The sequence below is a fragment of the Diabrotica undecimpunctata genome, chromosome 4 (assembly GCF_040954645.1).
Source record: "Diabrotica undecimpunctata isolate CICGRU chromosome 4, icDiaUnde3, whole genome shotgun sequence".
Lineage (NCBI taxonomy): Eukaryota > Metazoa > Arthropoda > Insecta > Coleoptera > Chrysomelidae > Diabrotica > Diabrotica undecimpunctata.
In genome coordinates, this window is record NC_092806.1 from 135,481,905 (window position 1) to 135,553,993 (window position 72,089).

The 72,089-nt window shown below is 30.9% G+C and overlaps 1 protein-coding gene, 1 long non-coding RNA gene and 8 other non-coding genes across 10 annotated transcripts; all 10 read right to left on the bottom strand.

Annotated features, from left to right (window-relative positions):
* Positions 1 to 17,140: 17,140 nt before the first annotated feature.
* On the bottom strand, positions 17,141 to 17,207 carry LOC140440423 (small nucleolar RNA SNORD31). The gene has a single exon (XR_011950837.1). It is a non-coding gene; the product is annotated as a small nucleolar RNA SNORD31 (small nucleolar RNA).
* A 151-nt stretch (positions 17,208 to 17,358) lies between these two features.
* LOC140440426 (small nucleolar RNA SNORD31) lies at positions 17,359 to 17,423 on the bottom strand. The gene has a single exon (XR_011950841.1). It is a non-coding gene; the product is annotated as a small nucleolar RNA SNORD31 (small nucleolar RNA).
* Positions 17,424 to 19,155: 1,732 nt separating this feature from the next.
* On the bottom strand, positions 19,156 to 19,222 carry LOC140440430 (small nucleolar RNA SNORD31). The gene has a single exon (XR_011950845.1). It is a non-coding gene; the product is annotated as a small nucleolar RNA SNORD31 (small nucleolar RNA).
* Positions 19,223 to 20,277: 1,055 nt separating this feature from the next.
* Positions 20,278 to 20,347, bottom strand: LOC140440424 (small nucleolar RNA SNORD31). Its single transcript, XR_011950838.1, has one exon. It is a non-coding gene; the product is annotated as a small nucleolar RNA SNORD31 (small nucleolar RNA).
* A 152-nt stretch (positions 20,348 to 20,499) lies between these two features.
* Positions 20,500 to 20,567, bottom strand: LOC140440429 (small nucleolar RNA SNORD31). The gene has a single exon (XR_011950844.1). It is a non-coding gene; the product is annotated as a small nucleolar RNA SNORD31 (small nucleolar RNA).
* Positions 20,568 to 21,984: 1,417 nt separating this feature from the next.
* On the bottom strand, positions 21,985 to 22,051 carry LOC140440425 (small nucleolar RNA SNORD31). The gene has a single exon (XR_011950840.1). It is a non-coding gene; the product is annotated as a small nucleolar RNA SNORD31 (small nucleolar RNA).
* Positions 22,052 to 22,878: 827 nt separating this feature from the next.
* On the bottom strand, positions 22,879 to 22,946 carry LOC140440428 (small nucleolar RNA SNORD31). The gene has a single exon (XR_011950843.1). It is a non-coding gene; the product is annotated as a small nucleolar RNA SNORD31 (small nucleolar RNA).
* A 402-nt stretch (positions 22,947 to 23,348) lies between these two features.
* Positions 23,349 to 23,418, bottom strand: LOC140440427 (small nucleolar RNA SNORD31). The gene has a single exon (XR_011950842.1). It is a non-coding gene; the product is annotated as a small nucleolar RNA SNORD31 (small nucleolar RNA).
* A 1,651-nt stretch (positions 23,419 to 25,069) lies between these two features.
* Positions 25,070 to 35,682, bottom strand: eEF2 (eukaryotic translation elongation factor 2). Its single transcript, XM_072530355.1, has 12 exons — positions 35,534 to 35,682; positions 34,858 to 35,072; positions 31,858 to 32,051; positions 30,857 to 31,065; positions 30,348 to 30,607; positions 29,648 to 29,874; positions 29,158 to 29,574; positions 28,453 to 28,687; positions 27,167 to 27,365; positions 26,846 to 27,094; positions 26,535 to 26,792; positions 25,070 to 25,398 (listed from the first exon to the last, which is right to left on the bottom strand). Exons 1-12 carry the CDS (start codon positions 35,534 to 35,536, stop codon positions 25,330 to 25,332), a joined length of 2,535 nt encoding a protein of 844 aa, XP_072386456.1. The 5' UTR covers positions 35,537 to 35,682; the 3' UTR covers positions 25,070 to 25,329.
* Positions 35,683 to 61,306: 25,624 nt separating this feature from the next.
* LOC140440089 (uncharacterized) lies at positions 61,307 to 64,660 on the bottom strand. Its single transcript, XR_011950784.1, has 2 exons — positions 64,432 to 64,660; positions 61,307 to 61,574 (listed from the first exon to the last, which is right to left on the bottom strand). It is a non-coding gene; the product is annotated as an uncharacterized lncRNA (long non-coding RNA).
* Positions 64,661 to 72,089: the final 7,429 nt, after the last annotated feature.

Here is a 72,089-nt window from a genome sequence, read left to right on the forward strand (position 1 = left end):
AGCATTTACAAATCGAGCAAATAATAATTACAAACAATGGAATAAAGGATTGTTGAACTATGTCGCCCGATAACAAAAACGAATTATTCTTTAATCTATTTCTGGTAAGTTGAACAACAGTCTTCTCCTACTTTAAGCGCTGTTTCCCTCTCAGAAAGGTAACCATCACAGCGATTCGATTCTTCGATACCGCTGCTCTGAACAGTTCTAGTCTGCAGAGCTGCAGTTGAACCACGTTTTTAGATTGTTTAGCCAGGAAACGTGTCTTCTACCTCGGCTTCTTCGCGCTTGTATTTTCCCCTGCAGCAATTCGTAGCGTTCACCTCTCATAACATGGCCCAAATATTTTCTAATTTTAAAGTGTTTAGGTCTTCTTTTTCTCATTCTTCCCACTACTTTCGTTTGTAACTTTGTCCACCTAGCTTATTCTTAGGCATTCTTCTGTAAGCCAAAATTTCAAAAGACTCCAATCAGTAATATATCATAAGTCTATCTTAACTTGTTGATAGGTTTTCCATTGCCTTTTATGCCTATTGTTTGTTCCCTCCAGCGTTTCTTGGATAATTTCTTCGGCATATATATTGAATAGTATAGGCTTTGTCAGACACCTCTATATTCAAAATCATCTTAACCTTATTTTGAGTAAAATACTTACCACTTATTTTTTGGTAATGGCTTTTTAAATCTCGGTTGGTCATATTCCTGAAAATAAAAAATTGAAGTTAAAAAAAATAAGTGCTTACAGCAGTGCATTATTTTTTTCTAGAGTAGTCAGATGGCCGTTCTATTTAACATCAAAATTGAGGGTCAGAACAGGTCTGTGATAGAACAATCATCATAATAATTAGACAATACGACCGCCTTTAAGCCAGCATTGAAAAATCTGGTAAATAATTACAAAGGATGGGTTTGTTGAACTGTCTCTTCTTACAAAAGAATTGAATTATTCTTTTTTATATTTCTCGTAAGTTGATAAACGTTAGGAAACCCTGTGTGTGATATTGTGAATTAATAATATCCTGTTTGACACCCAAACTCAAATAGTTGAAATGACTAAAAGATTAAAAGGCCAGAAGCTGTTTATTATAGGTGTACCTCATTTTAAAGAAGTGGTTTAAAGAAATATGTTTTAAAATATTACAACTCTGTTAGAACACGATCAATCCCTTTCTTAATTAAGTAATTTAGTTACCTGCTTTGGTTTTGTTGTTGTAATATATTTCCAGTTTAATTTCCCATAAATCTGAAAAAGAAAAGTGTGATTAGATATTGAGTTTATTTGGAAAATGCAAGAATAGTTTTTATGAACTATTTCAGACATCCAAGGAAGTTAAGTCCACATGATATTTCAGATGGCAACATACAAGTTCATCACAAAAAACATTTGCATTTGTCTAACTTTTCATTTCCAAACCATTGTCTAGGCTAGTCTATAACTTACAAAGTACAAAAATATGTTTGAAATCTCTGAATCACCATGGCATTTCAGGTAATCATTGACACGTTTTACATGGTATAAAGGCAGTAATTAGTAGGTAATAAATTTATTATTAATAATGCAAACTTACTTTTTGGTTCAAAAACAGCAGAGTTAGCCTCACTGGTTACTAATTAGCATGACTGAAATAAAAACAAATATATGAGTATAACATACAGATTTAAACCATTTTTAAAAACATTAGAGATATGTCAGATGGCCGTTCTATTTAACATCAAAATTGAGGGTCAGAACAGGTCTGTGATAGAACAATCATCATGTTCAATCAATGGAGAATGTGTACATAACAAATTGAGGCTCATGTATCAGATCACATAGATTGCTCATGTATCACATTCAAATACTGATTTCAGTTGCTGTCATGTCCTATGTGAGACAAAAAGTCTGCTAATTCATTATTTAAATTACACAACAAAACCAACTACCTTCCTATCAACATTAGCTCCACAGCCTGGTTTGGCCTCAGCCTGTTTAATTAGTTCTCTCCATTCATTCTTAGTTCTCACTTTTGCTCTCCAGTTTCTAGTTTTGAGGTGTTTTCAGGTGTCAGATTTTCTTGTATTCTTCCATATATTATATTTTTGGTCATACCTTATATCCACAAGAAAACTGAAATTCTTGTAGATATCTTATATCTTTTTTTGATGTTTTGTTGGGCTATGAATTTAGTTGGTTCATAGATATTTATGTGTTCCACATGCCCTATCCATCTCTCTTCCAGACAATCAGTTTTAGTACATTCCCTAGGCTTGGTTCAATTAAAAATTTTATCACCTGATTTCACATGCCATTCTCATAGGTGAGCACTGGACTGATCAACATTTTGTAGATCTGGCATTTAGTTTTCCTGACAACTGTGATTGATTTCATGTCTCCAAAGTTGAGATCTGATTTGCTAAGTAGGTTCTGCACTTAATTTCCCTCCTTATGTTTCCTTTATATATTAGAGATCCTAAGTATGTGAATTCTGAGACAATTTATATTTTTCTCATCAATATGATTCTTGGCATGGTTTGAGAGTACTTAGTATAAAGATATGGCATCAATAGATAAGAAATTCATTTTTTAATCAATTGATTATGTAAATCAACAAACTTACTTTTTCTTTTAAAAACAGCAAAGTCAGCCTCAGTGGTTATTCGCAGCACTAAAATAAAAACAAACACATGAGTATAACACAAAGATTTAAACTTTTTTTAAAAATATTAAGAGACTTGTCAGATGGCCGTTCTATTTAACATCAAAATTGAGGGTCAGAACAGGTCTGTGATAGAACAATCATCATGTTCAAATAATGACTGTCATCAACATAGCTCCACAGCTCGTTTAATCAGTTCTTTTCATTCATTCCCCTTCCTCCAGTTTCAAGTGTTTTCAGATATTGTTCTTAGTCCATATTTATACCTTTTTCATATCATATTTTGTTGGGCTACGATTTTTGTTGGTTCTCTCTTCTGGTCCACATGTAATTCTAATATATGCCGCCATATATGTTGGAGGATCCTTTCATTTATACCAGTCGTGATTAATCCAATTTTGTCATTATCCAGGTTTCTAACCTGTAGGTGAGCACTGGCCTGAAACATTTTGCAGATATGGTATTTAGTTTTCCTATCACTGTGGTTAATATCATGTTTCCAAAGTCAGTTTTAGGCATGTTTTGCTCTTATTTCCCTCTTTGCGATGAATTCTGAGATGTTTTATTTAAACTTTATATTTTTCTCCACTAATAAATTACGATTTTTTGCGTGGTAAGAAACTACTCAGTATAAAGACAGACATGAATACACAAGAACTTTATTTTTGATGCAATTTATTATCAATGCAAACTTACTTTTTCTTTTAAAAACAGCAAAGCCAGCCTCAATGGTTATTAATTCGCAGCACTGTAATTAAAACAAATATATGAGCATAACAAAGATTTAAACTATTTTTTTAAATATCTTTTGAAAGTTGTCAGATGGCCGTTCTATTTAACATCAAAATTGAGGGTCAGAACAGGTCTGTGATAGAACAATCATCATGTTCAATCAATGGAAAATGTGTACATAATAAATACTGGATAAAATTGGGACATTCCATATTTTATGAAGACAATACTTTAATCCTTTGTGGCCATTGATAACTCACATGAAACCAGCTCTAGTCATTAAAGGTCGCGGCATATTATCGTGCACGTATAGTTTCCGGCACGTAGCGTTTCCACTCCAACAATTGGGCTGCGCGTTCACATTTTCATACATAGAACGTTTCAGTTTGGTTCGGTGAAGATATGATCTCGCTTTTCTCGACAAAAATTATGTGCAATTGCTCTTCTTTTTAACGATGAAGAATGAAAAACTGTGTTAAAAAGAAGGTTTGAAGTACATCCAATGCTAAGAGAAAGGAAGAAGGAATGTGAATACTGGACTTTATACAGAGAATTAATATTGTGACGATGAAAAATATTATGGATATTTTAGAATGAATAGGATTCAGTTTAAATATGTTTTAAATTTAATTTCACCTTCAGTGAAAAACATATCAAACCAAAAAGTATTTTTAAAAAGAAGAGGTATCACTTCCGTACAAAAGTCCTAATTGTTTATCATTTCCGTGATTGTCACAAAGCAATAAAAACACATGCATAAATGACAAAGTAGCCTCGAAAATTATTTTTTTAAATACTCTGTAACAAATACCTAAATAAACAACGGGGGGAAAACGACGGACATCTAATTCACATTATCCTTACCAACCGGTTACGACTCGTTACATAGCCGTCGGCATCAGTAAAATATTGTTTTCAAATATACTGAACGGAAACGTTAAGTGTCTAAAACGCTATGTTCCGGACAGTGTGCGTTGTTCATATTTAAATCCATTTAAATTATATTTTTCGGAAACTAAACGCTATGTGCTGGAAACGCAACGTGCACGATAATATGCCACGACCTTAACTGTTACACATAGTTTGGCTTATAGACCACTTTGAATGTCTCATATTACATCAAAATAGTGGTTCCAGTCATTGTTACATCATACAGGACACAAATAAAAAATCCATTGACTCCTTATTGTATGCATTTGATGATTACACAACAAATTAAATAACGAATTTAAATTTTGGAACAAAAAAGACAATTGTGTCGAGTATATAATCTAACAAATGATTATATTGATTTTGTCAGTGTAGAAATACAAGAGATTATTTGAAATATGTCAATGCATGTTTAAAATTTACATTGGAACACAATAAAACAAGATCACGATTCAACATATTAAGGATATATAATGCATGTTAGCATTGACAGATGCAAGTAGAATAAGACGGGAGACAGGTCAAATGAGCTGAGGGAGACCAATATCCAGCAGTGTATGCATACAGGTGGATTATGATAAATATATGGGTAGATATGTATTAAATAATAATGCACTAACAATTAAAAACCTATAGAAGAGTTATAACAATAGTGCTATATATGTAAAGCAACCTCTAGATGAAAATCTTCTGTACAATACTGGGAAATTCATAAAAGTTTTAGTTTCATTATTTAATGAAGTATTGAGTAAAAATGAATGTCTAAGACATACAAGACCCCAAAACAAATTTGCCATTAAACAATTATGTAATAACCAAGACTTACCTTTTTTTTAATACCACCAGAATCTGTCTCATAGGATATTTGAAATCACCCTGCAATGGAAAGAAATCTATTATTAGTATATGATAAATGTTTTAAAACAATGTAAGATATTTTTGTGGAGTGATCAGATGGCCGTTCTATTTAACATCAAAATTTGAGGGTCAGAACAGGTCTGTGATAGAACAATCATCATATTCAATTATCCTTAAACTTACAAAGGTCAAAAGCTCAGGCGAGTTTGAAAAAATATTACCATGAGATATTTTTATACTTTCGTGATATATCCCAGAATAAGGTTTAAGAGGTTGACATGCGAAAAGTGGTCCTAATTTATTTACATGTTTTTTTAAAAAAATTGTAAAAATCAACTTTTTTGTTATACTTTTTGGATCATCATTCTCGTTTTACAACCGTGTGTAGATCCTAGTTTTCTCAAGAATTTCTCTCCAATCGTTCCTATCCATCCCTTCCTCGCATTTATTCCCATATTTCTCATGTCTATCAACATTATCACATTACTATCAAGGGACTTTGATCTGGGACTTTTTTTTTCTCTACCTAATGGATCTATCAAGGAGTGATTTTCTAGCTGGGTCAGTTTGTTCCATCCGCATTACATGCTCTACATATGAAAATACAGATTTTCAGGACTCAAAAACACAAGTAAAAAATATTATTTTTGAAATCACCAAACCCTTGAAGTTCAAACCTACTAATTCGCGCAGTTCTGTCAAGCGCTCATTTGTAAAATGAGAATTCAAATCAGCAAACATTTGTTAAATAAATCTTGATACTTGCTTTATACATGTGAGAGCCCAAATGCCCGCCCCATCATAAGCGCTTCATTAACAATTAAAAATCAATGTTTTAAAATAAAATAAGCCCAAAATTTTCATGAGGAACCAATTAATAAAAGAATCTGGAACTAATAGAAGGTTTCAATGTGAATTTAGGCACTCAGTGATTTCAAAACTATTTTTTGAACTGTGTTTTTTGAATCCTGAAAATCGCCATTTTTTGTTTTTGTTCCAATTTTAAATTGTTTATAACTCGAAAACGATTAACTCTAGAAAAAATGGCCAAGAGACCGTGTTGCTCAGAATGATCAAAAAACAATGTTCGAATTGAAAAAATTATAAAAAAAATTACCCTACAATGGGTAGAAGAGAATTACAGAAAATATCTCACGGTAATGTTTTTTCGAAGAAACCAGAGCTTTTCGCCTCATCTAATATAGAAGATAGAATTACCCTGTAGCATTATAACTGCTACATTGCCTGCTTTTCTTATGTTAATATATTTCGTTAATTCTATTCTCCAATTTCCATATCTTCTGTCATAATTCATATTCTTCTATATCCTCCATTGTATCTCTTATTTTTCTATATATTTTCTCAGATATAGATTGTATCAGAATTATGTCGTTACTTAATTGATTCATTATTCTCTTTTCACTTTTACTGGTATTTGGTATAAAAACCAGTTGGCGTCCAATTTCATTATCTACCTTTCCTATTTTCTTAATAATCATCATTTTTATCTTTTACTCAAGTTTCTAAAGAATGAATTTTATTTTCATCTCTATTTCTGTTACTTTGGAACGAGAGGTGCCATCTTTATTCTCTGTTTAGTTTAATGCTAGTGACAAAGACTCCTTTTTGTTGACATTTCCCCCTTCCCGTTCGATACAAAAGTCGATATAATGGCTTTTATTTCTAAAAATGTCGATTTTCTTAACGACTTCTGTAAAAGTATAATAACCAATTGTTGTGTCGTCTCCTGAATTAGGAGTCAACCTCCGGGATACATTTCTCAGGTGCGGGTCAAATTATATTAACATCCAGAAGACCAACCGGCCTGAGAATGGCACTATCATTCCGATAGGAGAGTTGACTCCAGGGCAAGAAAATCCACAACTAACAACATGGCTTGCTAACAACCATAGCAGAAAAGACCAGGATAAAACCTAGGATTTGGTGACAAGCATTTTTCCTTACTATAATGTAACACTGTAGCAAGAAGTCGAATAATTTTTATTTAAATTCAATATAATATTTAAACATGTATTTTTCTGCCCTTTTTGTTTAATATTTTAATAAACATGTGTTAATTTAACTGTGTATTGTTACTTCTTTTTACTTGTTTGCGTGTGTTGCTCCAGAGTAGCCCCCCCCCAGTAGGCAAATTGGCGCCCCACGTTGGGCGCCAATTTGTAACCCTTCGAGGCTCAATTTGTAACATCCCAACGTTAAGCTGCTGTTGTCAACTTGTAACCGCCAACCTTAGTTTGCTGCTACAACCCGACTAACATCACTAACAACGTTGGAGCGACAAATCGTTTCCCGTTGGTACCAATTTTTAAAGTCATAACCCCTAATGTATCAATTGCAAAATTGCTACATTAGACGTTATACGAAACACTCCCTGGCTAGCTCACTCAGGACGTGAATATGGCCTACTCTGGAGCAACACACGCAAACAAGTAAAAAGAAGAAACAATACACAGTTAAATTAACACATGTTTATTAAAATATTAAACAAAAAGGGCAGAAAAATACATGTTTAAATATTATATTGAATTTAAATAAAAATTATTCGACTTCTTGCTACAGTGTTACATTATAGTAAGGAAAAATGCTTGTCACCAAATCCTAGGTTTTATCCTGGTCTTTTCTGCTATGGTTGTTAGCAAGCCATGTTGTTAGTTGTGGATTTTCTTGCCCTGAAGTCAACTCTCCTATCGGAATGATAGTGCCATTCTCAGGCCGGTTGGTCTTCTGGATGTTAATATAATTTGACCCGCACCTGAGAAATGTATCCCGGAGGTTGACTCCTAATTCAGGAGACGACACAACAATTGGTTATTATACTTTTACAGAAGTCATGAAGAAAATCGACATTTTTAGAAATAAAAGCCATTATATCGACTTTTGTATCGAACGGGAAGGGGGAAATGTCAACAAAAGGAGTCTTTGTCACTAGCATTAAACTAAACAGAGAATAAAGATGGCACCTCTCGTTCCAAAGTAACAGAAATAGAGATGAAAATAAAATTCATTCTTTAGAAACTTGAGTAAAAGATAAAAATGATGATTATTAAGAAAATAGGAAAGGTAGATACTGAAATATAAAGAAGATAGATTTGGACGCCAACTGGTTTTTATACCAAATACCAGTAAAAATGAAAAGAGAATAATGAATCAATTAAGTAACGACATAATTCTGATACAATCTATATCTGAGAAAATATATAGAAAAATAAGAGATACAATGGAGGATATAGAAGAATATGAATTATGACAGAAGATATGGAAATTGGAGAATAGAATTAACGAAATATATTAACATAAGAAAGAAAGCAGGCAATGTAGCAGTTATAACGCTACAACCCAATTAAGAAAAAATAAGGTATGTATGTAAAAAAACTAACTTACCTTTCCCATTATTTCTCATATATACTCATACGGATGTTACTGTTCACAAAGCCTGAAATGAAAAATGAACGCAAGTTAGTAATGCAAAAATGTATTACAAACAATTCATATTTTCAGAGTTAAGTTCAGACATCCAAGGAAGTTAAGTCCACAAAAATTTTCAGATGGCAACATTCAAATTCATCATATAATAAACCATTGGGGTATTTTTTGTCTTAGTAATTATTAAAAAAAAAACTTACTCTTTAACTAAAAAATATCCTAATCGTTAGTCTCTTTTCAATCTAAAACAAGATAAAGCTGGGTTAATACCTCCTAAGAAAATAAAAAAATCAATTTTAAAATGGAAAATTTCAGACATCCAAGGAAGTTAAGTCCTCATAATATTCAGATGGCAACATACATGATCATCATAGCAAATCTACTTTTATATTCAAATAAACTTTCATATTAATTAGTTAAGCACTCACCTTTTCCATCATTCCTGATAATTCGTTTATTCCATCTTTTCCACATTTAAAATCAAATCTTTTTGATCGTTTCGGGAACTAAAACAATAAATATTCTTATAAATATCAGTAAATATAAATATATGTTCAAAAACCCAATAAAAAAAATCAGAAAGACTAATCAAATATTCATTGAACGAATCTCAAAAATGAAGCAAAGGTTCATCATTACAACACATTTTCACAAGACATCTCAAAGCACGTCATAAACCTTATGGCGTTTAAGTTTTTCATCTAAATTAAGTTATTTTAAATTCCTAAAATTCTGTTAAAACGCGCTGTTATTATTCCATCCAAATTAATCAATTTTTTCCTCCAAAACTTACAAACATTCTTTAATTTCACTGGTCTTTAGGGTTACATAGGTATTGTGTTGAAAAAAATCTACTTTTTATTCCACATGAAAGTATAGTACATCAAGAGTATTCACACAAAGTCGACTCGTTCTTGTTTTATACCGAAAAAATGTTTTAAAAACGATTAGACTCGGAAAAATTCTAAAAAAATATGAGACGAAAATTCATTCAACCCTTTCGAAACTTTTTTCCAATTCCTTCCTTCAATCACGAAATACTATAGTTTCAGCATAAACCAGTGGATTTGTTCTAGAGAAATTTTGCCTACCGCACGGAAAAAACAAAGTTTCGAGAAAAACGCGTTTTGAAATTTTTAAAATGAGAGCGCACGTACTAACCGCGCTGTATTCAAATCTTCCGCATTTAACTGTCTTAAGTTAAATGCTGTAACGCGCATTTAGTAGCAAACTCACGTCAGTTCCAGTGAATTTTCATAATTAATGAAAGATGGATTCAAAAATTATTATTAGGTTATAGTGATATACAACGATATTAAATTTCCGATTGTCGTGCGTTCCGTTGCCGGCCGGTTCGGCAATTGCACGCGTACCTAGGCTATCCTGCCGTATTCGAAATACAAAAGGAGGTATGACGTGAATTGAGAATTGTTTAAGTGTAGAAGAAAATCATAATGTGCAGACAAATTTTATAATACTTACTTACTTGTGGAGTTTGTTGTTGTGCGCAATCATGTAGTTTAAACTGTAAACAAAAAAAGTGGATTAATTTAATAAATTTAAATTGTCTTCATTCATTTCTGTTCTTAATTTGTCAGGAAACTATGTATAACCACGATTATCTATCTTAGGTGTCCTAAGCTTAATTCATCATTTGAATTTTTATGCAAAAAATACTATTAAAACTAGTACAGAATTTTGAGAAATCTTTTGTAATAATACACTGCTCCACAAAATTAACCGGCCACATGAAATCACAAGTTTTCTCATTTTAGTTTTGTTAAATTGCCTTGTATAATAATTAATTATATTAAAAGTATCTCATTTTTTGTGGCTAAATAATTTTTTTTTGTTAAGGTGCTCTCGACAACAAACATTTACTTTTACAATGAGAGTAGATCTACGGCAAGCGCTGGCTCTGCATAATGATGAGTGTTTCATTAGGTATATCGAAGAAATACTTGGCGTTCTGTGAAGTACAATATCAGGTGCTTTATAAATATTTCGAGAATTGGTTCTTGTCCACGAAGACCAGGACACAAAAGACAAAGGACAACAAACGCCTTGGTAGATTGGTTTCTCACACCTCAAGACAAGTGCTTAGAGAGCGGACAATTACGGCTACAGCTTGAACTAGGAGACTGTCAGATGTTCATGGTACTACAGTTTCACCTGATACCATACGCAGAAAATTAAACAAAATTTATCATCTTATGCACCTCCTACAGATTACAATATATTCACTTATAGTCACCAACAAGTGTGGAGAAGACCAGGAGAATTCTATGCCCAATGTTGCTTCTCTCTTACAGTACAATTTGATGGTGGAAGTATAATGGTATGAGGCGACATTTCTTTGGAAGCACATACATATGGTGTTGGAGGGGAGGGAGAATATCAACCTTAATGCTGATAGGTAAATTAGGGAAAGCATGGAAGAACATGTGGTACCTTATATGCATTTCGTAGGTAAAAATTTTCTCCTCATACAGGATAATGCTCGGCAGCATTTAGCCAGGGTAACAATGCAAAATGTTTTCCAGATATTGGTATTCATGTTGTCATTGGTTCATACTAATTTTACACCATGCTAGTATTTTAGTAGAGTAACGATTAATTTAATACTTTAGTTGAGTAAGTTTCTTAATACTTTTTAAATTCATTTAAAATAAACTTAGTACTCAGTTAATTTTGCGGGGTAGTGAATTTAGTTCTCAAAATATTCAGATGACAAGTCTGATCATCATAAAAATCTACTTGAATTTCATATCAATTAATAAAGTTATTACCTTTTCAAAATACCAGTCTCAATTAATATAATTCCATATCTTTCCACATCAGCAACATGGCATCGTTTTTCCTTTTTTATTGTTTGATGAACTAAAAAAAGTAAAATTGCTGTAAATATCACAATAAATATAAATATATGTTTTAAGAGTTAATACAAAAAAATCAGAAAGACTAATCAAACATTCACTGAACGAATCTCAACATTTGCAAGGTTCATCACGCAACACATTTAGAAGAAAATCATAATATATAAATACATTTTAATACTTACACATATATGAATAATCTTTGTCTTCTGCAGAGGTATGTAATTTATGACTGAAAACAAAACAAAGTTAAGATTACTTATTTAATAATAGTAAGACTGTTTTAATTTCTGTTCTTAATTTGTCAGGAAACTATGTATTAACCACGATTGTCAATCTTAGGTGTCCTAAGCTTAATTCATCATTAATTTTTTTCATTATAACATTTCTAGATTTTTTGATACCTGATAAGTTAGCAGGATTAGTTACTATTGTTCTGAAGCTATTTTCTTGTGGCATTTTAATATAATTTACTATTTTTATTGGGAATAAACCAAAATTTCAGTTGAAATACATTTACATATTTTGATGTTCTGCATAAAGCAGAAAATTGTGAAGGCTGTATATTGATAATCACAGTAGACTAGAGCTATCAAAATAGAGAGAATAAAAGACCAAAAGATAATGACCATTTGGACCAAGTTGTCCTTTCGAGCAGAGAAAATATAAGTTCCCTTAAAGTGAATTCTTACAACAGCAACCTTGTATAATTTTACAATACATGATTTTCATGTAATCTAAAGATTTTTACACCTAGTAGCTAGTTTAAACTACTTTAAATGTTTTTCACTGATTATGGTCCAACTGGACCAAAAGCATTTTGAAGATTTGTAATCCTTTTGGATACATATTAAATATTTTATTTTACTTCTTTGTAAGTTTTTTTAAACTATTGGTATAAAGCCAACCACTGGGGTTTTCCTGTTATTTTATAATATTTTTTTTTTATTCAGCAGCATATTGTGACAGCAGCTATGAATTTTTTTGTACTTTTCATATTTTTATTTGGTATGGAATTATCTGGGTTTGCAATTATATAAATAACAAAAAATATGAAGGGACATTGGGTTAATACTAAAAAGAAAAAACAATTTTTCGGTGGATGGTAAATTGCTGGTTTTCAGCAAATAATAACGTTTTTTTGAATAAAAGATGTGAGTTTTATCCCAATGTCATGTTTAGAATTTGGACAGTGTTCTCTCAGAACAGAAACATGTTTGGTGCTAGAGATCAATTTTAATGGAACAAACTAGTATGGTCAATTACTATCGCCCCAATAACAAGAATAAGAATATACACCTTTTCCAACGTCCTAATTAGACAAATATGTCTAATATAAAAGCAACAAAAACGTGTATGTATGGGTAATACGTAATTCTCTTGAATTATTTGGTTGAATGTTGGGGGTGGAGTAAATGTAAGAATGAAAGCAAATATGTTGGATATAAATGGTGATGAACATAAAATGCAAACTTACCTTTAAATAAATGAGAAATTACAAACTTCTGTTTCAGCAGATATTAGCAAACCCATGTTTCTGAAAGAAAATATAAATTATTAATCACATCTGCATTATACAAAAAAATATTTGCGATTTAAGACAAATGTCAGTAACAAAATGTAACCATAGAAATTGGGCGTCTTAGGTGTCCTAAGTTCAATAATTCATCATTAAAGCATTTCTTTAATTCATTTATTAGTAATGTTTTTATCCCCATTGGGGAGTCACATGAACTTACCTATAGAAAAGCCCTAATTGCCATATGAAAAAATGTTTTCTTAATCTTCAATTTCCTGAAACCAAAAAAAAAGTTATGTAAATTTTTTTAATATACTGCAAATAATTGTAATGGTGTTAAAAGACTTCAGAAATAACTGTAACCATGGAATATTGGGCGTCTTAGGTGTCCTAAGTTTAATAATTCATCATTAAAGCATTTCTTTAATTATTTGATTAGTAATTTTTTGTGATTTTATCCCTATTGGGGAATCACATCAACTTACCTATAGAAAAGTCCTAATTGCCATATGGAAAAATGTTTTCTCAATCTTTATTTCCTGAAAACAAAAAAAATTAATAAAATATTTTTAATATACTGCAAGCAATTGTAATGGTTTTAAAAGACTTCAGAAATAACTGTAACCATGGATATTGGGCGTCTTAGGTGTCCTAAGTTTAAATCATCATTTATATTCAATTTTAAAATAGTTCTATTGAAAACGTCAGTGTCCAGTTCAGTTGAATGTTTATACAGACTAAGCGAAAATAAATTGGATCATACACATTTAATACATTGTATATGAACAAGGTTTGAAACAGTCGACCAATAAAAAAGTGTACAATAACACTATAGTGTCACAAAATTAAGATCGACATGCAGAAAATATCGCCAACTTCTCACTGCCCCTCTCCTTTTGCGAGACCAGCCGAAAATAACCGACATTTTTATTTGTTAAGCTCATCTGGGCTGTTAGTCTTCAAACGTCGCGTTAATGATGACAAACATAATATAATTATAGTATCTGTACGAGAGGTGGAGAACATTTTGAGCATTTATTTAAATGTCTTCGAGGAAATTTATAAATAATTTCAAAACACCTTGTATTATTAATAGATAATAGACCTGATATGATTCGTTGAGATCAGGTTTTTAAAGAGCTTTCAAAACATGAAGGGTGTTTCGATAAAAATCAAGATTATGGACTATGAAGCACAAATTTGAATTTAGAAGTTCAGGGGTCCCATCACTTTTTTTAAATTTTCTTAAAATAAATACTCAATTTTATTCCATGAGTAGTTTCCACACTGTATAAAATAAATAAATTTATATGTTAAATAAGCCTCCTTACCTAATATTTGGAAATCTGACATCAGTCAAGAACCAGAAATTGACCATATATCTGAAAATAAAAAAAACAATGTACAAAAATATCTTGATAAGGGTACCTGAATAAATTAAATGAATTGGTCAGAATCCTTTTGGCAAACAACATTGTAAAATGTTTGTGTCAGAAAAAATACAAATTACTTCTTTAGACATTGATATCATCACGTAAGAGTAGTTTAATTTAAAGGCAAGTATTATAAAACTATGCATGAAGCTTTGGTTTTTAATTTAATTTAAATTAATGTGATTTTAATTAAATTCAATTCAATTCCATTGATTCCATTCGATTCGAATTGATTATTATAGTTGGTTTTTAATTGTATTAAATTTTTTATCTATTTTGTGTTTTATTTATTTTTTTTAGCTTATTTTATTAAAAAATACACATGAGACTGCGTTTACTACTCCACGTCGTGTGTGGTCGCACGGTTTGCATTTCATCGCGATTCTTTTATTTTTATTTCTTCAGAGCTCTGCTTGATCCATTTCACTGATTAATGCATTATATCCATAGCTTGTGATAAGAAAACTATACTTACAAAAACAACAATTCATGGCATGCAAAGTCGCAAATGGCAGGCAAATCTGGTGTTTAATTTTGTGTATGAATTGTTTTAAATTTGAAACACTTTAAGTTTAGTGATTTGAGAGCAATTATATTTGATAACATGTACACCAACTTACCTTTATAAAATAATTAAAGAATTCCAATCAGCACATTAATATCCCCAAGAAACCTGTAAAAAGAAAAAAAAAGTGTTATACAAGCTATCACCACCATAAAATTTTATTAGCACTATATCAAAAATCAGAATCCTTTTGGAAAAAAACATTGTAAGATGTTGTGTCAGAAAATAATACAAATTACTTCTTCGACAAAAATGATCATCATAATATAATTTATGATTATGTTTCCTAGTTGAAACAAGAATAAAAAAGAACTAATTAGTGACAAATAAATGAGTATGTAAATAGTAATATATAAACAATGAAATTCATAAGGGTTTATTTGCATAGAAGGAAGTCATAAATAAGGGAACGATGTATAAACCATGTAATGTGAAACATAAGATAGTCAAAAACAAAATATGAATAATTTATGGATACATCATTTAAAGCCACTGGTCGAGAGGTAGAGCCAACATAAGAACTGGGGTTATTCGGAAAACGCAGCACGAGAGGCGTACGTAGCACTAAAGGAAACAGCTACAAAATGGGTTTAATAATAAACACCAATAAAACGAAATACATGAAAATAGGTACGCAACCACAAATACTACGGCCACTTGTTATAGAAAACGACGTCATCAAAGCAGTTAACGAATTTGTGTACCTGGGAACGCTCGTCAATACTGAAAATGACACTACCGCAGAGATAAATCACAGAATTTGCACGGCTAATAGATGCTATTTTGGGCTTAATCTCCTTTTTAAATATACAGTTATATCAACAAATACAAAAGTAAAACTCTACAAAACAATAATATGCCCAGTCCTAATATATGGTTCAGACCTGGACTTTAACAAAAAGCAATGAACACATGTTAGGATGTTTCTAAAGAAAAATACTAAGGCGAATCTATGGAGCGGTAAAGCAAACCGACCTAGCTAGAAAAACGCTCCTTGATAGACCTATTGGTCAAAGAAGAAGGGGAAGACCCAGAACAAGATTCCTAGATAACATAGATCAAGATATGAGAAATATGGAAATACATGCTTGGCGGACGACTGGAAAAAAATTCTTGGGGAGGCTAGGACCCACACAGGGTTGTAAAGCCAAAATGATGAAGGAGAACTTCAACTCAGAATCAACAAAAAGTGGGGTTAGCTTGTTTTGGCAGTAGGCTGACCATATAGAATTGTGTAATTTAAGTATGTACACATAATAATGTATATTACTTACCAATGAGTGAATGAAGTACCATGAAAACAATGAAGAAATTCTTTATATAGAATGTGATTTATCTGTAACAAAAAAATTAATTTTATAATATTAATTACTATTTAATTAAAACTACAGTGACATGGTTTTTGTATTTAAATTTAATATTTTCTTATAAAGTAGTAAAATGAATAGAAGTTAAGACATTGGTTAACTGAAGTAATTTACGATAAAAGGGAGCAATTTTTAGAAAAAAGATTACTCTTCAATCCTAAGTGCTGGAGTGGTAGTTGTGATGTCATGTTTGGTCTGTCCCCAAAGATCTCTCTGATTTCTTTTAATTGATCCATTGGTCTTTTGCATATTCCAGTAATTTGGTCGATCCATCTTGTTGGGGATCTTCCTCGTCATATTCGGCCTTCTACTGACCTTTCCTTGGATGATGAGTCTCTCAATGTTTTCTGTATGTGATCTCATAACGTGTCCAAAGTATTTAATTGTTTGAGATGGTCTTTGCTGAGTCGTTTATTGATCTTAAGTTCCCTTAAAATTGGATTATTAATCTTATGGTCGGTACATGGAATTTGTAACATTCTTTTCAAACAGAAAATTTCACTTGCATATAGTTTCTTAGTTTCGATTGTCTCAGGATTCAAGATTCGTTTCCATATTTTTAGAGTTAGTGAAATTTGAGTATTTCCATATTTTGGCCATCATTCCTATGGCGATCTCGACTAGATCGCGATCTCGACTAGATCGCATCTACATTTTATCTCCTGTAGTGACCCTGTGTGATCAGTGATCTCAGATACAAGTACGAGTTCCCAATATAAAACTGGTTAATCATGTTTACGTGTTAGTCTCATCAAAATGAGAACAAAAAAAAAACACTTAATAATATCAGAAATACCTATCAGTCATAAAAATCAGACTGGGGCGGTAATAGGTTCATCATGTTTTTATATTATTCAATAAATATGTTGAAAATATAAACAAACTTACCATATGAGTTTATCCAGAATTTTGTCAATATTTGTGTAGATAGGGTTTCTGAAATAAATAAATTACATAAATATTTGGGAAAATTTAAGTATAATTAACAATAAAATCCAATCAAATCATTAATACCAATCAGTCATAGAAATCAGACTGGGGCGGTAATAATAATCATTATAAATTCACACAATCCATAAAGAGTTACAGCAAACAATTTATAAGGCAGGCACTAAGTGTATTTTCGTCTATAGTCACCAAACTTCTCCGACCAGAAAAACAATTGGAAGCTCAGTATTCATTCAGTGGCGTATCTGTGAAGTTTTAGTTACTGCTAAGAGTTAGTATTATCTGCTAGTCAGAAAGACTTATGGCCCCACTATTCCATTTTCATAATTTACTTAACTAATTCTTCTAAAATGGACCACTTTAAGTGCAACTAAAATGTCAAGTATAAACTCTGATGCATTCAATAATGTAACCACATATCTCTACTTGCTTACTTCTGAATTAAGTAATAATTGCACATGAAGAAAAATATTGAAATCAAAACAGAATCATAGAACGGCTTACTTTAAACAAAACATCTCGTTAAAAAAAACGCCAAGAAAAAAATTAAGAAACCAACTTTACATCAATATAAAAATAAACACACATTACACGTGAACGAGAGTTGTTAAATTATGCTAACCACAAAATAAAGAAATATTGTTTGTAAACAAATTAGCAAGTACCAATTATGGTAAATATTGTCTCACACATTTTATAAAGACTCATGATTAAGTAAATTGCATAAATGAAACAGTGGAGAACACAAGTCTTACCAGCCAATAATGTTAATTATTACTTAGTAGTAACATCTTGGAGATACGCAATTGAATGAATGCCAAACGTCTGACCGTTTCTCTGGTTCAAAATATTTATTTGTAGATCTCACCATATAAATCTTATTATATTCAGTTTTCTGATCGCAAATATTTGACTAATACTTCAGTATCAAACAGGAAGAAACAATTATGCATAAAACATTACAAATATAAAATGATAGTTTAATCAAGATTATTATCTACAATAATTATTAAAATCAACAAATTTGATTTTCTAACTCAAATTATGTTATAATTTTAAGTCAAATTGTAAACTCATCAAAGAAAGTTTTTCTCAAATATAGTAATTTATCAGATTATGAATTCGGTTTTTGTACAATGGTCAACAGTGCATTGTACTAACAAAGTAACAAATTAACTATAAATCAATGGACAGCCGGAGTAGACTTCAAGGAGGTCATATTGTTATTACTTTCCAAACAAAAGTCAAAATGCCCAATCTCAAGACTTTAATTTCTATAAAGTTAACATTTTGCTGCCTCTCCTGCTTTTTCTTTTAAGTATAGTGTATTTTACGATAATACCATCATAATTCAGTGCTATATTTCTATGAAATATAGTTTAAAAGTTTAAATTAAAGAAATTCTAACCTTACTTTATTGATACATTCATTTTATTGCTATTTTTTATAATACAACATGCTTTATTTACACAACCTTGTAAAATCGTTTATTAGAATACTTAGATATTGCAAGAAGCAGAATTCTGTAAAAAAAATGAAAAAATAACGAAAAATACAAATTATCCAGACTAAACAAGGTTTGTTTGGAAAGTGAAACTGACAGATGTCAATAAAATCTACGTCATCACTCCGGCAGTCCATTGCATAACAGCATTTTCTGTGTAAATAGCCTATATGTTTGCTGTATCTCAAATTACAAAGATTGTGTATATAATCAACCCTTACCTTTCCTTGATGAAAATATAAGGTATGTGCCAGTTTTTCTATAGTATTGGCTCCTGAAATAAAATAAAAAACTTATATAGTGCTCCATTAACAGATCATATTTAGAAAGTTATATTACAAATGGAAAGTCATAATAACCAATCAGTCATGTAGTTCAGACTGGGGCGGTAATAGCAATAATCATTTTAATATAACCTTGTGACAAAAAAAGTCCAGAATAAACATTATCCTATATAAAAATGGGAACTTAAAAAGCTAGTACATAGAGTCACCTAAAAACAAGCTGAAATGGTAGGTTGTAAACAGAAGAATCAGAAAAGGATACTCTTTGTAAGAATAAATAACACTAATCTTGACATATATGACTACAACTTATGTTGATAAAACTGACGAAGAAAAGACAGATATAATGGGAAGCAATATTAAAGAAGAATATACAAAAAGGTACACAAAAGAATTCAATACTACAATAGAGGAAGAAGAAATGCTGACAAACAGAAAAAATGGTGACCACATTTAGAGAAATCTGAAGCCCATATAAAATAATAAATGATGTAAGAATTATACTTATTACTTGCAATTCCTTTATATCGATTCCTTTAAAAAGCCTATGAAAAACTGAACACAAATAATAAATACTTTTAGAACTTTGCAAAGGTGGAAATAGCACAAAATACAATCATTGACAGCTTAAACTTGAATAAAACATTTCGTCAGAAAAAAAAAACTGAAGAAATAAACTGTACAAAATATAAAAAGAACACAATATGGGAAGGTATTAAAGCAGTTTGGTTACTAAATTCATTAGAGTCAAAATAATGAAATATTGTTGGCAAACAAAAAAAACAGCCAAGGTAAAGCAAACGCCAATTACAGTAAAATTGTACTGATGGTTAAGTAAATTGTAGCAAGAAAACAATGGTGGGCATAAGGCTGTCTTATTCGCAGATAATGTGAACTGATACTAGTGATACTTAACAGTAACTAACATCTTAAAGATATGCCACATGTTGAATGCCAAGCTTCCAATTGTTTTCTTGTTGGAAATACTTATTTGCGCATCTCACCATATATAGTGTAAGTTGTACATCAAATTAAATTAAGATAATGATCATAATTAATCCTTACCTTTCCTAGATTCAATATAAAGTATGTGGCAGTTCTGATATGGTATTGGCTCCTGAAATAAAATAAAAACTTTGTTATCCATAAATATATATGTAATAAATCTGAAGTATTAATTAGAGAATTCAGAATTACCAATCAGTCATAGTGTTCAGACTGGGGCGGTAATTGCAATCATCATTTAGTGATAAAATAAGGAAATATGGCTAGATAAAAAACTTACCTTCAATTAAAAAATCCCCCAGTACTGTAGTAAGATACTGCAGTAGATTTACGCCTGAAATAAAAATAATCTAAGTAAATTATATGATCTACCAATGAATCATTTTTAACATATGAATGGAAAATCATAATTACCAATCAGTCATGTAATTCAGACTGGGGCGGTAATAGCACTAATCATTATAATATAAATTTGTCACAAAAATATGCTGACAAAGAAAAAGTTAGTGATTACACGGAATGAAGCTCTTATACAGTGTCTGCGTACATAGAGTACATTTGAAACCAAATGGGAAACTTTTTAATTATTGATTTTACAAAAGTTATTTTTCATAAAAAACAGCATGCTCTAAAATCTAAGATGTAACAATCAGATATCAACTCTTATATGAGGTATGTCAAAAAATATGATTTTCACTCAAGAGTAAAGTACCCTTATTTTTCACACTATCGAAAATTGTTTTTATGATAAGTTGTTTGCAATCAAAAACTATGTTTAAACATGCAAGCAAATTTTTCTCAAATAACTGATACTGAACACAACTTTATTACAAATATGACAACTTTTCAGTTCCATTAAAAAAAAAAAGGTTGTTAACTCTTCAATGTTCATTAGAATTTCAATGTACATACAGTACTAATATATTACAAAAAGAATATTACAAAATGAGAAGTTATCAACAAATTAGGTTGCTAAATTCAATAATTAAAATAAAGAAATATTGTTTAGAAACAAAAAACCAGCCCAAAGCACAGCAAACACCAATTATGATAAAATTTTATCCTGTACATTTTATTAAGACCCATGGTTAAGTAAACTGTAACAATGAAACAGTGGGATTACTACCAGAAACTTATACCTAGCAGTAACTAACATCTTACAGATATGCCACTGAATGAATGCAAAGCTTCCAATCATTTGCTGGTTGAAAATACTTATTTGTGGATCATAAATGGTTTTTGCTATACATCTAATTATATTAAAAGCTTAAGTACACAGAAAGAGTTTACAAGCTAACAAGCCTGTCAGTCAGAGAGTGCACTAGTAGTCTGAGTACACACAAATTTACTTTTTGCTCCATAGCCAACTAGCTGGCATGTGAAAAGACTTCAAGAACAATGCTACTAGCCACTTGTGCACAAGCACTGTGAGTACACATGGCTATTTACAAGCTAACTCACTCAAAGACCGGTGAGTCAGAGATTTTTTACTCGCAGCTAAAGGAGCGAGTGGAAAAACGCTCCTCGATAGACTCATTGGTCAGAGAAGAAGAACCAGAACAAGGTTCCTTGATAACATCAATGAAGACATGATAGATATAGGAATACATGCTTGGCGAAGGAAAGCGATGGTTAGGGACGACTGGGGACAAATTCTTGAGCAGGCTAGAACCCATGCAGGTTTGTAAAGTTTGGTTTTACCTTGTAAACTCATCCCACATACTTAAGTGTTTAAAGTAAAGTCTTTCAAGATAGTGAACAGAATCAATCCTTACCTTTCCCTGATTTAATATGAAGTATGTGACAGGTTTGATATGGAATTGGCTCCTGAAACAAAACAAAAACTTGGTTATCCATAAATAATATGTGTAATAAATCTTAGGGAACTCAGAATCACCAATCAGTCATAGTGTTCAGACTGGGGCGGTAATTGCAATCATCATTTAATGACTCCAACCTTACTTAAAATTTATTTAAGAGATGCGCCTGTTATAACATGGGTATATCTATAGATGAGACAAACTTTTCACTTTGCTAAAGACCAAGATATATTAGTTAAGGAGGATATAAGATCAGAAATTTTGATGAAGAGTGTAAGTACCTTGGAGTTGCAATTACTAAACAAGGCTCTAATGAAACTGAAATTAGGAAATGAATTTGATTTTGATAAGGTATGCAGGTGATAAAACAACTAAATTGAGTGATGTGAAACAAAAATTAGACAAGATACAAAAATCAGAATCTACAAGACCATAGTCAAAAGCATTGCAAATTATGGAGTTGAAGATCTGGCAAATGACAGAATGTTTAAAAAAGAGCTACTATCAATGGAAATGTGGTTTTGAAGGTGTTTCTATAGGCTACCAATTCATGACAAAATAAGAAATGACGAGATATGGACAAGAATGAGTATTGACACAACAATAATTGACACCATTGAAGAGTTTGAGATATTACGGACATATAAGCCATATGAACGGACAGGTGGTCAAAGAAAGTGAAGAAGTGGAGGTCAGTACAGAGAAGAAGACGCCCGAGAAAGGCATGGCATGGAAACAAGCTATGATCAAAAGGAATCTACAGGAAGGTGACAGGCGAGATAAAAAGTGGTGGAAACTGAGATGCAAGAAACGACTGTGACATAGAAAATATTATATCAAAAACTTACCTTAAATTTAAAAAAAATCCTCCAGTTCTGCAGTAAGATTTACACCTGAAATAAAAATAATCAATGTAAATTATATGATCTATTATTGAATCATATTTTAATTATGAATGTAAAGTCATAATTACCAATCAGTCACATAGTTCAGACTGGGGCGGTAATAGCAATAATCATGATAATATATCTTGACATATACAACTGAGGAAAAATCATCTCCAGACTATAAGGACAGATACAAAGGAAAGCAGAATGTAACAAAATTGTAGTTTGAAATATAACCGACCACAAAAGAATGCAATAGTAAAATAGAGTAAAGTATACATTAATAATCATGAAATGAAAAAAGAAATGATGATAAAAAGAGAAAAGATGGTAACATAGAAGGAAATCTAGGAGCCCATATATAAGAAAAGTAGTCATAACAGAAATAACAAAAACAAATTATGCAATTCTTACATTTATACTTCAAATTACACTTACCATTATAAATTTCATATCATATTTCACAGAACACACTGAAACAAAAAAAAAGAATAAATTAAAAACAAAAACTTTCAATACAATTAACTAATCTCTGAACAAGCAATATCAGATCAACCAATCATTCATAAATGTATCAGCCTGGGGCGGTAATGAACTCATCATAATTTATTATTAGCGGACACTGCAATAAAAATTAAATGCCTGCAGTGTGTAGGACACCTAGCCAGAGCATGTGAAAGCTACCATGCACAACATATTTTATTGGCGAAGCCTGAGGGAACTAGAGGAAGAGATAGGCCAAGATCTAGATGAGGATGCCAGAAAGATCAGCATTATCAACCTGCACAGAACCGAGAAGGGATCCAAAACCCAGAACAGGACCAAATAGAGGTATCAGCAATGTTGAGACTCAACTATGGCTGTAGCACCTTAATGGCAGTGAATACAATGAAGTCACTCTTTCAACAAATAGACCTATCCAAAAATAATTAAAGTTTTTTCCAGTTTGACTATAAGATCTTTTTAGAAGACTATAAGATAACTTTTATTTAATTGACAAAAAACAAATACTAAAAATTACTTTGAAAAAAGGCACCACTGGATAAAGAATAAAACCTGAGCACTAAAACTAAAGTATAGATTTGCAGCACAAGACATAATATTTTAAAATTACAAGAAAATATAAAAATCCTAAAATTTAGCATAAAAAAGTGGCAAATCTGAAATTCAACTGATATGACCAAAATAAGAAAACTACAAAACATTGTAAATGCGTTGTATTCTGTATAGTAAAATTAATTATATGACAAACAAACAATTTACTTAATAAGCCCTATTTACCTTCAATAAGGAATACCATACAAAATGAGCACATACTGGAATATTTAGCAATTTCGATGGAGAATCTAAAATTGCATTTCACATCATTATAGATTCATCTAAGTAAGAACCTTTCATGAAGTGGCTTCTAATAGTCGAAATATGAGTTAATAAAGATATAGAATAATCTTAACGGTTTTTCCCATGTAATTATTTCTATTCCACTAGAAGAATATATCTGTACTCCAGGCAGATATTTACCACCATTGTACAAGAGAAATTAACATGAATATATATATGAATATATATATATATATATATATATATATATATATATATATATATATATATATATATATATATATATATATATATATATATATATATATATATGGGGCAGACATGCAGTAATAGTGCAGAAAACATGCAGGAATCAGCTCAGTTGTATTAAGCTCCCTTTCTGAACATGGGCCAGTCAAGAAACACCTGCGTATAATGCAAAGCAATTGACTAAAACCCACCAAAAAAAATGATTTTACAATATTTTATTAAAGCCTTAACTGTTACCACCTTAAAAATGATCAAAGTTTGGTGTGGTGGATAATAGTGTTATTAAAGAGGTATAAAATAATAAAATTACTTTCATCAACTTTACAATGAACAAAATTTACTTACATATTATATGAGAGGTCCATATCATTTCAGAGGTCATCCAATCTGAGCCTAGAATATATGTACAGAATATTTAATGTTTTACTTTTTACTCTCTAACCTGGTATAACTTTGGGTATAGTATTTTATTGACTTATTAACAGAATTGATTTGGATACTCACATTAAAGAAAACTAGATTCCTTAAAAAACTGAGTTTTATTATACACATATCCAAAAAATATACTTAACATTAATCAGTACTGCTCAAATAAAAATTACACTAATAAAATGTTTTAAGGGAGTAAAAATAAAACAAGATGAATTTGCATCCACAAATAAATACTCAAAGATGTTTTATCAGAATTTACTTTTGATGTCAAATTAATAAATATACAAATATCTGGACTGTTAACAAAAAAATATATATAACAAACATAAAATATTTGTCAGATTATTTAGTTTATTTCATTTCTAGTGTTGCCATCAATTTGAGAACTGAAAACTTATCAGAATAAAAATATCAAAAATACAATTAACTATAAAAACCGTTGAGTAAATTGAAATAATTTTATTAAATAATCTGTACATAAATTAAGTTTCTTAGTTGTTTATAATTTATCCAGATATTGTGCCAGGTCTGGAAGTCCTTCTTTAAGACCCTTTCTTTTACGTGTGTCCTGAAAAAAAGGTTTATTTGTTTTATTTGTTCTATCAATAAAGTTTAATTATGTAAATGTTGGTGATATTGTAATTTACATACATTGCCTTTTACAATAAACAACTAATAATCCAATCACACAATCATTAATTATCTTACTCTCATTCAATCAACCTTTGTGAATCAAACATTGAGTCAACAGCAAATGAAGTGTTTAAAATACTACAGCACAGAAATACCACAGTGATAAGGTTTTTGCCTTCAAAGTAGTTAAATTCGATAAATAGTTCTGACGCTTCAGTAGATGCCAGGGTTATGGACATACAAACAAATTATTGCAGTCCATTAAATGAACTGGATCACACAAAACGCAGGACTGTACAACCATCCAACTAACTATCAAGAATTCAAAGTGCATAAACAGTTGCAACAACTCTACCCCATATTCTGGAAAAAAACTCAGAACAGCAGCAGAATAATATATTCACCCTAACACAATACCTACAAATCCATAAATTCCAAATAGAAGTCTGGAACACCAATGGTCTCCAAAATTGTTTATAAAAAAAGAAAACCTTGACATACTGCTCAAATCTGAGGCTGACTCTAAAGCAATATAAATACAATACAGAGGTTCCAAAATAAGAGAAGGATGATTCTTCATGCTCCGAACTATGTATACGAGATACATCAATCCAGTAGAAAAGAAAGTAATAAGTGAATATAGTGTAACATATCGTGACAGAGAGTCTGTGTATCCTAATAGGTTAAACAGTTGTTAAAGGACCAGCAAGAAGAAATATGAGTGAAAAAATTCAAACTATCAAACTTGGTTAATATGCTTAAGTAAGTAGATAATAATGTAAAATTATATTGTATGTACCATACATATTGTAAATGTTAGAGATAGAGATAACCTCATGTATTTAGCAATAGCTTCATTATAAAACAGAGTGCTTAATGAAGTAACCTGTACAACTCAAATCCTTGGCACTAAAAATGCTGATTGTCATTGTAATTATAATATTTATTCAAAGAAGATATAAAAAAAAAACCAATCACCAATGTTCATTTCTTAGAGAATACTTGAGTAAAATCATAATCAACAAAAAATACTTTACTTTGATACCTATTTAGAAAATTTCATTGTCTTACCTGCACAATTCCGTATGGTTTGGTGCCAGGGTCCATTGGGTCACCAGGTAATATTTGCCAGTGATCGAAGACTGATTGTGGGAAAGCTTGACCTCCAGTGTTGGACCGTAAATCAGCAGTAAAACCGAAGGATTCATTTACAGGTAAGTAAGCTTTTACTAAGAACATAGGTGTACCAGCGATTTGAGCTTCTTCAAATACATGACCACGTCTTCTATTTAATACACCATAAATACCACCAACAGCAACTTCAGGACACTGAAAATTTTAAAATAAGCAACTGTGGCTTGCATGTAGATAGTAAAACTTACCATAATTTCACATTTGTATATGGGTTCCATAAGTCTTGGCGATGCTGTCATTAAACAAGCATACAAACACCTACGGGTAGTTGGAATGATTTGACCACCTCCACGATGGATAGCATCAGCATGTAATGTAACATCATAAATGTTGAATCTAACAGCTCTCAAGTTTTCTTCAGACAAGACACCTTCCTTGGTTGCCCATTGGAAACCAGCTACCACAGAATCTTTGATTTCATTAAGATATTGCACTCCCTACAAATATAAAAGTAATTCATTATAAGTCAACATCAGCTATCATTAATTCAAAGAAAATTAAATATTTACCTTAGTACAATCAACAAGGATGTTGGGTCCAGTACCATCAGGCCCAAAGCACCAGATCTTACGGGCTTCAGTTACATCATAGTCATACTTTTCAGTAAGATAACGGGCACGGACTTTGAAGTCATCACGTGGGTTAACTTTACCATCATCAATATCTTCAGCAAGTCCATCAGGCATAGGACAAGCTTTCATGAACAACCTATAAGAAAAATAAGTAATTTAGAATGAAACCAGAAATCTTTTAGTTAAAAATTATGTCTAGATAAAAAATTGTTTGTCCCCCTATTCAGACCAAAGAGCAAAAAAACTCTAAGGACGAAACTTTAAAGACAATTTTATTTGCCATCATTTGCGAGTACTAAACAGTATGTTTAACTATTTAATATTGTCTGTGATGGACAAAATACGTAAATACTAACTATAAAAAAAGTGATGAAAAATTAATATAAAGTAGCTGAACAAGAAATTTAGTTGAACTTGTACAGTGATTAAAATGTTTCTGGCAAATCATTACAGGGAATTCCAAAACTGGAGGGAACTAATATTTCAGGATCGAAAATTTAAATGGACATCATTGTTAACCATTACATACCCCCTTGGCTCTGTGGTAACACTTGGGTTTAAGCGATTTCATCTTTATAAAAAATATAGATTCATTCCTCAATCATTGAGTTTTTTTGGTGGTATTTTGTTTTGTATTGATTGTGAATAATTTGAAAGTAACTGAATACTTTATTTTTAAGTTTTATCAATTTAATGAGGTAATAAGCTGATACTACGCTTTGAGACACCATGCAACTAACCATGTAGGTTCATTTTATGACACTAAATTGAAGACTTTTTAGATCACTATATGTATTAATCCAAATTATAATGTAAGCAAAAAACAGAAACATTAAGCAAAAAAAGTAAAGTAACCTAACCTTAAAAAGGTGTAACAATGTATGTATTGTTGACAAATGGCATCACATGAGTACTTACATAACAGGTACATAACTGCCTAAAGGTTAATCAGTTGAGTTTTGTTTAGATATACCTACAGAAAATTGAAATGAAGTATAGATACATATACCTGTAGTAGTTGGGAATCAAGTATAGAAGAAACTAACAGAAAGAGTAGTCATGTGACAGATAAATTTACCAAATTATAATAAAATAAAGGAGATCACATAGGATTCATTTGATAGTAAAGTTGTTAAAATAATGTTAACAATGTAACAAATTAAATGAGAATTCATTTGAAATTCATTAGAATTAATGCCATATTGTCATATTAAAAACCTTACCTGTTGTGTTTGTTGGGTGATTTTGAGAGGCACATCTGATCAGACTCTTCACTTACTGTTTCACGGTAAGATACAACAGGGTCAGATTTCTTAATGGGAATGCAGGCGTGATCTTCTTCAAGATCCTTAAGGCAAATTTCAAGATGCAATTCTCCAGCACCAGCAATGATGTGCTCACCAGATTCTTCAATGATACATTGGACCATAGGATCAGATTTGGTCAAACGTTTCAAACCTGTATCAAAAGAAAGATTGTAAATAATATACAAAAGATTTAATAGTTTTTACAATTCAAAGGTAATGGATTAGGAAGTGTATGATTTACACCGTAGCATATCACCATTGGACATAAAGATAGAGGTCCTGTAACAGCGTTTAAATGTAAGTCATTGATTATCTTCTTCCATTGCACTGCCAACAAAGTCAATGTTTGTATAAGACAAAATAAATTTGCCATACAGCAAACTCTTTAGTGGCTCTATGGGTGCTGGAAGGTGCTGATAATGTAAAATTTATGACTAGACAGTTATCTTCTTCTAGACTGTTTGAAACTGGCTGAACAACTATTACCTACACTATTAAAAAGCAATAATTACCTTCTACAAGTTTTGGCAAATCAGCAGGATTCTTAGGTTCAACAGCAACACGTACTGTTTGAAACTGGCTGAACAACTATTACCTACACTATTAAAAATCAATAATTACCTTCTACAAGTTTTGGCAAATCAGCAGGATTCTTAGGTTCAACAGCAACACGTACTACAGGAGATACACTGAACTTCATGACCTTCAAGTTGTGAGCATCCTTGAAAGTTGTAATGGTACCAGTCTTAACTAAGAACTGATCAACACCCACCAAACCACAGATGTTACCAGATGGGACATCTTCAATAGCTTCAACATAACGACCCATCATGAGAATAGTACGTTGGATAGCCTTTTCATACAAATCTTCCTTTTTGCCAGGGGTGTAGTTGGGTCCCATGATACGAGCTTTCATTCCAGTGGCTACTTTACCAGAAAATACACGACCAAAAGCATAGAAACGACCTTTGTCAGAAGTGGGTACCATTTTAGATACATACATCATCAGAGGTGCATTGGCGTCACAGTTCTTAATACCTAAAAAATCATAAATCTATTAGTTTTAAATGTTTACAATAACAGAAATAACATATTAAAGAAAACTGTTTACCAATAGCTGCTTCATCATCATGAGGTCCTTCATACAACATTTCCATTCTGTATTTCTGTGCTACCACAGGTGATGGTAAGTGAATGGCTATCATCTGAAGTAAAGCTTCTCCAGCTGGCAACCAAGTACGCATAACTACTTTCAATAATTGTTTACCATCCTTATCTTTGTCTTCATGTTTTAAGGCAATACCCAATTTTGGAAGAAGTGCTTCATATTCTTCTTTCCTTCAAGAAAACAACAGCATTATAGTTTATTTGTTTACCAAATTCCCATCAGTAAACATGAGCATGTGTTGATATTCGCCGTCTCATTCATCAAGAGGCTATAAAATATAATTTATTACCGAAAGCGAGACAGATTCTCATGTTACAGATCCCAACTTGTGATCATTTTAAATTCTAATTGTATCGTGTTGATTTTTAAGTTAATATATTGTGTTATATTTATGTTATAGTTATTGTTAAGTTATTTACTGGTCGTGTTATTTTTTAGAGTTTAGTTTAATTGTGATATAATGATTAAATTTCAAGAAATTCTTACACTAACAGTTTCAAAAGTAAATATTTTTAAAAATCATATGATACATAGGTCGTACATCAGTACGACCCTGTTTGGCTTACACGTGGTTCTATTGACGATTGGGAATTTGTAGAATGAATAGGGTTTAGGAACAGTATTTTTATCTAACTAAACCTACTTGTAGTTCATGATGGAGTCAAAAATCTTGTAGATTGGATCTAAGATATACATACAGAATGAACGTTTGTTATCATCATCCTTTTGTTTGGACCATTTCTTGGTTTTAGGGTTGAAGAAGTTCTCACCCCACAAACGGTTCATTAGCTTGACTACATCAATCTTGAATTTCTCAGCATACATCTCAGAGAATTGTTTGAGAGTGAAGGCCCATCCGTGGAGACCTGATCCAAAACCAACTGAACCTTTGCTGGGGTCAACCTAATAAAAATTATATATTCAGAAGTCATATAAGTAAAAACAAAACAAATACAGCACTAATATATAAAGCATACAATTGTATACTGTATCACTGTAGGAAACTGCAGTAAATATTAAAAAAACTTACAGCAGGGCAAAATATGACCTTTTATCTATGAGACAAATACCTTTGTTTGCCATAAAAAGACAATACAAGTAAGAATTGACTCAATGCAATTTCTGGCTGATTATTTATAAAATACTACTTACTCTGACTTCACCCATTGGACCTGCGTCATCGTTGTAGGTGGCAATAATTACGTTGACATTTTCAACAATACGTTGGAAAGTCTGATAAAGTTCTTCAGATTCCAACTGCAATTCTAAGAGGGCTCGGTCCATCTTGTTCATGAATAAAATTGGCTTAATACGTTCTGCAATAGCTTGACGGAGTACAGTTTCAGTTTGTACACATACACCTAGATAATAAAATTGCCTCAGTAAGTTTTAATTAACCTGTTTCATTTTATTTGAATTTAAGTAAAACAAAATATGTCCTTAAACCTTAAATTTTATATTTCACAATTTGGGAACATTACTATTTTATTTTGCTTTTACAAACCTTTACTATATTCAAATATGAAATGTGCAGCAGGAAAAACTATTGAAAAGATAAGGGAATACTAAAGCTAGCCTCTAAATCAGTTGATGTTCATGATCAGGAACCAAAAAAAAAACAATTTAACACTTTAACTGCCAAATTAAAATATTTTCTTTTATTTCAAGCCGAAATTGAGAATCTCAACAGTTATGGAATTATATTTAACTCACATAATACCTTGTCCAAACAGGGTGTGAGTTAAATACAACTCACATGGCATTTTTAATGTGTTAATAATTATAAATGGATTTTACATATTTTATTTGGCAAAAAACATCTTACAAAATGTTTAAGGTAACTAAAGTTCAATGATAATTATAGAGATTTGTGAGCTACTTGTAAGAAATGTAATGCAAAATGCAATTATTTGTATCATTGTAGGAAACTGCAGCATATATTACAAAACATGCAGCAGGGCAAAATATGAAATTTAATCTATGAGCCATATACTGTTGTTAGATATAGTTCACCAACACTTATGATTAAGCTCAAAATATATACTTAATGAAATCAATGCTATTAAGTATCTTTATCTCATTATATAACGACAACTAGGGTACTATTTTGTTATAAATTCAAGATAAAATTGTTTAATAAGTATAACACTTACCAGACACACAATCTACTACTACAAGGGCACCATCAGTGACACGAAGGGCAGCTGTTACTTCTGATGAGAAATCAACGTGTCCAGGAGAATCAATAAGGTTAATCAAGAAACCTTTCTCATCTTTTTCACGTTGGTCAGGGTTGGTGATGAACACAAGATCTTTATCATCTAACTCGAAGAACATAGATATGGCACTAAAATAAAAAAATAAATTATTAAATATATGTGTACATAGAATCAGCTTACATCAAATGCTTTAGAAACAAAAGTCATCTTTTTTCTTCTCGTTCATCAAGTTGTTGAATAATAGTATTGTATTAAATTCATATAATATTGCTCAATATGTACATAATATGCAAATTTTAAAGGACTAGGTAGTTAATGTTAGCCAAGTTTTTTCAAAGTTGAATTTACATTAAATCATACAGATTGCACCTTTTGGTATTATAATTTTTTTCTTAGTTTTTTTTTTGTTATATTTTTGGATGATTGAATACCATAGAATGGGTAGCAATGCAAAGGAACTAAAGTGAAGTGATTTACTTTTTCTCATATGATATAAAGTAGTATAGTAATCAGCTACTGAATTCTACAATATCATAAACTTAGTTTTTTAAACTTAATACTTAATTAAAACAAAATTTCTCTACTCCACAAAAATAATTCCAGCTGCAGTCACTGAATAGTTTACACCTTCATATTTACATTGTAATACTGTAAAATCGCAGTATCATATGGAGTTACTATAAACGTCAAATGCTTGTCAAATATTTCACACATATTGAAAAATAAAATAAAGAGCTAGTCAACACGCCCATTACACCTAGAATGCATTTGAATGATAAACAAAAAACAAGAGCAATTGCCAAACTCAAATGTTTAAAAGGAAGAAGGAATTTATGAATTGTATATTCATCATGTAAGACATAAGTGGAGGATTCTCCATCAATGTATGGGGACGGATAAGTGCTGAAGGCCCGGGCATTTGTTCTCATATAGGAGAAAAATTAACAGGATTATAACATATTCTTAAAGACATAATGTTGCCATCAGTGATCCAGAGATTCTCCAATAACAACTTCATCTTCTAACATGACAATTGGCAGCACATATAAGTAGAATGGGAAAAGAATAGAAGTGGGAAAACATCAATAGAACTTTTCAGAACGGCTGCAGATAGAGTCAAATGAGCCATGATGATCACCAATGTCCTTAGGGATGGGGCACATTAAGAAGAAGTAGAATTTTTTGAGAATGGTTGGAAGAAACTCATGTTAATGTTCTTTTGTAGCCTTGCTGGAGTCCTGACCTTAACTCCATGGAAAATGTGTGGACAGAGTTGATGAAGAAATTAAACAAAGGAAACTGTAGGCTGCAGAATAGAATTGAACTATGGAAAGCAATCAACCAGGCATGGGAGGAAATTGTTGAATATACCATACAAGATAGCAAAGTTGTATTGACAATATTGGGGCTTATTCAAAAAAACTTCTTTCTATAAGTTACATTGTGTAAAATAAGATTTATTTTATTTTGATTTTATGTTTAAATTTTAATCAACCTATTCTGGGTCCACCACTAGTAATTAACGTCATTTTGACATAAAATGTGCAATTAATTTATTAAATGAGGTAAATATTCAAAAACTCGGCTACTAGATAAGTAAGGGTGTAAACTATTCAATGGCTGCAGCTGTACCTACAATATATTTCTCTAGAGGCTTACCAAATTATCTTAATGCTTTTACATATTCATGTTTTGTTAACAAAAGTAAATCAGCACCTTTGGCTTTAAATTGTTGATATTCTCTAAAATCTATTTGATTCTGCACAACTATTTTTCATATTCAAACTTAATTTCCTTATTAGTTTGCCCAATTTAGTACCTCTAATATTTTTTAATTCTTTTCTTTTAATTTCACATGGTACTGCATTACAATTATATCAGATGCACTTTCAGGTAAATCTAAGGGTTTGGATTCAGAATCCTTTGGATGAGCTCACTCTATATGACTAGGTCCAGTCTAAGCATTATATCCTATTGAGACAGATATAATATGATGGTGCAATGTGGTTTTGTCATATTTCCAAAATGCATGTGAATGCAGTAAACAGAGATGTAGGATGGAGAAAGTACATTAGTTTATTAATATACTAAACTAGGTACTGAATATTGATTTTTGACAACAAAATGTTGAAAAAGTTAAAAATTATAATATCTATAGATAAAAATTGTTTGTCTCCCTATTCAGACCAAAGAGCAGAAAAACTCTAAGGACGAAACTTTAAAAGACAATTTGATTTACCATCATTTGCGAGCACTAAACAGTATGTTTGACTAATTAGTATTGTCTATGATGGTCAAAATATGTAAATTCCTACTAAAAAGTGATGAAAAATTGTATTATAATGTAGCTGAACTTCGAAGTACTGAGAATATTGATTTTTGACAACAATAAAATGTTGCCTTAGTCCAATTGACTCCACCAAAGGATTTAACTAGTCTATGCACACCTCTTTATTAGGCCTATAACTAGAGTTTCAAGCATTGGTTAATGCATTTCTAGAAGTGATCAAAGAAAAAAGAAAAAAAATGAAGATGCTTTCATATGAATGGAGTATATCTAAATACAGTCATAAAGATAACATGTGACCTATGGTTTTTTAATTTTTTTACATGAAATTTTAATTTATTATTCAGTATTATTCCATTTTTATGCTTCTCAATCTTAAGGGACCATTGATTTACATAGAAACAATCATTTTATTATCAAAAACTCAAATCTACAAAGAAAGTTTTAGAACAATATTGATTGATAAAAATGTAAATTTCTTTCATTCAAAAAACAATGGCAACTTAATATCAAACTTAAGCACATGTTATTTCAAGATTAGTATATTTATAGATATTGTGCAATATTGTTTCCAGTACATACATAATACATTATAATGTATTTACTAACAACTTTTAACTCATAAAGAAAATATTTTATTTACTTACGTTGATTTGATGGTAATACAACGTTCCTGTTCATCTTTTCTTGTGTCTGTAAATCTGGTTTCTCCAGCTTTGGCACCAGCAATAATACCAGCTTTTGATACTAGAGAATCTGTTAATGTAGATTTACCATGGTCAACATGGGCAATGACGGACATATTACGGATGTTCTTCTTTTTGTCCATCATGGTCCTAATTTCATCTACTGTGAAGTTCACCTACAAAAAAAAAGTTTTAGTAACAATTTAAATTTGTAAATTGTTTTAGCAAGGATATTTGCTATTTACAGTTTTGGTAAAACTCTGAGAAAATGCGGTCAATACTAATTATAAATATTTTTATTCCATTTTGAGTTTATCTACACAAAGTAAAGGTATTGGCAACTTACCATATTTGTTGTTTTTACTTTCGGCAAATATTACGACTAACAAAATATTACCAAAAATAAAAACTATATCTCTTAACAATGTCAAATTGCAATTGATCTAAATATACAACCAAATAACAAAACAATATGTAAATACACTAATTTTCAAAACCTTTCATACTGTTGTGCAATTTCTCAAAAATGTTTATAATGTCTTTCGACCTGAACTTTTGATAAAAATTTAGTTTTAAAATAATAAAACAATATTTGAGTTGTTCATATTTGCAATTAAAAATGATTTAAGGTACATACCATTTTGGATGTTTGATGATTTTCTCAAGCACAACCAAAAATTACGATACGCCAACGATGGCGCACTCCCGTGAAAGAAAGAGACCGACTCTCTGCCACGCCGTAGACACTAGACAGCTTGTCATTGCCGCCAACCAATTGGATTATATCCCAGAAATCTTTTTAGGCACATTTTGGCAAATTTAGAATTTGTTAAATATAAAAAAAAATGATAAAAATTTAATTATAAATGTGTGAGAATTTAAATAATTATTGTATTATATAGTTAATTATATACGTTTTATAAAAATAAAAACGATATAACATAAATATTAAAGTCAATTTTGAGACCCCAAAAAAGATGCAATAAAGTTTTTTTTCTTCTCCGCTTCTACCCTGTGGCTTCCCCGGATCGCCAGTTACGGGTTAAAAGTATTTTTATATCATGAAACCAGAGATAGTATAATTTTATATTCAATATATGAATGAATAATAAATATTATAGATAACTACTCCAAAGAAAGTTTGCATACTACAGTGTATGAAAGGAAGTCAATAAATATTTTGATGCATTTTTGTATACCTGTAAATATTATATATTATTCCGATATCTTCGTCTTTTTCTTCTTTTAACCGCCCTTGACTGTAGACTCCTGGACATAAGCCTCTCTTTAGTTTCATCATTTTAATTTGGCTCTTGCTACCTGGTGCCATTGTCTTCCACTTTTTCTTTCACATCGTTCAGCCATCTTTTTGGAAGTCGACCCACACCTCTTTTATGTAACCTAGATCTCTCTGTACAACAGCAGAGGCGAAGAGACGAGAATACGGCTAGGAGAGACAACACTAGAGAAAATAATGAATGTAGCTATGCAAAACGCAGATAACTTTAACGTGATAGTAGACCTAATACCAGAAATAATAAATTGATTAATTTATTTAGACACCTTACAAACACTATAGACTAATAGTAAATACATGTAAAGTGTTTAAAACAAAAAATACAATAATTGAATGAAAGAAACGAACATTATTAATACAATAGGAAAAAAAAAATACAATAAACCCCTTAAACCTAGTGCTGATGAGCAAGCAATGTCTTAAGTTCACAGCTTTTTACATTAAATATATCCACATGAGCCAGTCTATTAAATAATTCATTACAAATTTTTAACATATTGTTTATTGGTGATATTTTTCTGTACTCTAAAGTAAATAAACTCAATTAAACCACAGTTAACAATCAAGTAGGTATATGAACATAATTGCCTGCCTGTTTCTTCTAGTGACAAGTGACTGCAACTGAAATGGGTCTAACATTACCCTGTATGAGACCACATATGGATATTTCTTATTTTTCCTTACGTATAGAAATCTTAAAAATCATTTTTTTAATCATTTTTGAGTTTGAAAATGCAGTAGGAGACCAGATGATTGAAGCATATTCCATATGTGGTCTCACCAGGGCATTATAGAGTTTTATAATTGTGCTTATTCTGAAATTTTTGCTATTTCTACTGACAAAACCCAAGGCACGATAAGCTCTGTTATCATAAAAGTGTATATTGAACTTCATGTTGATTTCTAATTTAACTCCAAGATCCTTCATAACACTCACTCTCTCAACTTGATCATCATTAATATAATAATCTTCAATAACACTATTTCGCGTATATGAAACTACTGCAAACCTTTTTAACATTAAGAGTCATTTTTGAATCGTTAAACCATTGAATAACTGATCTTAGATCATCTTGTAATTTGAGTGCATCTTTCTTATTAAGGATTGTTTTAAAAAGTTTAAAATCATCGGCATACATTAAGCTGTTACAAGATTTAATACATTCTGGCAAGTCGTTAATAAATAAAATAAAGAGCAATGGTCATAGTTTGCTAGAACAAATCAAATTAAACAAAATAAATCAAAAGATGGACTACTCCTTCTCACTGTCGGCCTTACTAACATGAAGTAGAGAGGTGGTCAGCAGCGGGGCAGCCGAAGTAATGTTTGCTAAGAACATGTACCGGGCGCCTGGAAATGATGGGGTTTTTAGCTATAAGTTTCAATATAAAGTTTAGATTTTCATTCAAAATTTGTGCAAATTTTACTTCTTAATGTTTATAAACAATGGAGATATGATTTTTTAAAAAATAGTCCCTAACTTCGTTCCTATTGGTCATAGAAGTTTTTTTTTAATGTGAGTTTTTTTACCAGCTGTCCACTTGTAGGTACAAGTACAAGTCTGTAGCTTGAAAAATATAGAAGTTATTACAATTGTTTATAAGTAAAAAACATACCTATTTTTCAAACGTTTATTTTGTAAATAATTTCGATAAAAACGCAATATGCATTTAACTTCTGAGATAGTTTAAGTCTTAAATATTCCTATGAAATTTGCTAAATGTGTCTAGCATCATTAATAGAACAAGTTCAATGGTTTAAATATTTAGCCTCAGGAATAAATAAATTAAATAACCTTATACTATTTGACCGATCAGGGGGAAATTTCGCATAAATTTAAAAGATGGTAATTCCTCGATGTTCAAATGTATTAATAACATTTTATTTTGTTAATAAAAAAATTAATAAAACTTGTAAATTAGTGCAAAAAAACTGCTTTTTTTGCAAATATATCCGTAAATTATTTATCAATTTTAATTTAAAAAACGGGAAAATAAAGATATTCCTGATATAAAAAAATGATATAAATATTGTTTATGTAAAATATAAGGTAAAACACTTATAGACAAAAAATCATTAATTGTGACTATAAATTATTGTTTAAAAAAAACGCAAGGTAAAAATACGAGTACTTTTTCATCTATTTGTCATCTAGTAACTCCCACCTATGTCTTAAAAGCTTCAGAAATCTGCGAAAAATTTTGTCGTGTAATCGATGATTTTTGCATAACTATAACCATTGTTTAAATAGAACTAGTTAGTCAACGCAATGTATAAATTTGTTTGATTCTAATTGAGACAGTCACTAGATGTCACCACTCTTTCTGTCTCAATAGATTTTAATATACCATTCTTTGTTTGATATACGTTATACTAGATGGTGCTATGTGAAAAAGTTAAAGACTAAACTTAACGTCCATTTTTGATCCATTGAATTAAATTCACCAGCGTTGCAATATTTCACTGACATAGTAGCAACATGTTTATTTACAACATTTTAAACATGTAACAAAAAACAGACCTTGAATCACTTAAGATATTCATTTAAAATAGAGTTATTACTATCATAGTAAATATCGTGTCAACTAAAATTGTACATAAACGTACTGTGGCTTCTAAATCTTCCTATATCTAAATAAGTTTAAAGAATTTAAATATTTTATTTTATTTGGAAGTGTATTACAAAAATTTGGTCCGAGGTAAGTAAAACATTTTAATTCTGTGTGTTTAAAACAAAAAACATTTGTATGAGAAATGAACAAATTAGGTATTTAGAAATAAATTTTAGCGGATAATACATACATTCGATAATATTTGAAAAAAGTGATTTTAAATTAAAATAATGTTACTTCCATAATAAATAAATCGTTTTTTACAGATGGCTGGAAATATTTGTTGTTATTACAAATGTGGTTTATCATCATACAAAATTCATGGTTTAAGAATGTTCAGATTTCCGACAAAAAATCTTTCGGCTTGTCAAACATGGATATTACACTCTGGTAAGTAAATAGAAACTTTTTTATATTCTTTTATTTTACACCGTTTCCGTTACGTAATTAACTTAAAAAAAATGTTTATTTTTTTTTTCATTCATCATTTGAATTTTACGTTTTCGTTGGTATTATAATTATGATACAATAAACTTCGGAAAAACAAATTAGAGAACTAATTTATACACCAGTCCATCTGTAAAAAAATCATTGATTACACGTAAAAATCTTATAAAGATATTTGAAGGTTCTAAAAGATATACGAGTGTTAGTTAATAATAAATCTGTGAAGACATACAGGTATTTTGGTTTGTTTTTGTTTAAACAATTTTAAAAAGTGAGAGGTCATTCTTTTGCTTATAAAACGTTTTTTATCCAGTTTAGAGAAAAATAGTTAAAATAAAAATTGTAGATCTTAAAAAGTTCTTCCTTTTGTGAGTTTCTAAATTAAAATATATAAAGAATTCACCAAAATAGTTGCAAAAAACCCTTGATTTTGCAGAAATTTATAAATTTTAATAACTTTGTTTTTTGCATAATGGTATGTAATGTAACTAATAAAAATAGTGACGATTTGTTTATCATGGAAAGCGATTATTTAAACAACTTTTTGTTGAGCTACCCCAGTTAAAAAAAAATTATGTTTTACGTGCCACAGAAGCCAAGATATTGCAAATTTTACAAGCGCGATTTATTTTAAAAAAGTTCAAATCTAAAAAAAAACGGAGCTCAGATGGTTCTCCATTCTACTTCCGAAGAGGTATTTTACGAGTACCATCATTTTAACGGGTTATAAATTTTTACTTCTTTACCGCATATGCCATATGTAAGCTGGATCGCACAATTCAGATCTTTATTTAGAGTCCCTTCAATTTTCATCTTTTACTGTTAATAGACAATGGAAGTATGATTTTAAGAATAAAATGCTTTGGTTTTAAATATAAAATGCTCTCTTGGCTCGTAATGGTCATAGAAGATTCTTTTTTTTTAGGAAGTGTGTTTTTCATCAGTTTTTCATTAGCCTCTATATAAGTTTGTGGCATAAACGATATCAAAGATATAAATGTTTATAAACAGATTAAATAACCTATAAACCATTTGCTCTGATTGACATTTAGCGCACTGTAATAACTTATTAATTTCCATAATTTCAAGGAGCTATGTTATATGTTTTTGCACAAAAAAGAGTTATTTTAATTTATAAATAACTCTTCATTATAAATTTGCATAAATAGCTGCAAAAATAAGGTTTTTTGCAACTATTTCGATTAATAGTTTCTTGTATTTTAATTTAGATACTCTCAAAAGTTACATTACTTTTTATGATCTACAACTCTAAAAAAGCTGAAAAAATCTTAAACAGATATTTAAAGTCTCTAAAAGGTATATGAGGGGTAGCTGATGACAATTATGTGAAGACTTTAGCTAATTTTGCTTTGCTTTTTTTTTTTAACAATCGTAAAAAGTGAAAAAATTTATGCGCATAAAACGTTAAAATAAAAGTTATAGATCATAAAATGTTCTCTAATATTGATATTTTTATAATTAAAATACATATAGAATTGACCGAGATAATTTAAAAACCCTTATTTTTAAAGTATAATTTATAAATGTTAATAACTTTCTTTTTGCATAACGATATGTAATACAACTATTTAAAATTATGGCAGTTAATGAGTTTTTAAAGTGTGCTAAATGTCATACAGAACGACCATACAGTTTATGAGTTATTAAATTTGTTTATCCAGGAGACCGATTATTTAAACAACTGTACTTGTCCAAACAGTCACTCTAGGGATATTTTGTAAATAGCAATCGATTTTTTATGGCTTCGTTTTAAATTATTAAAAAAAAAACATCAAGAATATAATAAATTTGTTTTTAAAAATCAGTTTGAAGAGTAACAAATTTTTAGCATATAAAAATTTCCAATAACTTTGACTTTTTTATGTCATACACTTGTATGTAGGCTCAATATAAAGCTAATAAAAAAAACATTAAAAAAAACCAAAACCTTCTATGGCCCAGAGAAAATCAAATAGCATTTTTTTTTCTTGTTTAAGAAATTGCAAATATTTTCATTGTTTATTAACATTAAGAGCTGAAAATTGAACATTGTAAAAGAATATCTAATTTTTATAATTCGATTTATCAATAGCATACACAGTGAAGAAGTAAATTAGTTTTGAAACAAAAAAATAATGGTACTCGTAAAATATCGCCACAGAAAAATGCAAGGGAGATCTGTCCGCTGCAATATCTCAGCTTGTTTCTTGTTAGTGGTTATAGAAAGTTCTGTTTTTTTTTTAAATTGTGCTTTTACGCCAGCTTTTCATTGAGCCCACGTACAGCCGTATGACATGAAAAATATCAAATGTAGTATAAATGTTTAGAAGCTAAAAAGCACTTTTGCAAACCGTTTTTTTAATAATAACGATCGATTCAAAAAACATCAAATAACTGTCAAAGGTTAAACACCCTTGTTAAAGTTCCTAATGGATTTTAAAGATTTAAACAGTGTTAAACAGATAAATTAATTCATCGACGAGTTAACAATACGAAGCGAAGTTCTTTAATCACAATGTGATAAGAAGACGAGTATTAAATTTGGTTTTATATTTCAATAGTCGAATTTAATTGTGGCTATATTGGTTTAATTAAAGAAAATCAGAGAAAATCCCAAGAAATAGGTGAGATCCTTTTTTTCTTTCTTTCCAGTTTGGGAGAGGGTCCTTTAGGTACTCACGTTTAGATATTGTGTTACGGTCTAGGTAACCAAAACTACACATCATGAACAGTAATTAAATATTTACATTTACACAAAACAACTCCAGTTTCAACCCAAAATCATATGTCGTTGCCGCAGTCTCTAGACCTCCTTCCCGTTCGTTTTCTAAAAGGGGACAAGTTATTGTCATGCACTCCATTTTGAATACTGTTTTATTTGAATATATTAAAGAAATTGGTAAAATAGTTTATCCAAAAAATATTACTTTTAAATCTCGCATTTCAAATAATCGAATCTACATTTTCCTCACTTCTACTGACATCGTTGATCAACTAATACACCGAACGTCATAATTAATTTCACCGTCATCTTTATCTGCAGGCTTCTTTCTGCGACCAAAAGAATCCTTATTTCAAATGTATCTCCTTCCATCCCACATTCACTAATCGAACAGTTCCTAAGAAATACGGAACATCAGATGATCAATAGGCATATATCATGAGTTTTCTGCTCTTTGTATATTTTTACTTCATCTTTTGCCAAATTTAGACACGATATTTAATTAAGTAAGAAAACTTTATGTACTTCAAATACTAGCCCAAGTCTAGTTTAAAAAATAAATTGTTAATAAAAAATAACCTTAAAATATCCAATCCCTTTTTTAATCAAAAGGTTATACTTGATAAAATAAAAGTTTTGGAACAAATCTGGACCTAACCATATATACTCTTTTCTTCCTTCACCCTTTCCTTATTCATCCTTAGTTTCACAAGATACCAATTATCCGAACTCTTTTATAAACTATTTCGAACTAAAAGCTGCACTCAAATCCTATAAATTTACAAAAATTAGGGTTTTCTAGAATTATCTTGAAAAATTTCTCGAAAATTTCTTAGGCACCAACGACCCTCTAAATGAAGCCAGTAAATTTACCACTGACATACCGCTGACAATCGTCAATGAAAGATCTTGCCCTAATCTATACTAATATAAAAGAAAAATCATTACAAAAAAAAATTTTTGTTAAAATCCATTATAAAAGGTATATAAATTAAAAAACCCAAATGGGCTGTCATGAAGACAAAAGGTTTTTGGAATCTATATTCCATCATCGGTGTCTAGGTGAACATGTTTTGAGCCGCTAAATATCTGGGTAAAAACCCGTTAAAAGTTATATGTTACAATTTAGTTTACATTATTTAGTCTTATATATTAGGATGTTAAAGCTACCAGTGGATATAATAACATGGCAAATGTTATCATATCCACTGGTAACTCAACCCTGGTGAGGTCCCAACCTCATATAAACTCATACAAAGTGTAGTAAATCTACTTCAAGATAGATCTAACGAACTAGGATTCTCACTCACTGAGAACAAAACCAAATTAGTAAAATTTTCCAGAAGAATTTTCACTCCCTTAACCAAAATTTTATTTAACAATTCTCTACTTTCTGCTGTTAATTAATGTAAAATTCTCGGTTTTATGTTTGACTCCAGATTAAATTGAAAGAGTCAAATCTCTGAACTTAAAACCAATTGTTTTAAAAGTTTGTTTGTTTGTTTTAAAACCCTCAGTCATCTTCAATGGGGTGCCGATAAAACTTCTTCTAGGTCTGAGCGCTTTTCGCTTTAGTCCTATTGAGAGTGTATACCGTGAATCTAATGAACTTTCTCCTACCCTAAGACGATAATCACTTCTACTTTCGTATGCTGCATCAACATCCGCAAATCCATTTAATCCCGTTCATTCCCTAATTGCCACAATGGCGTCTTCTTCCACTAACAATAACCAACACCTTATATTAAAACCTATACCTCAATTAATTTGTCCACTACTTAAAAATATTGACCTTTTTCAGACTAGTTCATTTCCTCTAACTTTACTTCCCCTCTGGGCTAAAGATCTCCCTTCAATATATACCTCTCACCATTTTTAACAAACTTGAATCTTCTAACCTTCTTATAAAGAAAGCATTTTTAGAATTTAATTTTCTATACAGATGCTTCTAAAACTACCACTGGTATTGGTTGCGCAGTAACCACTAAACATGAACTTGTAAGATCATCTCGGTTACCCTTAATATGCAACGTTTGCACAGGTGAACTATATAGTATTCTGTTGGCTTTTAAATGCATCTCCCATCAAAACAGACATATTGCCATTTGTTCAGATTAACTTTCATATATCCATTTAGTCAATACAATTTTCACTGACCACCTATTAGTTCAAAACATTCATGACATAAACCAAAATCTCTCTGCTTACGATGTAAGTCTCTCTCATATGGCTGCCTTCTAACACCGGAACTACTGGTAATAAAACAGCAGATAATTTTGCCAAAGAAGCTACCAACCATGGGGTGACTGAAGTCACCCCAATTCAACTAGCTAACGAATTTCGAAATTCGTTTTTAAAAAGTCAGTAGAGGATATTTGACAAAACTTATAGCAAAAGAGCAAAACAACTTTTCATAAACTTCAATCTTTTATTGGTCATCTCTCCCTAGACTTCATAACTAGAAGAGAAGCATCGACTATTAGAAGACTACGAATCAACCATACCAAACTTACCGACTGCAAACAATTCACCAACCTGTATAAAGCACTGGACTTGAAACCTTCTCTAAGGAACTAGAGAATCATCTACCTCTTCCTCAACTGTAAATTGTATATGTTGATTATGATTGTTGAAAATGTTGACTATTTCATTAATTTTGTGCTTAGGAAGTGCCAAAACTAAATCATCTACATATCTTTTAATAAAAGGAATGAAAAAAGTGTAATTGTTGATACAATCACTGATAACATCATCCATGACTAGATCCCATAGGACTATCAAAAATTTGTTTTTGGTAGTGATATGGGATCTTTTTTTTTCCTAATATTGTTCTGAAGCTATTTTCTTGTGGCATTTTAAATTAATTACTATTTAAATGGGAATAAGCCACAATTAAAGGTTAAAATACGTTTATTGACGTTTCAATTTCCACTTCGGAAATCGTTCTAAAAAACAAACATGTTTGAGAACGATTTCCGAAGTGGAAATTGAAACGTCAATAAACGTATTTTAACCTTTAATTGTGGCTTATTCCCATTTAAATAGTAATTAATTTCTTTTTTTTCCTATCTAAAAATTTTTTTTCTTACTCTTATATAATATAATATATAATATATATTTATATATATATATATATATATATATATATATATATATATATATATATATATATATATAAACATATATTGGCATAACTGCCAAGTTATCTATATCTTAAATACAGAACTTATTTTTTTAATTTATTGTGCAGAAAGTTGCTTTTTTTCAGTTGTGTTAATAATAATATTGTTGTAGGTAATGCTGCATTGGAAAGTCTGGAGCTACCCGATTTAAAAAAAATCTATGCAGTAAGCATATGACCAAAAATATCTAAATGCAAAATATTTACCCAGTACTGCTATACCAAAAAAATATAGTGAGGTAGAAGAGGAAGGTTCGTTAACGACACCACGCGTTTTTCATACGTATTCAATAGAAAAACAACCATCAACCAGTGCCAATACTGTTTCGCACAGTGATAATTCTGAACTTGACGATTTTGTTGATGAGCTTTTTAGATATGCCGTTATCACCATTGGTCAAGAAAAAAAGATTTCATAATTATCACACACTTTAAAGGAGATTACATGCATCTCGAATACGGATTAATCTTCTTAAAACTCGCATAACAGCACTAAAAAAAGAGACTGGTTAAGATTAGGACAAAATCTGTACAAACTGCACGAAAGCCACAAACTCAGTTTTCTGCTGCAGTTTTTCTTGAACACTTTACTATCATAACGTTTGTTGGACTTGATACCATTGTAGTTAAACATCGATCTAATATTTTTAAACTAGTATTGCTGGTTCATACATAGATCCAACTCATACATTGCTTATTTTAGTTCATGCAAACAATGTTACAATCGATTTCTATAACTATTAATGTAAACAATTTTGTTTTATTTTTTTACCTTGAATTATTATTTTGTTAATATTGTCTATGGTGTAGTTATTAGAATTTTCATAAGTGTTATCTAACTATTAAAATAACGCGAATTTAATTTTTGCATAAACAGTCATATCGGGCGAGTTGATTGAAAAAAACATTCTCATTTATGTAAACAGAATACAAAAATGGTGTGTATATTATAAAATACATAAATAAATAAAATAAAGGGTACTATTTATTAAAGTTTTTAATTATTATTCCTTTTATCCCAACACATAGATTAATTTGTCCCTAAATATGTGTTGCCTCTTGTTGTGGCATATCGATCTGTTTATTTGTTTCAAAACCATTATCAAAAAACCATACCCATAAATTTACTATATTTTCAAACGTCATTTTAAAGATTAAAAGATTGAAAATTTAATTTTCTCAAAACATACATAAAACCATTGTTTAAAAAGATTTTTTTTTTAAACAATGATAAAACTCAAGTCTTGACTAAAAAATAAACCTCCGCATGAGTGTTCTAAGACGATAGCAGTCGAGTCTATTTCAATTAAATATTTAATCCTTTTCTAACAAATCATATAACCAAATTAAATATCTGGTAAACTAATGAAAATTAAAAAAAGGCAGCATTTACCTGCTTCATTTAAATAGATTACTAACCGGTTTAGATTTATCAAGTCTCAAAGTAGAAAAACAATTTGAAATATTCGCTCGAAATAGTCAAGTTATGTTTCACAAAACGCATACAACGATAATAACAATAAGCATTTTATTAAAATCTTATATTTTCTTCACAATCTGGCACCCGTGTACAGGTTTGCATAAGTTACCAGACAGGTAAAAATATACTCGAATAGAATCCTGCTGAGAATTAAGTTTCTGTTAATAGTTTTTTAAATTTATGACTAGAGGCCGCCATATAACGGCAGAATAAAAATCAAACGTTTGTTCCATAAGGATTGTCTAACTAGTCCTATTTAAACAATGCTATAACTATATTCTTTGCTAATGGCATTGTTTAAATAGGACTAGTTAGACAATCCTTATGGAACAAACGTTTGATTTTTATTCTGCCGTTATATGGCGGCCTCTAGTCATAAATTTAAAAAACTATTAACAGAAACTTAATTCTCAGCAGGATTCTATTCGAGTATATTTTTACCTGTCTGGTAACTTATGCAAACCTGTACACGGGTGCCAGATTGTGAAGAAAATATAAGATTTTAATAAAATGCTTATTGTTATTATCGTTGTATGCGTTTTGTGAAACATAACTTGACTATTTCGAGCGAATATTTCAAATTGTTTTTCTACTTTGAGACTTGATAAATCTAAACCGGTTAGTAATCTATTTAAATGAAGCAGGTAAATGCTGCCTTTTTTTAATTTTCATTAGTTTACCAGATATTTAATTTGGTTATATGATTTGTTAGAAAAGGATTAAATATTTAATTGAAATAGACTCGACTGCTATCGTCTTAGAACACTCATGCGGAGGTTTATTTTTTAGTCAAGACTTGAGTTTTATCATTGTTTAAAAAAAAAATCTTTTTAAACAATGGTTTTATGTATGTTTTGAGAAAATTAAATTTTCAATCTTTTAATCTTTAAAATGACGTTTGAAAATATAGTAAATTTATGGGTATGGTTTTTTGATAATGGTTTTGAAACAAATAAACAGATCGATATGCCACAACAAGAGGCAACACATATTTGGGACAAATTAATCTATGTGTTGGATAAAAGAATAATAATTAAAAACTTTAATAAATAGTACCCTTTATTTTATTTATTTATGTATTTATAATATACACACCATTTTTGTATTCTGTTTACATAAATGAGAATGTTTTTTTCAATCTACTCGCCCGATATGACTGTTTATGCAAAAATTAAATTCGCGTTATTTTAATAGTTAGATAACACTTATGAAAATTCTAATAACTACACCATAGACAATATTAACAAAATAATAATTCAAGGTAAAAAAAATAAAACAAAATTGTTTACATTAATAGTTATAGAAATCGATTGTAACATTGTTTGCATGAACTAAAATAAGCAATGTATGAGTTGGATCTATGTATGAACCAGCAATACTAGTTTAAAAATATTAGATCGATGTTTAACTACAATGGTATCAAGTCCAACAAACGTTATGATAGTAAAGTGTTCAAGAAAAACTGCAGCAGAAAACTGAGTTTGTGGCTTTCGTGCAGTTTGTACAGATTTTGTCCTAATCTTAACCAGTCTCTTTTTTTAGTGCTGTTATGCGAGTTTTAAGAGATTAATCCGTATTCGAGATGCATGTAATCTCCTTTAAAGTGTGTGATAATTATGAAATCTTTTTTCTGACCAATGGTGATAACGGCATATCTAAAATGCTCATCAACAAAATCGTCAAGTTCAGAATTATCACTGTGCGAACAGTATTGGCACTGGTTGATGGTTGTTTTTCTATTGAATACGTATGAAAATACGCGTGGTGTCGTTAACGAACCTTCCTCTTCTACCTCACTATATTTTTTTGGTATAGCAGTACTGGGTAATAAATATTTTGCATTTAGATATTTTTGGTCATATGCTTACTGCATAGATTTTTTTTAAATCGGGTAGCTCCAGACTTTCCAATGCAGCATTACCTACAACAATATTATTATTAACACAACTGAAAAAAAGCAACTTTCTGCACAATAAATTAAAAAAATAAGTTCTGTATTTAAGATATAGATAACTTGGCAGTTATGCCAATATATGTTTATATATATATATATATATATATATATATATATATATATATAAATATATATTATATATTATATTATATAAGAGTAAGAAAAAAAATTTTTAGATAGGAAAAAAAAGAAATTAATTACTATTTAAATGGGAATAAGCCACAATTAAAGGTTAAAATACGTTTATTGACGTTTCAATTTCCACTTCGGAAATCGTTCTCAAACATGTTTGTTTTTTAGAACGATTTCCGAAGTGGAAATTGAAACGTCAATAAACGTATTTTAACCTTTAATTGTGGCTTATTCCCATTTAAATAGTAATTAATTTAAAATGCCACAAGAAAATAGCTTCAGAACAATATTAGGAAAAAAAAAGATCCCATATCACTACCAAAAACAAATTTTTGATAGTCCTATGGGATCTAGTCATGGATGATGTTATCAGTGATTGTATCAACAATTACACTTTTTTCATTCCTTTTATTAAAAGATATGTAGATGATTTAGTTTTGGCACTTCCTAAGCACAAAATTAATGAAATAGTCAACATTTTCAACAATCATAATCAACATATACAATTTACAGTTGAGGAAGAGGTAGATGATTCTCTAGTTCCTTAGAGAAGGTTTCAAGTCCAGTGCTTTATACAGGTTGGTGAATTGTTTGCAGTCGGTAAGTTTGGTATGGTTGATTCGTAGTCTTCTAATAGTCGATGCTTCTCTTCTAGTTATGAAGTCTAGGGAGAGATGACCAATAAAAGATTGAAGTTTATGAAAAGTTGTTTTGCTCTTTTGCTATAAGTTTTGTCAAATATCCTCTACTGACTTTTTAAAACGAATTTCGAAATTCGTTAGCTAGTTGAATTGGGGTGACTTCAGTCACCCCATGGTTGGTAGCTTCTTTGGCAAAATTATCTGCTGTTTTATTACCAGTAGTTCCGGTGTTAGAAGGCAGCCATATGAGAGAGACTTACATCGTAAGCAGAGAGATTTTGGTTTATGTCATGAATGTTTTGAACTAATAGGTGGTCAGTGAAAATTGTATTGACTAAATGGATATATGAAAGTTAATCTGAACAAATGGCAATATGTCTGTTTTGATGGGAGATGCATTTAAAAGCCAACAGAATACTATATAGTTCACCTGTGCAAACGTTGCATATTAAGGGTAACCGAGATGATCTTACAAGTTCATGTTTAGTGGTTACTGCGCAACCAATACCAGTGGTAGTTTTAGAAGCATCTGTATAGAAAATTAAATTCTAAAAATGCTTTCTTTATAAGAAGGTTAGAAGATTCAAGTTTGTTAAAAATGGTGAGAGGTATATATTGAAGGGAGATCTTTAGCCCAGAGGGGAAGTAAAGTTAGAGGAAATGAACTAGTCTGAAAAAGGTCAATATTTTTAAGTAGTGGACAAATTAATTGAGGTATAGGTTTTAATATAAGGTGTTGGTTATTGTTAGTGGAAGAAGACGCCATTGTGGCAATTAGGGAATGAACGGGATTAAATGGATTTGCGGATGTTGATGCAGCATACGAAAGTAGAAGTGATTATCGTCTTAGGGTAGGAGAAAGTTCATTAGATTCACGGTATACACTCTCAATAGGACTAAAGCGAAAAGCGCTCAGACCTAGAAGAAGTTTTATCGGCACCCCATTGAAGATGACTGAGGGTTTTAAAACAAACAAACAAACTTTTAAAACAATTGGTTTTAAGTTCAGAGATTTGACTCTTTCAATTTAATCTGGAGTCAAACATAAAACCGAGAATTTTACATTAATTAACAGCAGAAAGTAGAGAATTGTTAAATAAAATTTTGGTTAAGGGAGTGAAAATTCTTCTGGAAAATTTTACTAATTTGGTTTTGTTCTCAGTGAGTGAGAATCCTAGTTCGTTAGATCTATCTTGAAGTAGATTTACTACACTTTGTATGAGTTTATATGAGGTTGGGACCTCACCAGGGTTGAGTTACCAGTGGATATGATAACATTTGCCATGTTATTATATCCACTGGTAGCTTTAACATCCTAATATATAAGACTAAATAATGTAAACTAAATTGTAACATATAACTTTTAACGGGTTTTTACCCAGATATTTAGCGGCTCAAAACATGTTCACCTAGACACCGATGATGGAATATAGATTCCAAAAACCTTTTGTCTTCATGACAGCCCATTTGGGTTTTTTAATTTATATACCTTTTATAATGGATTTTAACAAAAATTTTTTTTTGTAATGATTTTTCTTTTATATTAGTATAGATTAGGGCAAGATCTTTCATTGACGATTGTCAGCGGTATGTCAGTGGTAAATTTACTGGCTTCATTTAGAGGGTCGTTGGTGCCTAAGAAATTTTCGAGAAATTTTTCAAGATAATTCTAGAAAACCCTAATTTTTGTAAATTTATAGGATTTGAGTGCAGCTTTTAGTTCGAAATAGTTTATAAAAGAGTTCGGATAATTGGTATCTTGTGAAACTAAGGATGAATAAGGAAAGGGTGAAGGAAGAAAAGAGTATATATGGTTAGGTCCAGATTTGTTCCAAAACTTTTATTTTATCAAGTATAACCTTTTGATTAAAAAAGGGATTGGATATTTTAAGGTTATTTTTTATTAACAATTTATTTTTTAAACTAGACTTGGGCTAGTATTTGAAGTACATAAAGTTTTCTTACTTAATTAAATATCGTGTCTAAATTTGGCAAAAGATGAAGTAAAAATATACAAAGAGCAGAAAACTCATGATATATGCCTATTGATCATCTGATGTTCCGTATTTCTTAGGAACTGTTCGATTAGTGAATGTGGGATGGAAGGAGATACATTTGAAATAAGGATTCTTTTGGTCGCAGAAAGAAGCCTGCAGATAAAGATGACGGTGAAATTAATTATGACGTTCGGTGTATTAGTTGATCAACGATGTCAGTAGAAGTGAGGAAAATGTAGATTCGATTATTTGAAATGCGAGATTTAAAAGTAATATTTTTTGGATAAACTATTTTACCAATTTCTTTAATATATTCAAATAAAACAGTATTCAAAATGGAGTGCATGACAATAACTTGTCCCCTTTTAGAAAACGAACGGGAAGGAGGTCTAGAGACTGCGGCAACGACATATGATTTTGGGTTGAAACTGGAGTTGTTTTGTGTAAATGTAAATATTTAATTACTGTTCATGATGTGTAGTTTTGGTTACCTAGACCGTAACACAATATCTAAACGTGAGTACCTAAAGGACCCTCTCCCAAACTGGAAAGAAAGAAAAAAAGGATCTCACCTATTTCTTGGGATTTTCTCTGATTTTCTTTAATTAAACCAATATAGCCACAATTAAATTCGACTATTGAAATATAAAACCAAATTTAATACTCGTCTTCTTATCACATTGTGATTAAAGAACTTCGCTTCGTATTGTTAACTCGTCGATGAATTAATTTATCTGTTTAACACTGTTTAAATCTTTAAAATCCATTAGGAACTTTAACAAGGGTGTTTAACCTTTGACAGTTATTTGATGTTTTTTGAATCGATCGTTATTATTAAAAAAACGGTTTGCAAAAGTGCTTTTTAGCTTCTAAACATTTATACTACATTTGATATTTTTCATGTCATACGGCTGTACGTGGGCTCAATGAAAAGCTGGCGTAAAAGCACAATTTAAAAAAAAAACAGAACTTTCTATAACCACTAACAAGAAACAAGCTGAGATATTGCAGCGGACAGATCTCCCTTGCATTTTTCTGTGGCGATATTTTACGAGTACCATTATTTTTTTGTTTCAAAACTAATTTACTTCTTCACTGTGTATGCTATTGATAAATCGAATTATAAAAATTAGATATTCTTTTACAATGTTCAATTTTCAGCTCTTAATGTTAATAAACAATGAAAATATTTGCAATTTCTTAAACAAGAAAAAAAAATGCTATTTGATTTTCTCTGGGCCATAGAAGGTTTTGGTTTTTTTTAATGTTTTTTTTATTAGCTTTATATTGAGCCTACATACAAGTGTATGACATAAAAAAGTCAAAGTTATTGGAAATTTTTATATGCTAAAAATTTGTTACTCTTCAAACTGATTTTTAAAAACAAATTTATTATATTCTTGATGTTTTTTTTTTAATAATTTAAACGAAGCCATAAAAAATCGATTGCTATTTACAAAATATCCCTAGAGTGACTGTTTGGACAAGTACAGTTGTTTAAATAATCGGTCTCCTGGATAAACAAATTTTAATAACTCATAAACTGTATGGTCGTTCTGTATGACATTTAGCACACTTTAAAAACTCATTAACTGCCATAATTTTAAATAGTTGTATTACATATCGTTATGCAAAAAGAAAGTTATTAACATTTATAAATTATACTTTAAAAATAAGGGTTTTTAAATTATCTCGGTCAATTCTATATGTATTTTAATTATAAAAATATCAATATTAGAGAACATTTTATGATCTATAACTTTTATTTTAACGTTTTATGCGCATAAATTTTTTCACTTTTTACGATTGTTAAAAAAAAAAAGCAAAGCAAAATTAGCTAAAGTCTTCACATAATTGTCATCAGCTACCCCTCATATACCTTTTAGAGACTTTAAATATCTGTTTAAGATTTTTTCAGCTTTTTTAGAGTTGTAGATCATAAAAAGTAATGTAACTTTTGAGAGTATCTAAATTAAAATACAAGAAACTATTAATCGAAATAGTTGCAAAAAACCTTATTTTTGCAGCTATTTATGCAAATTTATAATGAAGAGTTATTTATAAATTAAAATAACTCTTTTTTGTGCAAAAACATATAACATAGCTCCTTGAAATTATGGAAATTAATAAGTTATTACAGTGCGCTAAATGTCAATCAGAGCAAATGGTTTATAGGTTATTTAATCTGTTTATAAACATTTATATCTTTGATATCGTTTATGCCACAAACTTATATAGAGGCTAATGAAAAACTGATGAAAAACACACTTCCTAAAAAAAAAGAATCTTCTATGACCATTACGAGCCAAGAGAGCATTTTATATTTAAAACCAAAGCATTTTATTCTTAAAATCATACTTCCATTGTCTATTAACAGTAAAAGATGAAAATTGAAGGGACTCTAAATAAAGATCTGAATTGTGCGATCCAGCTTACATATGGCATATGCGGTAAAGAAGTAAAAATTTATAACCCGTTAAAATGATGGTACTCGTAAAATACCTCTTCGGAAGTAGAATGGAGAACCATCTGAGCTCCGTTTTTTTTTAGATTTGAACTTTTTTAAAATAAATCGCGCTTGTAAAATTTGCAATATCTTGGCTTCTGTGGCACGTAAAACATAATTTTTTTTTAACTGGGGTAGCTCAACAAAAAGTTGTTTAAATAATCGCTTTCCATGATAAACAAATCGTCACTATTTTTATTAGTTACATTACATACCATTATGCAAAAAACAAAGTTATTAAAATTTATAAATTTCTGCAAAATCAAGGGTTTTTTGCAACTATTTTGGTGAATTCTTTATATATTTTAATTTAGAAACTCACAAAAGGAAGAACTTTTTAAGATCTACAATTTTTATTTTAACTATTTTTCTCTAAACTGGATAAAAAACGTTTTATAAGCAAAAGAATGACCTCTCACTTTTTAAAATTGTTTAAACAAAAACAAACCAAAATACCTGTATGTCTTCACAGATTTATTATTAACTAACACTCGTATATCTTTTAGAACCTTCAAATATCTTTATAAGATTTTTACGTGTAATCAATGATTTTTTTACAGATGGACTGGTGTATAAATTAGTTCTCTAATTTGTTTTTCCGAAGTTTATTGTATCATAATTATAATACCAACGAAAACGTAAAATTCAAATGATGAATGAAAAAAAAAATAAACATTTTTTTTAAGTTAATTACGTAACGGAAACGGTGTAAAATAAAAGAATATAAAAAAGTTTCTATTTACTTACCAGAGTGTAATATCCATGTTTGACAAGCCGAAAGATTTTTTGTCGGAAATCTGAACATTCTTAAACCATGAATTTTGTATGATGATAAACCACATTTGTAATAACAACAAATATTTCCAGCCATCTGTAAAAAACGATTTATTTATTATGGAAGTAACATTATTTTAATTTAAAATCACTTTTTTCAAATATTATCGAATGTATGTATTATCCGCTAAAATTTATTTCTAAATACCTAATTTGTTCATTTCTCATACAAATGTTTTTTGTTTTAAACACACAGAATTAAAATGTTTTACTTACCTCGGACCAAATTTTTGTAATACACTTCCAAATAAAATAAAATATTTAAATTCTTTAAACTTATTTAGATATAGGAAGATTTAGAAGCCACAGTACGTTTATGTACAATTTTAGTTGACACGATATTTACTATGATAGTAATAACTCTATTTTAAATGAATATCTTAAGTGATTCAAGGTCTGTTTTTTGTTACATGTTTAAAATGTTGTAAATAAACATGTTGCTACTATGTCAGTGAAATATTGCAACGCTGGTGAATTTAATTCAATGGATCAAAAATGGACGTTAAGTTTAGTCTTTAACTTTTTCACATAGCACCATCTAGTATAACGTATATCAAACAAAGAATGGTATATTAAAATCTATTGAGACAGAAAGAGTGGTGACATCTAGTGACTGTCTCAATTAGAATCAAACAAATTTATACATTGCGTTGACTAACTAGTTCTATTTAAACAATGCTAATGGGCTTAATCACAAGGTATTATGAAAATGTAAACAAACTGGTTCTATTAATAAAACAATAAAATTCATCCCTTACACTACCATCTACACGATACTAGCGACATTCGGGTAAAATTTATTACGCTGATCTACTTTAAACTTCTTAAAAGTTAGAAAATAGATGAGAGAGATCTAGTAAAATGAAATAGTTTTGAATTGTCTCTAGTAGATGGCGCTTTCGACTTTTTTCCAATTATTCTTGATAAGTAATTTTAGAATATAATAATTATTTTGGTACTTTCATTAATTTTGTTTAGATAATTCTATACATTGTATCTGTAAAGTATGGAATAAAATCATTATTTTATTAAATATAAATATTATCAAGAAAAGCTGGTACACTTCGATATCTGCTTTAATTTTTTACAATTAAAAAAATTATTATACAGGGTGATAAATAGGTACTAATCTTATACTGTATTTGATGGAAGTTTTAGATCATTCTTAACAAGCTGATTTTCACAAAGTAGGACACTTGGACTGTTATAGACAGAATTTGTAAGATAGGTACGTGTCTAAAAATAAATAAATTTTTAATGATCAAATTAAATAATTCAAGTTAATAATAAGTCACTAAGAGTTTACTTTATTAAGAGCTGAAAAATTAGGGGAGAACGGGGGAATAACGGTCACTTAAGGGAAAAATACTGTGACTGATATGTGTTAAATAATATTTTATTGAGACTTCCAGTAAAATGTGTTTGTTTGTCATTTGGCTATGTTATATTCTAATTGGGTTCGCAAAGCGCCAATGATTTCTTTTTTTCATGATAAAGATCAAAACAGCTGATTGACTGGTATTACCCTATGATGTCGGGTAATGGCGGTCAGGGTATGGGGAAATGGCTGTCTTAGATTACATATTACCACATAACAAAAATAAATGAACATAGCAAATCATTAGAACATTATTTTGCCGTATCTCAGCTTTTCAAACTTGATTTTCAATCAAGAAAAACAAGTTTTCCCACAATGTCATATTTACTGATGAAACTCATGCTATCTACTTCTGCGAAAACAAATATGTACCCTTGATCTCTATATGCAAGCATAAACTTTACTGAAATTGAGTTCTTCCTCGTTCAACCATTTCAGCCGGAAAATTCTTCTTTACTTTTTTATTTGAAACTGTCACAAGAAGAAAGTCACCTACGTTAATTTGTTGCGGTAGTTCTTTGAGGCTAAACCCTTTGGATAGACTATCGTCAAGTTCGCAGTCATCGAAGTACACTGAGTCGGTGTCTCCAGATTCCTGACATAAATCTCTCTCATTTGGACAGTCTACCTCGAAATCAGACGAATTAATACTTTTCTTTTAACATAATTCCCAACTTTAAGAGCACATGTCTTCAAAGTGTGTTTTCGTTCTTTCAGTTTTAAACGCTCTTCATGTTTTTCTTTTTTTTCTAGCTCAATTTTGAATTGTGTTGATGTCAAAATTTGCGAGTGCATCTTTCTGGCGTTATTTTGTCCTGGTTCAGAAAAATTAGGCACCGGGGTAACATCTTGAAACGTCACCGCTTGTAAACTATAAGATGCAGCAGATGACGCAAACATTGCAGCAACCTTCACATATTTTAGAAGGAAATCCTCTTCGGAGAATATATGGCAGTTTATAGGATATATTCCAGTTGATAAAAATCTAGAGATTGGTTTAGCAACCATGGCAACATTTGGATATGCTTTGTTAAAGAGTTCCTCAATCTTATAAACTGTAATCCTTTCGATTGAATGGCTTTTCATGAAAAGATCGCATTCCCTGTTATAGGCGTTTTTAAGAAGTCCAAATTAAGAAATCCAACAAATTATTAGGCTGTAGACGATGAAATGAATAGAGAGTCAGCGACAGCATCGTTATGAAGTTTTCTTTGCACTACTCATAAGCTTCTAGGGCGATATGGCTACCATGGCTGTCTAAAATTAGTAAAACTGGTTCAGTTTCACTGCGGTTAACATACTTTTTAAAATGTTTTAACCACTGAATAAAAAGTTACGCATTAGTCCAGTCGTTTTTGGAACATTTGTAAAGAGATCCAGGTGGTCCATTTTCTTCCAGAAGTGGTGTCATTAGTTATCGTGCATAAATAAAAGTAGGTGGAACATAAGTCCCTGTAGCGTAAAATGCACAAATAACTGTAGTGGTTTGTCCTCTTTCACCAGACGTTACAACTTCTATTCTCTTTTGCTCTCTTACTGCTAAAATTTTGTTGGTGTCTTGAACGGTTGTAATACCTGCTTCGTCCATATTATAAATGTTGTTAGGTGTAAATTTAAATTTTTTCATCACGTTTTTAAGGTCTTCAAAAAATGTTTTCACCTCGGTCTTGTTGAAGTCTTTTATTCGGTTAAGACTAGTTGCTTCAGGTTTCAGCACTGAAATGAATGGGTTTCTGTTGATGAGTACGGATTGATAATGATGATGATGATGATGAAGGACTGCAATGTCACAGCAATGGTAACCAAAATAACAAACGAAGACGTGGTCAAGAATTTCAAAAGAAAAATAAAGGAAAAGCGGTTGGACCAGATGATATTCCTGGGGAATCGTGGACATTACAGCATTACGAGAGACAGGAACAAATTGGCTAATAGTTTTTATGCTTCTGGGGGCGTTGAGAAAACAACTATAATGAATGCACATATTTAGGGATAATTTGTATTTAGCCTATCTACTTTTTTTTTGTCTCCACTTTATTTACAATCTGTCCTTAGCTACGAACAATAAGTAAAATTTTTTAACAAATATTGATTAGATGTAGAAATTTTTTCCAGTGAGAAAATACGTTTAATATTAGTTAACAAAACTATTATACATAATATTATTATCTAACTAAATCTATTACTCAAGTCCGTTGGTTTGAATTGTTTTAAACGATGCACTACACCTGTGATTTCATGTAGCTTACTCACTAGCACATTACGATGATCACTGGCTCCTTCACTCACAAGTCTCCTTCAATTACCATTTTGGGTACGTATCACGAGGTATCTGTGACTATGCGCAGGATCTTATTTTGAAATCTGTTGAGAATTTCAAGGTTTTAGTTACTAACAGCACCTCAGAGTTCTATTCCGTATGCCCATACCGGCTTTATTTTCTATTTTCTGCCAATCAGTCAGTACATTTGGTGCAATTTTAAACCCAATTGTTTACGTTTTGTGAAGATATGTGTTCTTCACGTCATACGTTGATCTAAATGCATACCAAGGTACTTTATTTCATTGGTTTTTTAAAGCTGTATACCATTCATTGCGACCGATGGGCAGGTATGCCTTTTCATTGTGAAGGTTACGTGCTTGGATTTGGCTTCATTTGCTTTAATTTTTCATTTTTTCAGCCAAAATTCTTGTTGATATACTTTTGTGGGTTTCCTAGCAGTATTTACATTTTAATGTGATGCCAATATTACAGTATCCTCCGCGAATGCACCTACTGTAGTTGATTGTGTTTCTGGAAAATCCATGGTGTATAGTAGGTAAAGCACAGGTCCAAAAACACTGCCTTGGGGTACACCTGATTCAACTGGGTACAACTCAGTGCATTTCTCTTGATGTCTAATTGGGAATATTGTTCTGAAGCTATTTTCTTGTGGCATTTTAAATTAATTAATATTTAAATGGGAATAAGCCACAATTAAAGGTTAAAATACATTTATTGACGTTTCAATTTCCACTTCGGAAATCGTTCTCAAAATACAAACATTAGTAAATTAAACAAATTTTGTTTTTGTTACTTAGTGAAAAATTCTTCTAATAATTTAATTTTATCTGACTCATCTATATTGACAATTCAGACATACATTATACATTTTAAAGTAGACGACTTTAAAATGATATTGCCGATATTGTTGAGTTGCGTTCCTGGGACGACTTTACTTATAAGATAGTTCATTCGATTACATGAAATCAACTTTAACGTGAGAATATCCGTCAGAAAAAATCATAACATGTAATTCGTCTTTAAAAAGACAAATACATGCCATGATGACAGTAAAATTCTCCCGTTAGTGATTCCATAGTAAATTATGAGGGAAAAACCAGGAAAAAACCTCATAATACTATCCCGACATGGTAAGTATTTGATCTTGCATTTAGTTTACCTTCAATAAATACCAAATTCCGATTTTATATGTTTGTTATTTAAAAAATATAAATGACGCATTCTCTATATGTTACTGACTTACCAATACTGGTATTTTCCTTTTAATAACTTCCTCTTTCAATATGGGTAACCAGATCCTACTACATTCTGCCGAGGAATTCGCGACGCAATTGGTCTCATTTAGCATAATTAGAGCCGCTTCTTTGATTTTTCTAAAAGACCTTTTCAAAAGCCTGACTTATATCCAAAACAGCTGCGGAATAGTATCGTCTATTTTATAGATCGTTGTCCATTTGTTTTACAATTCTATGAACCTGTTGGATAATGCTATGTTCTCGATGGAAACCAAACTAGTAATCTGGTATGATTTTTTTTGTTTTCTGAGACGGGTTGAAGTCTTTTTAACAGCAATGTCACAAATTATATTATATATTTAATAATTTCTCACTAATAGACTGATTAGCTTGCATGACATAATTTTTTCAGGTTTTTTCCCTGGCTTTTGCATCATTATGATTTCTGCAACTTTCTATTGTTAGGGAAAATATGGCTGTCTAAATGATTAATGCTTTTTTCGCTGGCGAAAATGGTGCACAAATCTCAATATATCTCTCTTCTCTCTTTGTCAACCATTTTCCATTTACTCCTGAATGTAGATCTCTCCCACTTCACCTTTCTCTATCTTGCGCCAATCTAATCCACTGTTTGCCTGCCACCGCTCTTATGTCATCTACCCATCTTTTTTGAGGTCTTCCCATGGTTTTTGTTGTCGTCCTTGGTCTTCATTCTAGAATTCTCCGTGTCCACCTGTTGTCATTATATCGGGCTACGTGACCTGCCCAGCGCCATTTCATTTTTGTAATTTCTTCCACAATATCCTTAATCTTCGTTCTACGTATTACCTCGCTGTTTCTAATCTTGTCTCTCAGTGATATTCCAAGCATGATTCGTTCCATTGCTCTTTGCGTTGTTTCTAATTTTTTAGCAGATTTTTTGGTAAGGGCTACTGTCTCCAAGCCGTAGGTACAAACTGGTAGTATGCATGTATTATACACCTTTTTATTTAAGTTTACAGGAATGGAGGTGTTTTTCAAGATATATGCTAGTTTGCCGAAAGCGCCCCATGCCAGTTGTGTTCTTCTTTTAATTTCAGCATCTTGATTTGGTTTTCCTAGTTTGATGACATGACCTAGATATACATAATGTTCTACATTTTCTATGGTATGATTTTGTATTGTTATATTAGTCTGGTCTCGGCTCAGTATTTTTGTTTTATTGTAGTTCATTTTTAAGCCTACCGCTCCTGAAACTGCATTCAATTGTTGGAACATATCATTTAGTTCCTGGATATTATGGGCTATTTAAACTATGTCATCTGCGAATCTCAAGTGGTTTAAGTATGATCCGTCGACGTTGATACCCTTGTTGTTCCATTCTAGTTTCTTAAAAATGCCTTCTAGAGCAAGGGTAAATAGTTTGGGAGAGATGGTGTCTCCTTGTTTTACTCCCAGTTGTAGTCTTATAAGATTAGTTTTTGTGATTTCGTCCAGCTTTATCTGCATGGTGGCATTTTCATATATGTTTTTAATTATGTTAGTGTATCTTGAATCTATACGTATATTTTCTAGAGATTCAAGCACTGCCCATAATTCGATGGAATCGAATGCTTTATGGAAATCGACGAACGCCATATGAATTGGAACATTATACTCAGTGCATTTCTCTGTAAGTCGCAATCCCAATATATACTATAGAATAAATAACTAAAATATACACACATTAATTGGTTTTAAATTGTATTTTATATTAAGAATAGACAAAATAAGTTAAATAAAAAAATTTATCACCAGGCCTAGAGATAAAAAACAATTGGAATACCCTAAAATATTATACACATGCTTAAGCAACTACTACAGGCGGTGTACAGATGCAGCTTGCCTCAGCATTGCAGTATCCAGCTTTGAATCCTTCGCCCCTACATGAAAGTCTACATTCCAAATTAATGCACGCCAAGGTTGGCTCGTTTTCCTTGATGATATCAATAACTTGTTCTGAAAATAAAAAATGGTATTAAGTTAAGAATAGTTATATAATTTATTACTTTGTTTATTTAATTTAATCATATTTGATAAGCAAATACTGTATTTATCGCCATGGAAACCGAACTAATTAAAATTTTTTGTTGGTTAAGGTATCAGTAAGGCTTTGCTAAGATTAAAATGTATTTACACTGATATAATATATTTGACTTTAGTATTTTTATATCCCTTCAACATGATTTTTTTCCAATAATGACAATACAATGGTTTAACAAAAGGTAGCAATAAATTTAAAAAAAGGGACAAAGATACTATTAACACGAACACATAAAAAATATGTTCTTAAAATTATAAGTTCAGAACGTCTGCTCATAAAGATCATAAAGAAGAGAAAAACGGATACCTTGGCCATATAATTAGAAGATTTAAATATTTTTATTTTACTAACCAGTTTTACTAAAAAAAAAAAAACAAAAAACCATAAAAAAATATACATTGGGTGTGTGATAGCCTGACACACCTGGGAATGCACACATACTACCCATTACTATTTTTTTTTCTATTAATATTTCATCCTAACCTCTCACTAACAATCTTCTGTTACAGCAGCCATTTTAATATCACAAACTTAGGTCAATGCTGGTTCTCAGTTGCATACGAACAAGATGCTCTTCAGCCAAATGGCCCTTCAGTCAAAATGCCCGTTAGGCAATTCACCTTCAGGATTAATACCTTTCAGGTAGGTAAAGAGATCAAATCGCGAACTCTAAGCATCGAGGTTACGTACGACAAACGTGGCTTTATGGTCAGACACTTCAGTTGCTCAATCGACGAGGAGAACAAAATTTATTTTGCCAATTCGGCGACTTAGTGAGCGCATACATTTCGGACAGAAAGACACCGACTTAGGTCGGTGACTTGCTGTCAGGAACACACACTTTTTGGGGACACAAAACCCCAAGTCACGTGTTCAAATAAATTCAGTCAATCTTAAGGGGGAAAGCTCTTATAGCTACCTCTAAAATCAGGTGGCTTAACCAAATAATGTAAAATAGAGGATATCTCATTACCCAGGGTATTAAAAGCACCGTTCAGTACATAAGACTTCCCATTAGCTATGTCCTGCGATGGGGAGGGGTCGTGGCATAGCTTGGGGGTCAGATAGGTACCACTCCATGACGGAGTGTGACCGGTTTGGTCTTCGAATATCTGGGTCCCCAAATTAAACACACATGTTCCTAGAGGCTGGGTTGTACGCGTGTGTGTGTGTGAGGGAAAGAGATAGATTGGTCGAAAGAAACTTTAATGGCTGCTTAATGTTATGCAATGATGTGGTTCGACAGTAGAAGAATTATTTTGCGTAGCAGTCGATAGATATCAGGATAAAGATTTTAGGAAATTGTAAACATGATGATGGCTAACGTTTATAAGATAAGGAGTCCTATCTTACTTACATTTGTAATTTATTCACGTAGATACTTGTTATGTGTAATAAAGAGGTATTGTAAATGTGACGTATTTCTTTTGATTTATCATGACGGACTTACCCAGAAAAGCTTTCGTTCCATTTTTACGGATTTAATATTTAGATAATGATTTTAAATAAGAATTAACAACAATTATAAAATTGAAACTACCGCAGTTGGCAGTTTGTGATGAATTTTTCAAAACTTGTTGAAATGTAGACCTTTCAATGTTGTTTGAATAACATTATCCAGTTTCCTTGTATGGATCTCCCTGTTGTTTTACAAATACTTAAAAATTCAATTTTTGACTAATTTACAAAAAGAGCGACAAAACATCTTTTATTGAAACAGAACCGTTTTGTAGAATTAGCAACAGCTTTTAATGTACCAGAAATCGAGAGAGAAGTAGATCGAGAAAGATTCAAACAACGGAAAAATTTAAAAATAAGGAGACAAACAAAAATACTTTTAAAGTAAATTAAATATTATATTTAAACATGCTTCCAAACATATTCATTTCTTACCATTTTGTTTAAAATTTTAAAATAAAAATATTGATTATTAGCTATAAAAATTATGTTGGTAATGCTAATATGTAGAAAAAATCGGATTGACAGCCGAGTTAAAGATAAAGATAAGCAACTACCAAAAGGAACTAGATATATACAAGTAAGAAAAAATATTTATAATGCTATGAATTAAAAGTGCTCATGGTTATTGTTATGGTAGATCGGGGCACGGCCCATTTATGAACCCTTCAGAAACTTAGACCTATCAGAAAGGTCCATTGTATCACCCCTATCATGCAGACTAGACCCACAAGGCCCATCGGCGATTTTGGAGCCCAGGCTGCTCTGTGCTTTCATATCTGCTAGAATCACCAGGGGCTCCAAATCTGAACTCTTCCTGCCGTTCCGAACCTCTAATATTTAGTAACCTTGTGGCCTCACAGAAAGCCACAAATCTATTTAGGGGTAAATCCCTTATTTGACTCGGTTGCATAAAGGCCGAAGATGTTGGGAGGTTTCCTCCTCCTTATTACATAGACGATACCGTAGGACATCCGCCAATCCCAGCAGATGTAGATGCCGCCTGAGTCTACAGTCGCCGGTAAGCATACTGGTCACAAGAGAGCATCTTCTAAGATCTAGAAGGAGAAGTTGCGCTGTAAGACTTTTGAATGGTTCCAATATGTGGAGCCTAGTCTGTCTCAGGTCTCCACAACTGGTCCAGGGGTCTTGGAACCTCCGCAACAGAAGCTCATTGAGACTATATTCCACTACGATTTAAAAGTGCTTGCAAATAAAATTCATAATCTTATTAAAACAATCAAAAAACAAGCTTACTTAAGAAATATTTAAATGAAATTTAAGAAAATAAAAAATATAAAATATGAACTTTACCTGGTGTTAATGCTGGCTTTTCTTCTTGGGCGTAGGTGCAGGCAACAAAGGCCAAAACTAAAAATGCAACTGCGAATTTCATTTTTCTAAATTTGTTTCTAAATTAATTATTCAATAAAAACAATGTTCAAACTATTCTGATACAGTTGTTCACACACCATAGGTATATATACCCACAATGTTGTTTTCTTCAGTATTTTTACAAATTTTATCTCAAGGAATATTCAATAGAAAGACAAATATTGACGAAGCATACCCAACGCGTGTAGCTGTATTTTGTTTTTTAAAAGGAGAATTATGAAACATTTATTTGCATTAAGATTTAATTTACTGCTATATTTTCAATGGAAACTACTAATTATGGATTAAACTTATACTAAAATAAAAATATTTGATTGGAGAGTAATTAGAAGATTTTGGAAAATTCTGTGACGAAATATTCTCTGAATCACTTTGATTGGAGAGTAATTAGAAGATTTTGGAAAATTCTGTGACGAAATATTCTCTGAATCACTTTGGTACACTTCCAAGATCCATTATTATAGTGCATATTATATGTAAGTTTGTTTTTTCTTCTTTTTCTCCTTCGTTTATATTAGCAATTTTGCTTGTTTATTAAATGGTTGTTTTGCTTCCATGGAAGATTGTCACTCGATCTTTTGTGCGGTCGGCCGATACTGCTGCCTATTGGTGATTTGTCCCTTGCTATTTTAACGAATCTTATATCTCTCATTCTACTGATGTGATTGTTCCATTCTTTTTTTCTATTTAAGGTCCACTCGTATATAGCAGTACATTACATTTTGTTCTAATCTCGTCTCTCTTTATTCGGTCTCTCAGGGGGTTTCCTGTAGTTCTTCTGAGTATTCTTATTTCTGCTAGTTTCGCAATCTCAGTTAGTTATGTTGGTCTTGTTTCTGATGCATACGTCATTATTGGTTTTATACAGGCCTTAAACACTCTTGACTTTATTTCACAGAAAATGTGTCGATTACGCCATATAGTGTTATTAAGGCATCCTGCTATCTTGTTGATAAGCATCTATTTGCTGATATATTTTTGATCGCTTACTTATTTTTCAATGCCTCTGTAGCTATAGCTGGTCAGTGTAATCCTTAAGTACATTATTTCTATTACTTGTTCAATGCTAACTCCATCGACCTCCAGTTTACATCTTATTTAGGGTTAGCTTTGTGGGACAGGCTCTTGTTCCGTCCAGCGTCCCAAAGCTATTGTTGCGGTCCCGTGTTGACCTAGAGCTGCAATTGAATCGGAATTGTGATGAAAACCTTGGAACAATAATAATCTACGCGGTTCACCCCCTAAGCCTGTTCAGTTTAATATTAATTCGTGTAATAGTATTAATCTTAGCTCTAGGTTTAATTGTACTAACCGCGGAAATCTTTCCGAACATATATAAATGGAATAAAGAATATAAATGGAAGAAGTATAATATAACCCAGCCTTGGAGACTTATACAAACCTTACAATGATATTCGGATGTTACAATTCATTAATGCGATGAGGATTACCTCGTGAAATCAGGAATCACTCCACCCCTCCCTAATGATCCAGATCAACCATTCCCTCCTCTATAGCACGCTGATGCGCTATACAATCTCCCCATCAGCAAACTGCATGTCGTGTGAGATTCCTGAATATAAGGAATCACACACGAAATCTTAACCCGAACACATGCAGGCCAGCGTTACGTGCTCTGTTTTCGATATCTTCTAGTGACATATTATCGAACTGTATTGCTTGCTCTGGCCTCTAATCTCTGCTCTGGGCTACGCTCATTTAGGCTACTCGGCGCTCGAGGATGCTCTTGCCCGCTTTTTGGTTTCTGTTAGCATTTTTTTTTATAGATTATTCCTTTTGTTAGTATTATATTAATTTTTCTGGTGGCTGAAACCGTTTTTTAGGTTTGTAGTTTTTTTTGAAGGCTGTCTGAAACATAAAAACTTTAATGTAAATTGCCAGTGCCATAAAAGTCGGGCTATCTTCTATTGACCGAGCTACGATTATTTAGACTTATGTTATGTGTTGGCCAATATTTGCTGTTTTGGTCTTCTGTGCTTCTGATTGTTTTGCACTGTCAGCTGTTCTTTTGAAGTTTCTCTTCCCTTTTTTTTAGAAAACTGCTTGTATCTTCTCTGAGTAATGTGTATTTTCCATTGGATACTCCATACATCATACATTCTGCTGATGTTATTCAATGCGGTCTGTAGGTTGTTTACCGCTATATCTAGATTTCCATATTTTACCGCAATCACTGAGTTTTTATATCTTTATAATTTTCATTTTTAAACTTATATGTGAATTCATTTTCGAAAAACCGATATATTGACATTCTTTACTATATTGCCAAACTGCTTCAAAGAAAAGTCTTAAAACAGGTAGGTACACGAGATTAGATTTGAATGGCAAAATATTTTTCTTTACTCGTCTTTATTATACCACTTTTAATAAAAATCTTAAATCAGGTAGACGTTCTGAAGCATGTTTAAAATTTCATTAAATTATTCCTCTTAGGAAATTACTTTCACGCCACCTATGTCTATATATTTTGTTAAAAGCCTTAAGAATAACCCAAAAGCAAGGAGCGATTTGTCACGTGTTACGATAAATATTATGACGCATAAAACTCTAAATATATTATTACTAATTCTTTTCTATTCTAGTAATTTCGCCGCTCAGTTAAAAGACCTGTTTGCTAACCTGAATTCTGATGGGTCACCCACGATTCGAAATTTCCAGAAGCAAGCCGAACAAAACCAGTCCGAGTGACCTTCTCGTCTCTTCGAAGGGAATCGATGGAATTCTCGATTAACGGCATTTTATATTTAAAGAGGGAATTTTGTTGAGAACAATTAGTCGAAAATAAATTGTTGTATCGAATAAGTCGTATAATAAAGTAATCTAAATTATTGTGTTTTTAGCGAATTAGAATAAGTATAGAAGACCATAATAAATTAGAATAAGTGGAAATAAAGATTAAATAAACTACGTGTTAGAACATTTTAATAATAAATAAAGACAATAAATTAGATTTAATAAAAATACTACACACGCTTTCTTTTAACAATGATATATTTAAATATAAGGTTGAATGCTCGAATAAATGAACTTTGATCAGATAAAAGGCATATATCGAGCACAGTTTAATTAAATCTTGCCCAAGTACTTTCGATCCCTAGATCATCTTCAGGGGCATTTCGTCAATTGTGGCCTATCCGGCAAGAACAAGATGTCATAAACATATAAATGTACATTACACTACAATACAAATGGACAAACAAACACTTTAAAATAATTTAAGGAAGCCTACATTACTTGAAGAAGCCGGAGACGGAATGGCTCCTGATCTAACGGAAATGTTGGGGTGACATGTGGCAGTTGTCATTTGTCAACGAAGTCACTTCTGTTTGCCGTTCATTCGTCTCTACAATCATTCGTCTCTATCATTCGTCTCTTCATTCGTCGCTTCATTTCATCTCTTCATTTATCTCTACTGTTCACTGCTACCTGTATTACCTGCTGTTTCTCTTTCGTCTGCCTAAATTAATTTGAGAGATTACGGATTGAAAACCGTAATTCATTACCGTAACTGCAGTCCCGAGTACTTGTTGCGAGGACAATGTGTCAAGTGCTTTTATTGAGAGCGTTCTATAAACGAACGTCGCTACCTGTTGCCTGTTGTATTGTTAGTACCTTTATTTTTATTGACTAAAGCTCATCTTCGCTACCTAAATCGTAAGAAGTGGATTTACGATTTCTTTAGTTCAGTGTACCTTACTTATTTATGTATGTTTACTTTAACTCCAAACGAGCTATTTATCAGTATAAAACTACAGTATAATATATACGTATAAATTACGAATCATTTGTTTTATATTAATGTAGGTTATATATATGATAAATCTTATGCATAGATTTAAGGTGATCACGATCAAAAACTTAGTAAATGTTTACGAATTTTCAAGGCATAATAATAACTTATTTGACGAATATTGACAATTATAATATTTCTTGTTTTTTTCTCTGAGAATACATACTACATACATTATTCAGATTTATTTTTCAAAAAAGATATTTTTTTGTTGTATTCAATAATACTTTGTGCAATAACTTACCTCGTGCTAACTGTTCAGTAAAAATTGTTATAGTGCATTTATTTTAACTACTATACCTCAATATAACTTTGTTGATGAACTATTTGCCTTTTATTTTTTTGTTATGATATAAATTTATATTTTTGTGTATGGTGTATCTCTTTCAGGCATTGTTATTGATTTATATTACTATTTGTTTTATCATATAAACAGTGTATGTGTGTCGAAATATTAGGTGCGTACCGCACAATCATAATACCTTGTCTGTCACGGTTTACTTTATTCTCGCGTGATTATCTTAACTGTACCTTACCTTTCTTGTTATTTTATTCTATATGTCTTAAGGTTTCCCTGTTCCTCTAAAAATAGGGTGGTGCCCAAATATTTCCCTTCTCTTATCTTCTAACTTCTCTTCTCTTTATTTTCTAACTTCTCGTCCCTGTATCCTCAGTACTTCTCTAACTGATTCTTTATATTTGAGCTGTAATAAGAGCCCCGACCAAGATACCTCTACGAGATTGAAGCCCGAGCCTAGTACCGTTCGTTGTGTAACCTCTAATCTGTCATTAAAGAGGGTACAGTTCTAGGTACATGAGATAAGGCCTATTTAGGTAAAACGTATTACGAAGGTATTATTGTTTTTGTCCCATCAAATATTTTTAGTTCTATCTTACTGAACGTTTTCAAATTTTTTACTATATATTAAAAACTATTGAAGAGCAAAAATTAGCTTAAATCAATACATGTTTTAGCTGCACACCACTGTCAGTAACTTAGAATGTCACTGTCAGTTACCAATAACCTACGTTAAAGGTTGTTCTTATACAATTGCTAGATGCGTCAGAATATGCAAATTAGGGTCATCCGAGTTAACGGTGCTATATGTGCCTTAATTTTTCCCATATTCAGTTACGGAAATTCAGAAATTATTGTTGCAAAGCAGTGTTAAACTAAACTGAATGTGAGCAGTAATAAGCGAGTGTAGAAATTAATTGATCGTCATTTGTGAAAAATAAGTCTAAAATTGAAAGATTATTGTAGGCTCTAAACCTTGTAGGTTCAGTTATCAGTTGAAATAAATTTGAGTTCATGATAAAGTTTTTAAACAAATTTTGGGAATTGATAGTATCAGTTTTGGAAATAATGTGCCAGCTAATCTCTGGAAAATTGAAATCTCCAACAACAATGAGATTTTCAAGCGATGATAATTCCTCAAGTTTGTCATTAACCATATTGTCCTGAGTAAAAACTGTATCCGGAGGTCGGTATATGTAAACTATATTAAATATGAGAGTGTTATTAGTAATAAGTAAGTGGATAATTTCTTTACCGGGTACGTCTGTTGTTTTATTACTGATGGAAAAAGTATTGATAATTTTATTTGCTAAATAGATGCATACTCCTCCCATTTGACGAGTAGCTCTGTCTCTACGAAATATAGTAAATATTTTTACAATAGCGTCGGGGATAGAAGAATTAAGTCACGATTCTGTTGGGAGAATAATATGACGTTTTAAAAGTTGAACAGTACTCATTAAATTTGGACATAAGAGAGTTTAGATTCGTATAAATAAGAAGCCAATTCGTAAATTTTGGTGCAAAATAATTATAAATGAAATTTCATTATCTTTTGACAGCCATTCACATTAATACGAAGTTCCTTTAAACGTTTTGTTAGTTAAGTTTTTTGCGTATATTACATATATTTAATAAGATTAACGTAAGGTTTTTAAATATTTCAAAAATAAAAAAGGAAATTCATAATTGGGATTCGAACCCACAACCACCAGCGTATAAACCAAACACGTAAAGGATTTGCCAATTAGACATGACACTCACGGATTTCAAAATTGACAGTTCTCGCTAAAATTGTGATTATTTTGAAATACAAAAGCCTAAACTATTATAAACGTTTAATTTTATATAATACAAAACATATCACATAAATAATAATATTAATACATATTATATTATATATAATATTATATATATTTATATATATACAATATTATATATAATATATATAATCTTATATACTAAAACGCTAAGCCCTTTTCTTGTCCACCACTTTACTCAAAAACCATATTAGATAATTAAAATATTTTTTCGGAATATTATTAGTATTACGTATGAGATTGTCAAGATATACTTTTGGTACAAAAATTCACTTCCGGTTTTGAGATGACCGGAAGTTAAAATTTACTTTAAGTTTTAGACCCCACAATGTATATATGGATCGAAAGGTCTCGTCGAGACGAATCTAAATATGTACTTCCGGTTGCGATCCGATACCGGAAGTGACCCGAAACGCGCATAAAACGTCAAGATAGAGCAAATCTGACACCGGATTCGTGATCAGCATGCAAAATTAACTGCTAAATGATATCCATGTCGACATTTGATGAACTAAAAATTGCATTCCGGTTTTGAGGTCGACTTCCGGTTTCGTTTTTATTAGTCAAATCAATAGAGTATTCAACGTAGAGTTCAAAAATGTAAGTTCACGAAATTATCATTTATAGTTTTTGAGTTATTGATAAAAATATTTTTACTTCCGGTCATTGTATATATTGTATATTTTTCTCGCAAAATAAAAATTTCATTTAAAAAACTCGATGTCGAGTTGGTCCGCTAGTATTAAATATATATACAAAAGGAACATTTGTATTCTGGAGAGAGGAAGAGAGAGAAAATATATCTTCTGTCTCTCTCTTACTCATTATCTTACATATGTAATGGTTTTACAGATTCACTCTCATGCACATTTCCAACGCCGACCGTGCTTATAGAAGTATAACTTCAAAAGACATTTTTTTCAAAATTTCAAAAATTTTATTTTACTTAAAACCAAATTTTATATAAACAATACATAAATAAAGTAAATTTTAAAGCAGTAACGATTAATTTTATTTAAGGTGCTAATTAGGAGGTACTTTTCACGATATTTTTACCAAAAAAAAAGGGACCAACTTTATTTTGAGCCGAACTCGCTTAATTTTGGTTCTAGAAACTTTTAAAACCAAAACAAAAATAAAGCCTTTTCAAACATTTTTAAAAAGTTTCAATGATTTGTCCGCGAAAAAGGTCTCATTTTTTGGTTATTTAACATTGAAATATTCGATTTGGAGTTTGACAATTATTAAGAAACTACTTTTCATGAGCTACAACTCTGCTTCTACTGGGTCTACAGACTTCATAAGTCCTACACCATTTTTTTTGTTTTTTTATAAGCTGCATTTTTATTAAAAACATTTTTTTCGATAAATACTTTTTGAGTTATTTGTGAAAAACCGTCTAAAAACGTGGTTTTTATTTTGAAAAATAAATATTTTAATCGCATTAAGGGCATAGGCGTAAAATGTGGCCTGTAAAAATGTTCAAAGAGTTTTAAATGTATTCACTTTTTTCAAATCCTAAGAAAACTAATAATTATTTTTCAAAAATTTAAACGCAGAATGAAAGATTGCATTATTACCGAGGGCCGAAAGTCCCTTATAATAACCAAAAAGTATCTTTTGAATGAGATATTTGATATTATAAGTC

Bases quoted from the DNA above. Each gene is read 5' to 3' on its own strand.
- eEF2 (XM_072530355.1), bottom strand. The intron at 31,066-31,857 runs GTAAGTGTTATA...TTTATTATCTAG, and splicing joins AGTAGTAGATTGTGTGTCTG to GTGTATGTGTACAAACTGAA. The intron at 30,608-30,856 runs GTAAGTAGTATT...AATTTTTATTAG, and splicing joins GTCCAATGGGTGAAGTCAGA to GTTGACCCCAGCAAAGGTTC.